The 60,533-nt window shown below is 38.9% G+C and overlaps 1 protein-coding gene across 4 annotated transcripts; it reads left to right on the plus strand.

The window, feature by feature from the left end:
* Positions 1 to 8,782: 8,782 nt before the first annotated feature.
* On the plus strand, positions 8,783 to 42,609 carry SMCO2 (single-pass membrane protein with coiled-coil domains 2). 4 transcript variants are annotated; one of them, XM_047867472.1, is made up of 10 exons: positions 8,783 to 9,137; positions 13,480 to 13,617; positions 15,786 to 15,903; positions 25,810 to 25,946; positions 27,154 to 27,303; positions 30,746 to 30,836; positions 34,949 to 35,005; positions 36,660 to 36,716; positions 37,782 to 37,957; positions 42,348 to 42,609. In XM_047867472.1, the coding sequence occupies exons 2-10, from the start codon at positions 13,490 to 13,492 to the stop codon at positions 42,544 to 42,546; spliced, it is 1,113 nt and encodes a 370-aa protein (XP_047723428.1). In that variant the 5' UTR covers positions 8,783 to 9,137; positions 13,480 to 13,489; the 3' UTR covers positions 42,547 to 42,609. The 4 variants fall into 4 exon arrangements, with proteins under 4 accessions (XP_047723428.1, XP_047723430.1, XP_047723431.1 ...); XM_047867474.1 differs by having other exon boundaries at positions 8,783 to 8,961; XM_047867475.1 differs by lacking the exon at positions 13,480 to 13,617.
* Positions 42,610 to 60,533: the final 17,924 nt, after the last annotated feature.

A 60,533-nucleotide genomic window follows, 5' to 3' on the forward strand; every position in this document is an offset into this window, starting at 1 on the left:
ATGCCCCTTGCCCCACATATGCATAGACTCCCTCATTATCAATATCTTCCAGACCACCAAGCTGCATGGTCTAGTATTCTCATTCTCTTAATCAAGTCCTACTGTTGAATGTTCACATTATTTCAAGGGATTATATTCAAAACACATAGAAAACATGTAAAAGCCAGCAGGTATGGATCAACCAATCAGAATGACCAGCCCATCAGACCACAGCTGGGTTCTGGAGACCCCAGACTGTACCACGCGTGAACTTAAGTTTAGTGTTTAAATGGAAGGATGTTCTAGAGCAGGACTTAGAAGGCAGGCAGTTCTTGCAGGGAGGGCTTCAAGTAGCATCTATTTAACCAGTCCCAGCAAAAGATTTTCAATATTTTAAGAGTCTATATTGTTTTATAGATGCTAATTTTCTCAATATCAGAATATTAATTAAAATTACAAATAGAACAGCTATGAACATCTTTGCACAGATATATCTTTGCACAGATCTCTGATTACTCCTAGATGGAACATGTACTGAGTCAAAACATTTGATGCATTCTTAGGCCCTTTAAGATATTCCTAAATTGTTTTTCAAAAGTTAACACAATTTACACTTTTACCAAGCTTAATACGTTTTTTAAAAAGAAAAAAATCTAACTTAACCATTAAACCTTGTGGGGTTGGTTTTTTGTTTTGTTTTGTTTTGTTTTGTTTTGTTTTGTTTTGTTTTGCCTCTTTGTTCCTTTCAACCCAGTATATCCACTCTTAGATATGCATCCAAGAAAAATAGTCTTGTATGTGCAAAAAGAGGCATATACAGGGACATTTATTGTAGTGTGTTGTTCATAGTATGAACAACAACCCAACTTTGTTCTTTCCCAAGATTGCTTTGGGTACTTGAGGTCTTTTGTGGTTTCATACAAATTTTAGTATTACTTTCTAGTTGTTATTTTAATAGAGATTGCATTAGATGTGTAGATTGCTTTGGGTAATATGGACATCCTAACCATATTTGTTCTCCCAATTCATGATCATGGAATATTTTTCCATTTGTTTCTGCCACCTTCAGTTTCATTCATCAATGTTTTATAATTTTCAGAATACAGGTCTTTTACCTCCTAGGTCAAATTTATTCCTAATTATTTTATTATTTTTGGTGCAATCGCAAATGGGGCTATTTCCTTAATTTCTCTTCCTGCTACTTCATTATTACTGTAAAGAAATACAATAGATTTCTGTACATTAATTTTGTATCCTGTGACTTTACTGAACTTATTTTTCGGTTCTAGTAGTTTTTTGGTGGAGTCTTTAGAGTTTTCTATGTATAGTATCACGTCATCTACAAATAGTAAGTTACTTCTTCTTTACTGATTTGGATGCCTTTTATTCCTTCTTCTTGTCTGATTGCTGTGGCTAGAATTCCAGTACTATGTTGAATAAAAGTGGTGAGAGTGGACATTTCTTATTGTTCCTGATCTTAGGAGAAAAGCTCTCAGTTTTTCATCATTGAGTATGATGTTAGCTGTGGAGTTTTCATAGAAGGCCTTTATTATGTTGAGGTATGGTCCCTCTAACCTACTTTGTTAGAGTTTTTATCACGAATGGATGTTGTACTTTGTTGAATGTTTTTTCTGCATCTATTGAAATGATTGTATGGGGTTTTTTTGCTTTTCAGGTTTTTTTTTTTTAAGTTTATTTATTTATTTTGAGCGAGAGAGAGAGAGCAGGGGAGGGGCAGAGAGAGAATCCCAAGCAAGCTCTGTGCTGTCAGCATGCAGCCCGATGTGGGGCTCAATCTCAGGAATTGTGAGATCATGACCTGAGTCAAAACCAAGAGTTGGAAGCTTAATGACTGAGCCACGCACGTGCCCCATTTTTTTTTAATCCTTTCTCTTGTTGATATAGCACATTGATCGATTTGCAAATGTTGAACTACATTTGCATTCCTGGAATGAATTCCACTTGATCATGATGAATGATTTTTAAAAACATATTGTTGAGGCACCTGGGTGGCTCAGTCAGTTAAGTGTCCGAGTTAGGCTCAGGTCATGATCTCACCCTTTGTGAGCTGGAGCCCCGCATCGCATCTGGCTCTGTGCTGACAGCTGGGAGCCTGGAGCCTGCTTCAGGTATCTCCCTTTCTTACTGCCCCTCCCCATCTCGTGCTCTGTCTTCTGTCTCTCAAAAATAAACATTGAAAAAAATTAAAAAAAAAACATATTGCTGAATTCAGTTCTCTAACATTTTGTTGAGAATTTTTGCATCTATGTTCATCAGAGAAATTGACCTATAGTTCTCTCTCTCTCTCTCTCTCTCTTTTTGCAATGTTTTTATCTGTTTTTGTTGTCAGGATAATGCTGGCCTCATAGACTGAATTTGGAAGTTTTCCTGCCTTTTCTATGTTTGGAATCGTTTGAGAAAAATTAGTATTATCTCTTCATTAAATGTTTGGTAGAATTCACCTGTGGAGCCATCTGGTCTTGGACTTTTGTTTCCTGGGAGTTTTCTGATTCCGATTCAATTTCACTGCTAATAATATGTCTGTTCAAATGTTCTATTTCTTCCTGATTCAATTTTGGAAGGTTTTATGTTTCTAGGAATTTATCCATTTCTTCTAGTTTGTCCAATTTGTTGGCATATAATTTTTCTTAATGTTCTCTTGAACAATAGGGAGAATGGATGGTTAAAATACTTTATGGAAATTGATGGTATGAAATATTACACAATGATCAAAAAGAATGAGGAAGATGTACAAGACTGACTTAGAAGGTCCTGAGACATAATGAAAAAGAAAAGCACGTGTGGGACATAATATGCAGTATGAGCACAGTAATAGTATATAAAAAGCATTTGAATATGTAACAATGTATAAACGTATACATGTATAATGAAACTATATATGAGTATGTCAGTATCTGGGAAGAACACACATGGAAATATTGGGGTTTCTGAGGAACAAAGTAGTATTATAAGGTGGGTAAAAGGTTTTCTCATTTTTTAGTCTGTGTGCTTTTATCATGTTTTAATTCTTATAATGATAAACCTTTCCTATTGTATGATTTTTAACAATATCCTTTAAAATATGAAATAAAGAGATTGAACTTGGTTGTTTTACTTTTGTATTTTGTTTTCTTTTTTTTCTCCTAGCAGAAGAATCCTTTCCTCCCCAAACCTTTAAGTAAAATTCCAACATGTATGATACCTAAAATCAATGCTGGTCTAATTACAAACCAGCCTCAAGGGCCTGAGGTCTGTGCATCATATAAGCCCCCCACACTTGATATCATACCCTGCTGTCACTGTTTTGAAATTCTTATTAATTTTTTTTTTTTTTTTTTTAATTTTTGGGACACAGAGAGACAGAGCATGAACGGGGGAGGGGCAGAGAGAGAGGGAGACACAGAATCGGAAACAGGTTCCAGGCTCCGAGCCATCAGCCCAGACCCCGACGCGGGGCTCGAACTCACCGACCGCGAGATCGTGACCTGGCTGAAGTCAGACGCTTAACCGACTGCGCCACCCAGGCGCCCCCTTATTAATTTTTAATAAAGGGTCCCATTTTTTCACTTTATATCGGGTCCCATAAATTATGTAGCCAGTCATAACCATAGATTAAAACTCTCCACGTTCCAAGAGTGTTTTGTGAGTTTTCAAAGTGTCAGAACCACTGAGTAGTACTACACTGAGTAGCCACCTGGGGATTAGAGCCATGGAAGTCAGTCTCCTAAGAGTGCTCTAAGAAACCCTGCACATCCAGGTCCTGAAGTCAGAGCTTCAAATGACTGAGATTTAAATATATGGGCTCGAGTCTTTGCAGTCAAAGGCATGCCAGTGCCAGACGCATCTGTAACTCTTTCAATATACAACGTTTCTTCCCAAATGCCTTCCTGATTTCTGTGGAAATTCCCTATGATTATCGGTAAAGCCCAAATCTGCATACGATATAATAAGTGAAAACTTTTTAACTAGAACGCTTGGTTAAAATCAAAATGTAATCTTTTCATGTTATCTTGTTATCATGTTATCTTGGAGGAGATAAGATGACTGATGTTTCAGGTACAGGGAGACGATGAGAAAATCTGTATCCTATGGTATTTTTTTTTTCCATTGGCAGAAAAATTAAATTTCCTTCTTAGGGCTTACTTTCTTGGGCTTTGAAAATGATTTCATTTTTCTCCTTCTATGTCAATTGAATGAAGTGAAAGGAGATTTTGTGTGCAGAAAAGATTAATTGTATTTCTGTCATGCAAAAGGAAATGAAATGAGTCTCACAGGGCTTGTCTCAGAAAACCCACACCAGTGCTTAGAAACCACTGATTCATTTTCTAACAGCTTGCTTAGAAACCATGTATTCCTTTCTAATAAGCTGCCCGAAATTGCTGTGTTCCTACAGCATGACTTGAGTCATGTCATGTCCTTTGACGGGAATCCTTACTAAGTCCCCATTGCCGGCAGGCTTGTCTGCCTTCCTTCCTTTCTTTCCTCCTTTCTGAAATCTGCACTGTACAGAAAATCACAAAAATTCCTGCCACTCCAAAATAGCCCCTTTTAACCTGTGGGTGAACATCCTGCAAATTATTTCTCTATGAAAAGATAAAATACCAATTATGGCTATAAATATGTATTGACATGCATGGGTCTTTCCTCATTGCCTTCTCTTCCATTTAATTGGTTAAAACATCAATTAAATGACGTTTGCATAAACTATCTCCTCATCAAGTTCCAAGCTCGAACTCCTTACATTGGCATTTAAGACGGGTCCCAACTCCACAGCAGATTTTCTTCCCTCTTCTTCATTTATCTGAACAACATTTGATTCAGTCACACTTATTATGTAGTCCTCTTTAAAAGTATTAGAAATGCCCCTAGGTAGGCATCCTTCCAATAATCCCTTTGCTCTGCAATGCTGCAGCAATCCTATAAACGTCACTCGAGTCCTGCCATGCATCATAGACTGACTGTTACTGTTACTTATCTTTTTCTAAACTGAAGGTAAAGACTGTCTTGAACACCCTTTCATCCCTTGCCTTATTTAGCATAGGGCCCTAGATTCAGTAAGCAGCTGATAAATAGTTGATAATAGAGATGAGGATACTGTTACCACCACATAAGGGGACTTGACACTGATGTTTTATTCCTAAATATCTGGGAAGCTGTAGGCACTACTTTCCCTAATCTTTCTCATTATATGTGTTCTCTATCGCTTCCTTTAGCTGCACTCTTGTTTAGGGTCTAATAAGAGAGTTTTGGCTTCTAAGACCTTTCCTTCCTATCATGGGACAGAGTACAATCTTCCTTCCCGTCTCTCTCTGTCCTTTTCTCTCTTTCTTTCAACTGTTTCTTTCTTGAAAACAGTGACAATCATTTTATTAAAGGGCTGGAAGCCAGGGGCTTCCCAGATGTAGAATGAATAATGTTCTCCTTATTTTGGTGGTCAAGCTATTCACCACCTGAGGTTTGGCATATTTTATTTCCCCAAGCTGTCACTTCTCTTTTTTAGTGCCTACTGTTTTCCAGGGGCTGTACTGAATACTTTACACAATTATTCTGCTTCCTACTCACAATGAGCCTATGAGGTAGATATTCCCCTATTTTGTTCATGAGAAAAGGGAAGCTCAGAGACACTGAGTGACTTACAGATATCTCTCTGTCCCAGCAAAGGTTAAAAAGGAGCACATTCAAAGGAGATTATTTGACCTAACTCCTGGCTTCATAACAATGTTAGAGAGTGAATTAATAAAATATGCAAAACCTTCCATGGAAAGGTGCTCATTAAAAGGTTCTGATTCCTTTGAGAACATAAATAAACACATATTTACTCCTTTATAAGTTTAATTCCTGAAATCTCTGGGTCCTCAATGAAGCCATTTGCCAATACATTCAAGACATAGGTTTTTCACAGGGATCCAATGCCCTTCTTGATGTAAGTGTCACATCTCAAGACTTGCTGGGCTGGAGGTGGCCTGGTGAGGGGCAGGGAGGATAAACAGGGACCAGGTGGGACAGATGCTGGGGGGCTAGACCCAGATTCAGGCCTCAGGAGCAGTCTTTCTGAGCATCTAGAGATTATGACACTGGATGAGAAGTAGTTCCAGAAAGCTGCCCACTCATGATACCCACGATGCAACAGTAGGGATGCCCTATGACTGTGGTTGCTAATGCTTACAAGATCTTCATGTATGCCTGCAAGTTCACTTACATTACCCAAAATCTTTAAAAAGGATTTCCCAAAGTGTGGCCCATGAAACACAGTGCTTTGAATATAGAAAAACCTCTGGGATCAAATAAGCGTGAGAAACAAAGTGTATTATTCCCACTCCACCAACGAAATTAGACGATTAAAGCCTCTAAAAATATGAAAAATAAACAAAAAAACCCTTGTAATCAAGAAGCCATATTGAAAACACTTAGGACCTGAATATGTTACGAACAATAGAAATGGCAACTATAGTAATTGAAATTCTAAGAAATTTTTGTTAAAAGAAGAGAGTTAAGATGGTAGTTCAAACACACAGAGTGAAAGGCTTTTTTCCAACAAGAGGGGAAACAGGACAAGGTTTTCACATGGAAGCGAAGCAATAGTGCACAAGGCAGAGCTTGCTGCCTCAGATTTATGTCTGTTTCCTCAGAGAAATTGCGAGCTCCTTAGGGGAATGCCAGAGGTGGAACTCAAAAAGAGTTTGAGAAATTGCTAGAGAATTGATCATTAATGGCTACAATCCCCAAGAAGGAACAAGGGTGGGAGTCAAGGCAGCCTGAGGAAGAAGAGTAGAAAAGCACTTCCTCTGAGGTAGAAAGGGAGTGGGAAAGGATGCAGAAAACATACGGATATTCTGGAGAGGAGGCTACACAAAGGAGCTGTCTGGCAGTGAAGAAAACTCCCATCAGGTGGCTTCCTTCAGTGCAATAGTGCCGGAGGCTGGGTCACTGCTCACAGAGGGAGCTGGCTGCATTTTGGGAACAGGGCAGAGAGGGAAAGGAACCGAGCAAGACAGAAAACAGCTGTTAGCCCCATATTTTTGGGAGGCAACAAGAGATGTATAAAGTTTTGCTGAGTAACTGTGAGAACCCAAAGTGAAAAAGAGTCATATACAGTGGTCCTGAAGGGCATGGTCTCTGGAGCCAGACTAACCAGGTTTGGGTTTGAATCCCAGATCCCTCCCTTTTTGAAAGGTGGTAAGAATTAAATTAGGTAATATATGTAAAACGCTTAGAAGAGTTGCCTGGCACATTAGTAAGCACTCATTAAGTATTAGATGTTATTGTTGTTATTAAATTGTGAAGGAACCACTTATAAGAATCTTGTGATTTTCTCCCTCTTTTTTTTTTTTCTTATGATTTCTTTCTTAAAGAAGCATAGGGTTACTTGGAACAACCACAGGTACGAACATAGTCATGAAATGAGGCAAGAACCCAAGGCTGAAGATTGGCCCAGAGGGTACTAAGGGAAGTCACAAGATGGAGGAGTCTGGGTTTCTTCTTTTTAAAAAAAAGTTTTTTTAATGTTTATTCATTTTTTGAGAGACAGAGAGAGACAGAGCATGAGCAGGGGAGGGGCAGAGAGAGAGGGAGACACAGAATCTAAAGCAGGCTCCAGACTCTGAGCTGTCAGCACAGAGCTCAACATGGGGCTTGAACCCATAAACCATGAGATCATGACCTGAGCTGAAGTTGGACGCTGACCTGACTGAACCATCCAGGCGCTCCTGGAGTCTGGGTTTCTAATTAGGTAGAGAGCATAGGAAAGTCTAGGAGAAAGCTGGGACATGTACCTTGAGCTTTTAGCTGAGGAAATACTCAGGGTGATGACGAGACCTAAAATATTGACATAGAAAAAACATGGCTACCATATATACATTTATTCCATTGCTTTGACAAACATTTTTTGACTGCCTAATGCCAGCCACTCCTAGTGCTGGGGTACAGTTGTCCACAAAGCACACAAACATCCCCATCTTCATGGAGCCTACATTCTGGCCAGAGGACTAACAGCCATCCACAATACCCTAAACTCCCTCCTCAAATGATTGCCTTAATCTTCTTGACAAACCAATTAGGCAGGTATTATCCAAAACATTTTTTCAGACAAAGAAATAAATTCTGCCACAAACCAAATAGCTAATGAACGGCAAAGCCAGGTTTGAAACACTGATCTAATTCTAAAGTTCATGCCTATAAAAATTTGTATCTCCATGCTGCTGAATAATTTTGGTGGTTGCAGAGGAAAGTTTTAAGAGTTAGGGGCTTCGGATCCCTGAAGTCAGCACGTTAGGCCCTTCCAATGGGTGCTGAGTTCCTCAAGAATGATGGGAGAAGATGAGGTACCAAGGGAAATGTACATTTGGCACTGAAGTCATAGAAGAAGTGAAAGTGGGCTGTAGAGAATGGTAAGAGGAAGTATGGATTTCAAAGGCAAAGAGGTGACAGAGCCATCAAGTAGGAGTAGCCCTGGTTCGCAAGATCAACTGCTTCCTCGTTCCTGCTAAGTGGGAGGAAAACGGGAGAAGTCATGTCCTCTGTTGTAGAAGATTTTACTTAAGTGTCTTATTCAGACAAGGAGGTGAAAGGAGCAGGCATGGCAGAAGCATCCGAGGCTGGAAAGGCATCCCAGAGCATCGTGTCCGTAGACAGATGGACAGAGGGCTGAATTTAGTTTCCAATAGTTAGCAAAAGCAAGGAAGCTGGGAGATTAGCTGGAGATGTAAGTTAAAAGAAAGCAGGCGAGCTCTGTATACCTGGAACTTTGTGAGAGGGGGTTGAAGTGTTGCACATGCAGCATTCCATGCGGAATGTCAGAGAGGACAAGTCCAACTGCAAACTCGCCTGCCTAGGTGTGTAGCTCTCACAAATGGCCTCTTCTAGGGGAAAGGTGGATCTGGCCTCACCAGAACTTTTCAGGGAAACTTAACTGTCCCCAGTCTACCCCACTGAATTGAGAGCATTTTGTGATTACCAGATTGAGAAGAACAAGGATATTAGCAGGTATATACTATTTCACAGCTGTACCGTCTCGTCACAACTTTGCCAGGAGCCTTGACATCAAATCCTTGATTATTGGAACCATGCTTTAAAATTCCTGGGACCCCAAATTGTCTGGTTAGCAGAAACTGAAGAGGGCAATCTGAGTGGTCAGGCCTGGAGAAAATCCCCCACAAAATGTAAGTTAGAGATCTCATCAGCTGTCCTTTAAAATAGTTGATCTGTTTCTTTTGATTAATGGTTCTCCAAATTTATAATGTTAAAGGTTTTGGTGAGGCTGGGGGAAGGAGGAGGGATTCATTCCAGTTGTACCAAACAGCCCTAGAGACCAAAGGTATAAACACATAGCAATGAAGAGATAGGGTGTAGGGAGGAGAAGAGGGATTCTCGTTTCAATGGTCTAGAGTGTAAAATTTTCAAACTTTCATACATATATGAATCACCTGGGATCTTGTGAAAATGCAGACGCTGATTCAGTGAGACAGGGTAGGACCTGAGATTCTGCATGTTTAGCAAGCTCCCAGGTGGTGCCGATACTGCAGGTGTGCAAACCACACCGTGAGTAATGAGGACCTACACTACATAACTCGTCAAGAGTTAGTTTCAGGGGTGCCTGGCTGGCTTGATCAGTAGCACAATGTGACTCTTGATCTGGAGGTCTTGAGTCCAAGACCCACACTAGATGTAGAGATTACTAAAAAAAAGTTAGCTTCAAAAGATAGCTTGTTTTTGAGATAAGAAGGTTATTAAGTAACCCATCAAAACATATTGGGCATCAAATGTACATATAACAGTAGGATAATTGACACCTTCATAGCCAGAACTTGCAGGTTTAAATCTTGATTCTACCATTTTCTAGCAATAAAATTTGGGCAAATCATGGACCATCTCTGAGTCTCAGTTTCTGCATCTAAAAAATAGAGGCAAGGGGCACCTGGGTGGCTCAGTCGGTTGAGCGTCCGACTTTGGCTCAGGTCATGATCTCGCGGTCTGTGAGTTCGAGCCCCGCATCGGGCTCTGTGCTGGCAGCTCAGAGCCTGGAGCCTGCTTTCGATTCTGTGTCTCCCTCTCTCTCTGCCCTCCCCTGCTCATGCTCTGTCTCTCTCTCTGTCAAAAATAAATAAACATTAAAAAAAAAATAAAAAAATAGAGGCAATAAGATCTGCCTGGGTTGCCTGACCATACAGGGTGGATGTGAGGATCAAATGAAACAACTTAGTGAAAGTTCTTAAGAAACTGAAGGTGCTGCACATGTGTAAGCACTATTATTATTATTATTATTATTATTATTATTATTATTATTATTTTGAAGCTAAAGAAACCTGACTAATAGCTCCCATTTCTACTCTTATTCACTGTATCTAGTTGATTCACTCTGGCAAACACCCATCATCACAGAAGAAGGTGATGGTCTAGAACAAGTGTTGGCAAACTTTTTCTGTAAAGAGCAGGATCGCAAATATTTTAGGTTTTGGGGGCGCCTGGGTGGCGCAGTCGGTTAGGCGTCCGACTTCAGCCAGGTCACGATCTCGCGGTCCGTGAGTTCGAGCCCCGCGTCAGGCTCTGGGCTGATGGCTCAGAGCCTGGAGCCTGTTTCCGATTCTGTGTCTCCCTCTCTCTCTGCCCCTCCCCCGTTCATGCTCTGTCTCTCTCTGTCCCAAAAATAAATAAACGTTGAAAAAAAAAAAATTAAAAAAAAAAATATTTTAGGTTTTGCAGGCCAGGTAGTAAATATTTTAGGCTTTGCATGCCAGATTTACATGGCTCTTGCAACCATTCAACTCGGTCATTGCAGCACAAAACAGTCATAGACAATATGTAAAGGAATGGGTGTGGCTGTGTTCCAATAAAATGTTATTTACAGAAACAGGGGGCAGGATGGATTTGGCCTGCAGGCTATAGTTTGCTGATTCCTGGGCTAGAAAATCTGTGTTGTTCAATATGGTAGCCACTGGCCACATATGGCTAATTGAATTTAAATTTATTTAGGTTAAAAAGTTTCAATTCCTCGGTTGCATTAGCACATCTCAAGTGCTCAGTAGACATAGATGGCTGGGACCTACTGTATTGAACAGTGTAGAGAAGATTTCCAACATCACAGAAAATTTTATTCAGAAGCCCTGTGCTAGATCATCTTTTGGGGTGGGGAAGAAATCCCTTATAAGTAGCTGTGAGGACATGGAAATTCTGAGTCTTAGTTTGGCTAGTTAACCAGCTGTATGACTCTAAGTAAATCACACCATCTCCCAGAGCTTAGGACACATAAAACAGGAATAATACCTTCCTCACTGTGTTGTTGTAGGAACTGAATAAGGTAATATGTGAAAAGCATTGTAATCTTGTTAGGTGCTGCACAAACATAAGCCATCATTAGGATTCTGTTATTTGAAATAAGAGGAAATGTATGGATGCAGAATTGGTGTAGGTACTTGAATTGAGAGAAACAGGTTTTCTTTTGAATCACCCAATGGAAACTATTAGGATGTCAAAGAATTGTCAAAGTCAGGAAATATTATTTGCACAGTATTCCAGTTCTTGGACAGGAAAGAGACATGAAACCAGGCAGATTTCATGGCCATTCATCTTTCAAAGCTAGGAACTGCCTTAGTAATGCTCAGCACCTTCAGGAAACAGATGAAACTGTCCAGATAGGATCTGTGATGAAATTGGGCAGGTCACAGTGTCCCTCCTGAAAGAGATCAAAGTTTCAGTCTTTTTTGTCACACTCAAAGTTAAGAAGGATGGAGCTACCTCACATCAAAGGTTCTAGTCTTTCCCTTTGCTTCTCCTTCACAAGGGTCCCCTCTGTACCACATCCACTGTGGATCCCCCCCACTGGTCAAGGACAAAGCTCAGTTTTGCCACAGACTGATGGACCAGGGTGTTGGCTGCCCAGATGGTTCCAAAATATCTGTGGTTCCCAGAGCCTCTTTCCTCCTACCATTCCTTTTTCTTTTCTCTTTAATTGTTTTTATTATATTTATTTATTTTTGAGAGACAATGAGACAGAGCACAAGTGGGGTGGGGTGGGGGGAGCAGAGAGAGGAGACACAGAATCGGAAGCAGTCTCCAGGCTTTGAGCAAGCATTCAGCACAGAGCCCGACGTGGGGCTTGAACCGACAAACCATGAGATCATGACCTCAGCCGAAGTCAGACACTTAACCGACTGAGCCACCCAGGCACCCCTCTTTAATATTTATTCATTTTTGAGAGAGAGAGAGAGAGGGAGCTTGTGGGGGAGGGGCAGAGGGCGAGGGAGAGAGAATCCAAAGCAGTCTCCACACTGTCAGCACAGAGCCCAACAGGTGCTTGATCTCAAGAACAGCAAGATCATGACCTGAGCTGAAACCAAGGGTCGGATGCCCAACCAACTAAGTCACCCAGGCACCCCTCCTCCTACCATTCTTAATCCCAGCCATAGTTCACCCTTCTAGGAAAATCCCTGTTATCCTTTGCCTTCCATTAGCCTATATTCCCCCTCGGTCCCTCAGGGTTTCTGTCTCTCAGGGTTCTGGGGGACCAGGATACCCTCCAGAGAAGAAGGTATATCCTTTTGGTGATGGGTATAATCCCTGTGATTTCTGCCAATAAATGGGAGTTATGTTTCATAGGGATCCTTTCTTATAGCTTTTCACATGAGCTTTCTAGAAGCTTCCTCACATCTCTCTGCCTCCTTTCTATTTCCTCTCCCCTTTCTTTTCTGCACTACCTCACTACTCTAACACTTAACTCCTCCGCCCTCTGCTAACACTTGCCTATCTGGCTGGAAGGAAATGCCCCTTCTCATACACAGCTGGTGGTAGTGTACATTGTTTCAACCTTTAGGAAAGCAATTTGGAAATATTTTTCTAAGTCCTTAAAGATGCATATACACCTCGACCCAGTTGCTTTACCTCTAAGGAAGTATTATAAGTAAATAATAGAGATGTGATGAAAATTACTAAGCAAGGATATTCATTACTATATTATTGATATTAAAAAATTAGAAATGACCTAGTTGTCAACAACAGAAAAAGAATAAAACAAATATCAAATTTAGAAATAAAAATAAATACAACAAAATATTAGGAGTGGTTTTGTCTGGATATCTCAGGTATCTCTGGTCATCTCCAGAGTACCAGTGATTTCTATCTCCTTCTTTCTCCTTTTCCATTTTTTGTGCCTATACATGATCAGGAAGAGATTATAAAAACCAACCCATTTCCCTAGCCTGGCTCTTATACATTGCTCTATAATATTCCCATTCAAGGATTTAAAATACACATTTGTAGGCTCAGACAACTCTCATGTTAACTAGAGAAGTCCTAAGAACAGCCACACACACATACTATCCTGTATATATCTGAACAGAGAAACCTAAGAGCTTACTTTGGGGTCCCTTATAACTGATGGCCAGTTTTGGAAGGAGAGGGGTTAAGACCAAACTTCCTGAAATAGGCCTGTTATCAGTGTATCAGTGCAGGGAATGTAGTTGCCATCCTGCTATGAAAGCCCTCTTGTTGCCATCATTGTCCCTGCAGTGCTGAAGAAATGGCTCTTATGAAGCTAAGTGACAGGATGTCTCTGCAGATGAAGACAGTTGGAAAGGAACAACAGTTTACTGAGAAAAACAATGGCTTTCTCCAAAATACGGATGTGGCTGAAGGTGCAATGCAGAAGTACGTGAGGGCTGAGCTCTCAGGAACAGTCTCTGTCTGGAGACTTTGTTGGGACAGTAGGATGCAAACAATGAGATTTGCAAGTTCAGGGGTGGGGTTGACATTCTTCTCTACAATTCTTTTAATTTTGACCTCATGAATATTTATTGGAAGACACTAAAGGGGCCTATGGTCATAAACCAGGTGGACATCAATTGAATACAAATGGTTAAGGCTCTAATCTCAATTTACAAAAATACTTTGTTTTGTGCTTTTATTATCTTCGTGTGGAAAATATATAAACCATTTACAACACTTTCTAGAGCAGAAAAAGCACAAAATATTCAGACAAATAAACATACACATTGGTTAATACATGATAAAAATGTGTTCTAATATAAACCAACAGTTAACAACCTTTTTGAATAGGAAGAAATGTGTTAAAGTAAAAGACTTCCCAGAATCCTCATGTGTCAAAAAACCTATTATGACATCAACAGTGTTTTTAAATGCATTTACAATTTATTAATACCAGTAGTATATACCTTTGGAAACTTTAAGCAGTATTTATGGAAGCAATATTTGTTCAGTCTATAGAAATGTTTAGATTCCCTGTATAGATTCCAGAACCCCTTTCTATACAGGGTAGGTGTAAAGTGTACCCCACCTCAGGGTTCAAAACCCACAGACTGGAAACTCCTGCCATAGACCTCCATCACAATGTATTGCGATTCACTCAGATGTATATGTGAGTGTGTGTGTACATATCCACACACATACGCTCCAGATAATAACAGTAATCCAATAGGAAATGGGCAAAGGATTTCAATACATTACCATCGAACAGGAAATACAAATGGGTTTTATACATATAGGCAAAAATGCTCAACCTTGCTAATAAAAAAAAGATTAAAACTAAAAAGAGATACCAGTTTAAGCATATGGGATTGACAAAGATGAAAAAACTTTAATAATACATGATTGTAGAAAAGGAGTGGATAACAGGCACTCTCATCATTTTTGTTGGAAGTGTAAATGGATTCAACCTCTTTAAGGCATAACTTAAAATCTATGATAAAATCTTTGATAAAATCTGTCACAATTTAAAATATATGTATCTACTGACCCAGCAATTCTATTTTTAGGGTTATCCAATAGATACATTTGTACACATATATACACATCGACCCATAGATGTATAGGGATATTCACTGCAACACTGTTTGTAGTTAACAATTAACTGGAAATAATCTACATATGCATTAATGAAAAACTGATTAGCAAATTGGTATATGGCCCCACAATGAAGTACCACATAACCATTTGAAAATGAGGCAGCTCCCGGGGAGCCTGGGTGGTTCAGTTGGTTAAGTGGCCAACTTTGGCTCAGGGCATGATCTCACGGTTCGTGGGTACAAGCCCCGTGTTGGGCTCTGCACTGACAGCTCAGAGCCTAGAGCCTGCCTCGGACTCTGGGTCTCCCTCTCTCCGCCCCTTCCCCACTTGCACTCTGTCTCTCTGTCTCTCTCTCTCTCTCTCAAAAATTAATAACATTTAAAAAATTAAAAATAAAATAAAAATAAAATGAGACAGCTCTATATGTACTAATATGAAATGGACTCCAAGAGGTTGTTAAAAAAGAAATATAAGGTGCAGAATAATGTGTATAATATCCTCTCATGTATATTTAAAAAGGCTTATATATCTACATAAATATAGCTTGTTAATGCATGGAATCTCTGTGGAAGGAGAGAAAAGGAACTAGTAAATGTGGGGCAGACATTAGGCAGCTAGAGATCAACATGGTAACACAGACTTACTCCATTCTGCGTGGTCTTTTGAACCACACGACACTTTTCAACTCTACTTTTTTAAAAAGAGTATTTATTTATTATTTGTTTATTTTACACACACATCTGCACGCACGCAGGCACACAGCTGTAATGGCTTTGGAATTTGCAATCTCAGTGTTCAATCACTTATTGATTCAGTCAGCAAATACTTATCCCGCCTCTCTATTCCTGTTTTGTGCAGTATACCATGGTAGACATTATTCACACAGGGTGAAATCAGTACTCCTTGGAGCCGGGAAAGATTCCTGTGTTCTCCCTCTAGAGATGTTTAGGTCGAGCCTAAACTATAGACCTAAGGCATAATAACAGCATCTGTTTTGATTATGTGGCTTGCAGTTTGCAGAGGGAATTTACCAAAATGGACCGCATATTGGACAGATCAGATGATGAGAACAACATTTTCTCTGAAAAGCCTCAAAGTGACTTCCATCATGTGACAGAGACTACAAAATGGGTAAGGGAAGATGTAAGCATCACAGTGGGTGAAGAGAGGAACTTCGTATCTCAAATCTCAAGGTGGCAAGGAAAGATCTGAAGGTTTCCCCCATAGTAGGTGCGGGGTGTTCAGAGCTTGAGACCAGGAGGGAGGGAGCGTCTCCTCTGAGGGCTGCTGTTATCACGTGAGGGATTTGCTAACCTTTCCACACAAAAGCACAAAAACATTTGTGCATTCTATGTTACTTTTGTCCTTGGGATTTGTGAAATAACTGTGACATTTTTCACCCTAGAGTAAATTGCCGTGTGTAAAATCACCCTTGCTCACAGACTGTCTTCCAACAGGAAGCACCAGAGAGATCTATTTACTCTTAATTCAATCTGAACATCTCCCAGTCTTTGAAATTCAGTCACTCAGCTGACATGGAATGGAGGAAATTCCAACAAACGCCAGAGATTGTCCCAGGAAGGGTTTATGTTTTCACTACCATCTAGATCAAAGCGGAGGCATGGCTGAGACAGACCCAGTTTATTATCGATGAGCAAATCTCTCCATAGATCCCCCAGGCCATTGGCCTTTGGTTTCAACCAGCCAGAAAAACATCAAAGAAGGCTGGAGTGAGAATGTCCACACCCAAGCTTATGCAGCCCCCACAGGAAGCTCAGGATTCATCTCTTTGTCTACTTCTCCTTTGAATATATTTTGGATTCAGGGCTGGCGAATTCTGTAAATCCATAGAAGGAAAAGTCCCAAAAGAATATTGTAAGCTGGACTTTACCTTGGAGGACTCTTCAGTAAGTAAACATAGAAACAAAGAAGTAGAAGGGGATACAAGGCATGAGGGGTTGGAGTTAGAAGTTGGAGAATAGATACAATGAGACAGACAAGAAGTGAAAGGAAAGACAGACAGACAGACAGACACCTTTTATGGAAAAAAAGAATGATAGGTACTGAATTAGAAGGGGAGACTTATGATGGGGTTTTTTAGCAAGGCTGAGGATGAGAAAAGGAAATTGGGAAATTGAGGTGTGAGGCTCTATGATCTTAGGGAACATGAATTGAAGGTATTACTCTATAAATAGTATCATCTGATTTTTTTTTGGAGGAGCCTTGTCCCTGGACTCCAAGGGTTGTTACCATTGACCCATCGAATCCTGTCAGTCAGTGAACATCCCTTGTTGACTCAGTATAGAATAAGTGTAATTAGAGAATAAAATTATTCACTCTGTAAGAGTTTACCAAACAGTCCACATTCTCAGGGTATAAGGCAAAAAGACTATTTCTTACAAACTTCAAGTCAGAGTATCTGTTTCACAAAGGCTTTAAAGTTTTTTTGGCTATATTTCTTTATGTCAATTTATTTATAGGGAAAATTCTACAATCATATAAAAAGAAATCACATGCAGTTACGCAATTAATGTGTTAATAAATTAAGATCTTGGCCAATAAAAGGACAAATATATGACTTCTTTAGGAAGAAGCAGTTTTGTCTTATTCCCTGAAAGCAAACCAGAAGGCCTTTAATTTGTATAACTTCACATTTTTTTATGAGACCATGAGATTTAAAGGTTCAGAAAAAGGACAGAGTTAACAGAAGTTTTTAAAAAAAATCAGTTGGCTTAATTAACAAAATAGACTTTAACCAGACTGCCAAAATTGCCGTATCTAACCATCAAAACCCCCAAAATATTTAGAAACTAATATTTTGTCTGGTTTCACATTTTCCAATCTCTGGCACTGCTATGTATAGTGTTGATTTCGGATGCCAGGTGAGTGAGCACACTTTCATGTTTCCTGCTTTCGTCTGCATCTCTCACAGGCAGAATGCATTTGCCTACTACTGAAGTTTATTTATTTATTTTCTGTAACTGGAAGTTTGTGTCTCTCCACCCCTTTACCTACTTTGCTCCTCCCCTCTGGCAACCACCAGCTTTTTCTCTGTATTTATAAATCCGTTTCTGTTTGTTTTGTTTATTCAATTGTTTTGTTTTTTAGACTCCACACATAAGTGAAATCATATGGTATTTGTCTTTGTCTGACTTACCTCACTTAACATAATGCCCTCTAGGTCCATCCACGTTGTCACAAATGGTAAAATCTCGTTCTTTTCTTTGGTGGAATAATATTCCCTTGTGTGTGTGTATGTGTGTATGTATACATACATATAATAAATATGTAAATAAACAAATAAACAAATAAATAAATAAATCAGTTTCTTTATTTGTATTTCTGTTGCTTCATTACTAGTGTATAAGAATGCAGCTGATTTCTATACATTGATTTTGTATTCTGCGACTTTGCTGAATTCATGTACCAGTTCTAGCAGACTTTTGGTGGAGTCTATCGGATTTTCCATGTATAATATCATGTCATCTGCAAAAAGTGAAAGCTTGACTTCATCTTTGCCAATTTGGATGCCTTTGATTTCCTTTTGTTGTCTGGTTGCTGATGTTAGTTAGCACTTCCAACACTATGTTCAACAACAGCGGTGAGAGTGGGCATCCCTGTCGTGTTCCTGATCTCAGGATGATGTTAGCTGTGGGCTTTTCAGAAATGGCTTTCATGATGTTTAAGTATGTTCCTTCTATCCTGACTTTCTTGAGTGTTTTTATTAAGAAAGGATGCTGAATTTTGTCAAATGCTTTTTCTGCATCGATTGACAGGATCATATGGTTCTTATCTTTTCTTTTATTAATGTGATGTATCACGTTGATTGATTTGCGAATGTTGAACCAGCCCTGCAGCCCAGGAATGAATCCCACTTGATCATGGTGAATAATTCTTTTTATATGCTGTTGAATTCAATTTGCTAGTATCTTATTGAGAATTTTTGCACCTATATTCATCAGGGATATTGGCCTGTAGTTCTCTTTTGTTGCTGGGTCTCTGTCTGGTTTAGGAATCAAAGTAATCCTGGATTCATAGAATGAGTCTGGAAGTTTTCCTTCCCTTTCTATTTTTTGGAACAGCTTGAGAAGGATAGGTATTATCTCTGCTTTAAATGTCTGGTAGAATTCCCCAGGGAAGCCATCTGGTCCTGGACTCTTATTTGTTGGGAGATTTTTGATAACTGATTCAATTTATTTGCTGGTTATAGGTCTGTTCAAGTTTTCTATTTATTCCCGTTTGAGTTTTAGAAGTGTGTGGATGCTTAGGAATTTGTCCATTTCTTCCAGGTTGTCCAGTTTGTTGGCATATAATTTTTCATAGTATTCCCTGATAATTGCTTGTATTTCTGAGGGATTGGTTGTAATAATTCCATTTTCATTCATGATCTTATCAATTTGGGTCATCTCTCTTTTCTTTTTGAGAAGCCTGGCTAGAGGTTTATCAATTTTGTTTATTTTTTCAAAAAACCAACTCTTGGTTTCGTTGATCTGCTCTACAGTTTTTTTAGATTCCATATTGTTTATTTCTGCTCTGATCTTTATTATTGCTCTTCTTCTGCTGGGTTTAGGGTGTCTTTGCTGTTCTGCTTCTATTTACTTTAGGTATGCTGTTAGATTTTGTACTTGGGATTTTTCTTGTTTCTTGAGATAGGCCTGGATTGCAATGTATTTTCCTCTCAGGACTGCCTTCGCTGTATCCCAAAGCATTTGGATTGTTGTATTTTCATTTTCATTTGTTTCCATATGTTTTTTAATTTCTTCTCTAATTACCTGGTTGACCAATTCATTCTTTAGTAGGGTGTTCTTTAACCTCCATGCTTTTGGAGGTTTTCCAGACTTTTTCCTGTGGTTGATTTCAAGCTTCATAGCATTGTGGTCTGAAAGTATGCATGGTATGATCTCAATTCTTGTATACTTATGAAGGGCTGTTTTGTGACCCAGTATGTGATCTATCTTGGAGAATGTTCCATGTGCACTCGAGAAGAAAGTATATTCTGTTGCTTTGGGATGCAGAGTTCTAAATATATCTGTCAAGTCCATCTGATCCAGTGTATCATTCAGGGCCCTTGTTTCTTTATTGATCCTGTGTCTAGATGACCTATCCATTACTGTAAGTGGAGTATTAAAGTCCCCTGCAATTACCACATTCTTATCAATAAGGTTGCTTATGTTTGTGAGTAATTGTTTTATATATTTGGGGGCTCCTGTATTCGGCACATAGACATTTATAATTGTTAGCTCTTCCTGATGGATAGGCCCTATAATTATTATATAATGCCCTTCTTCTCCTCTTGTTACAGCCTTTAATTTAAAGTCTAGTTTGTCTGATATAAGCATGGCTACTCCAGCTTTCTTTCGACTTCCAGTAGCATGATAGATACTTCTCCATCCCCTCACTCTCAATCTGAAGGTGTCCTCAAGTCTAAAATGAGTCTCTTATAGACGGCAAATAGATGGGTCTTGTTTTTTTTATCCATTCTGATACCCTATGTCTTCTGGTTGGAGCATTTAGTCCATTTACATTCAGTGTTATTATAGAAAGATATGGGTTTAGAGTCATTGTGATGTCTGTAGGTTTCATGTTTGCAGTGATGTCTCTGGTACTTTGTGGTCCTTGCAACATTTCACTCACAGACTCCCCCTTAGGATCTCTTGTAGGGCTGGTTTAGTGGTGATGAATTCCTTCAGTTTTTGTTTGTTTGGGAAGACCTTTATCTCTCCTATTCTAAATGACAGACTTGCTGAATAAAGGATTCTGGGCTGCTCATATTTTTCCTGCTCATCACATTGAAGATTTTCTGCCATTCCTTTCTGGCCTGCCAAGTTTCAATAGATAGATCTGCCACTAGTCTTATCGTCTCCCTTTATATGTTAGAGCGTGTTTATCCCTAGCTGCTTTCAGAATTTTCTCTTTATCCTTGTATTTTGCCAGTTTCACTATGTTATGTTGTGCAAAAGATCGATTCAAGTTACGTCTGAAGGGAGTTCTCTGTGCCTCTTGGATTTCAATGCCTTTTTCCTTCCCCAGATCAGGGAAGTTCTCAGCTATGATTTGTTTAAGTACACCTTCAGCCCCTTTCTCTCTCTCTTCCTCTTCTGGAATTCCTATGATATGCATATTGTTGCGTTTCATTGCAACACTTAGTTCTCTAATTCTCCCCTCATACTCCTGGATTTTTTCATCTCTCTTTTTCTCAGCTTCCTCTTTTTCCATAATTTTATCTTCTAACTCACCTATTCTCTCCTCTGCCTCTTCAATCCGAGCTGTGGTTGCCTCCATTTTATTTTGCACCTCATTTATAGCATTTTGTAGCTCCTCATGACTATTTCTTAGTCCCTTGATCTCTGTAGCAATAGATTCTCTGCTGTCCTCTATGCTTTTTTCAAGCCCAGCGATTAATTTTATGACTATTATTCTAAATTCTTGTTTCGTTATATTGCTTAAATCGTTTTTGATCAATTCGTTAGCTGTCGCTACTTCCTGGAATTTCTTTTGCAGAGAATTCTTCCGTTTCATCATCTTGGGTAGTCCTGTGGTGGCTCCAAACTGCAGGGCACTTCCCCTGTGGGGTCCGGAGTAACTTGTGTTGGTGGGAGGGGTTGCAGTCAAACCAGATATTGTCCCCAGCCCACCACTGGGGCCACAGTCAGACTGGTGTGTACCTTATCGTCCCCTCTCCCAGGGGCAAGACTCACTGTGGAGTGGTGTGGTCCCTGTCTGGGCTACTTGCACACTGCCAGGCTTGTGGTGCAGCCTGGATGGGATCTGGTGTATTAGCCGGGGTGGATCTGCAAGGTGCACAGGGGTGGGAGCGGCAGGCTCAGCTCGCTTTGCCGATGGTGGTCCCCTGCAGGAGGGCCCTGTAGCACTGGGAGGGAGGCAGGCCCATTGGAGGGATGGATCCACAGAAGTACAGCATTGGGTGTTTGTCCGGTGCAAGCAAGTTCGGTGATGGGAATTGGTTCCCTTTGGGTTTTCGGCTGGGGGGTGGGAGAGGGAGATGGCATTGGCCAGCGCCCTTGTTCCCCCTCCAAGCTGAGCTCTGTCCTCCGGGGCTTAACACTCTCCCTCCCGGTGTCCTCTCGCCCTCCTGCTCTCCAAGCGGAGCTGTTGATCTATAACATTCCAGATGTTACATCCTGCTGGCTGTCAGAACTCACCGCGTCCGGCCCCTCTGCTTTTGCCAAGTCAGACTCAGGGCTCTGCCTTGCCGGGAGGGCTGCCCCTCCACCGCCCCGGCTCCCTCCCTCCAGTCCGTGTAGTGTGCACCACCTCTCCGCCCTTCCTACCCTCTTCCGTGGGCCTCTTGTCTACGCTTGGCTCCAGAGAGTCCGTTCTGCCAGCCTTCTGGCAGTTTTCTGGGTTACGTAGGCAGATGTGGGTGGAATCTAAGTGATCAGCAGGACACAGTGAGTCCAGCGTCCTCCTACGCTGCCATCTTCTCTAGTCTGTACCACATCTTTTTTATCCATTCATCTGTTGATAGACGCTTAAGTTTCTTCCATATCTTGGCCATTGTAAATAATGCTGCAGTGAACACAGGAAGTCTATTTATTTTAAAACCACGTACTGAACATCCACTGTGTTCTAGGCACTATAAAGTGTTGAGACTATCTCTACCTATCTAAAATCCTTTCCCCTCAGTGAGCTCACACACTAGTTGGGACTCAGACAAGAAAATGGCTCTGCATGATAAACCCACGCCGGAAGTAGCAGATGTGGTACAAAGTACATGGCAGGTGCTGTACAGGCAGATGACCAGGAAAATGAAAACTGAGTTTTGAAGGGTGAACTGGATGAAAGAAAAGCATTTCAGAAAGAAGGGACAGTACATGCAAAGACAAAGGGGCTAAAGAGAACGTGTGTTCTGAGAGGAAGGGTGGAAGAAAAGGAGTGCTGAGCAAGCAGGCAGGCAGGACACTATGGGGGGAGATAGCGCAGGATGCAGGCTGGAGCCAAGGCGCCAATAGGAGTCAGAAAGTGATGAGGACCAAAGCAAGGCACTGGCTGGCAGCCATGGAGATGGAGAGAAAAGGACACAGGTTTAAAAGATAGGTGTTATTGGGCTTGGACACCAAGTGGTGTGACATGAGTAATGAAGAGGGAAAAGAATATCTCTCATGAAAACTCAAGGACTTCTTTCAGGGTTCCTGCAGAGGCATCCAGATGAATAGGGAGAACATATGCAAGGATGGGAACCTGGACAAGGTAGAGGGGAAATACAGTAAGTTCAATTTTTTGCTTGATGAGTTTGAGGTGCCTATGGAACACCCAAATAGAGGCATATGAGCTTTTCAAAGAGCTGCACATAAATGGAAAGTAATGCCCTCAGGCTTTGTATTTCATGCAAGCACACTTTTAGTTTATTATTAAAACACACACACACACACACACACACACACACATCTTTATTTGTTCAATCCTGAAGCTTTTAAAAAATATTTCATTTCTACTTCCTGGCTTTGACTCTTTTGCAGTGTATTAACCATTACAGTAAACCAATTGATGAAAATGAGAAATGTTGTAGATTTTTTTGGACATAGACAGAACCCTGGAGATGATCTGGTCCAATTTTGTTCTTCCAGAACAGGAAACTGAGCTTTAGAGTGGTTAGGTGGTTCCACATCCACAGGAGTAGAACAAGGCTTAGAACTCAGGTCCCCCATACCCAGTGAAGTGTTGTTCTTCCTCAACATCACAGTGTTGCTGCTGCCTTTGAATAGCGTGGCAAAAGATTAGGTGGGAAGAAATTGAAGTTATGGATGTTTTTATTCGCAAAGAAGTAGCTAAGCGAGTTATATAGCACTCGGAAAATCTAGCCTGTTTCTTCATCCGTAAGTGTGATAATAATCCTTACCTCACTGGCAAGGTGCCACTGGGCCATGGAAGTGATAGGGATGAGATATTTCTTAATGTGAATCCAAGGACTAGATATGATGAAAATAGTCATGGCCTTGGAATCAGAAAACCTACTTCAAGTTCTAGTCCACATATTTACTGGCCATATGTATTGGTTTCCCAAGGCTGCTGTAACAAATTACCACAAATTTGGTGACTTAAAACAACACAAAATGTATTCTTTCATAGTTCTAGAGGCCAGAAGTTTGAAAAAAGGGATCAGCAGGGTCATGCTTTCTCTGAACACTCTACAGGAGAATCCTGCCGTACCTCTTCCAGCTTTTGGAGCCTCCAGGCATTCCTTGGCTTGTGGCAGCTCTGTCTTCTCATGACTTCTTCCTCTCTGTGGGTGTTTTCTGTCTCTCATTAGGACACTTGTCATTGGACTTAGGGTCTAGGTAATTCAAGATAATCTCATCTTAAGACGCTTAAGTTAATTATATCCGTAAAGACTCTTTTCCAAATAAGGTCACAGTCTCGGGGTCTTAGTATTAGGACATGGACATATCTTTTTGGAGAGACCACTTAATCCACTATATCATATAACCTTGGACTAATCACTGATATGAATTCCCTAGGAGATTTCAATACCTGACTTTATCCACTGAAGTCCATCATGGGAATTAAAAGAAAGAATGCACATGAAAGAGGTTTGTAAAGAGTTATGTGAATGTCGGTTATTCCTGTTGACTTGGCCAGTAATTTATACAGACATTTCAGTAAGAGACTGATCTGCACTCCAAATTTTTCTCCTTTCAGTTTAAAAATAGTTTTGCTGAAACGCAAAAATTTCAGACCAAAATTTCAGACTTCTTTAAAGAACAGAGAAATATTTCACAATGTAGTCACTAAAGAAATGTTCAAAGATAAATGATTAATTGTGTGCATGAACAGAAGTGAAATACCAGAAAATGGTTTAAATGTTTTTGTAGAACAAGGCAAAGAATAAAGAAACAAAGAAATAAAATTCATGGGTCAGACTGATAGACTAGGCTTTTCCCCCCTTATAACTCCTTATTATGAAAAATTTTAAATAAAATGAAAACTTAAAGATATACAAGGATAAATCATATACTCCCACTTAGATTTTGAAATTGTTAGCATTTGTCACATTTGCTTTATCTTTTTATTTTATTTTATTTTATTTTATTTTATTTTATTTTAGAGAGAGAAAGAACGCGAGCAGGAGAAAGGGAGGAGGGAGAGAGAGAGAGAGAGAAAGGGAGAATCCCAAGCAGGCTCCATTCTCAGTACAGAGCTAAAAGCAGGGGCTCAATCCCACAACCCTGGGATCATGACCTGAGCCAAAATCAAGGGTCAGATGCTCAACTACTGAGCCACCCAGGCACCCCTGTTTTATCTTTATATATGTAAATAGATGGAATTTTTTGATCCTTTTTAAAAGTAGGTCAAAGACAGCATAAGACTTTACCCTTGTTTATTTCAGTCAGCATCTCTAAAAATAAAGACTGTCTTCTGCATAACCAAGATTCCATCATCACATCAGGAAAACAGCAATAATTACATGATATAACCTAATATCCTCAATTCTCTGAACATTGTAATTTTTTCAATTGGCCCTCGAATGCCCGTACTTTTATTTATTTGTTTGTTTATTTGCTTATTTATTTATTTACGTATTTATTCATTCATTCAGTCAGTCAGTCATCCATTCATTTTTGGTGCCAAAACCCAGAAAATGCCTACACTTTTAAAATCAGCATCTAAACAAGAGCTATGCAATGCATTCAGTTGTTTTATCTCTTTAGACTCTCTTAACATAAAACAGTCCCACCCCCTTTTATTTTTCCCTGATACTGACTTTTTTTGGAAACCAGTATGTTGAGTGGAGTGCTAGAGCCCATGATCAGGTGGAATTCTGTTACCCGTCAGCACTGAAAAGAGTCCTGCATCTGGACCCTAATGTTCTCTGCGTCCCTGCTGCAGCCTTCCTCTGTCAGTGGAGCAAGAGGGCATGTCTGCTTATTTTATAAATGCATTAGAAGGCTCCAGCCTCACAGAGGGCTATGTGCTTTTCCCCAGAGAAAGGGGCATGAGTAGGCTAAGAAGGCCATCACCTCTTGTGATAACACCCCCTTTTTTTTTCTGCTTTGCTTCTTTCATAATCTTTATCAGAATATGCCGGAGCTGGGTGCTGAGCATCACCAGGACCTGCAGAACGAGCAGGATGAGCAAGAAACAAATCAGGTTCAACATGAGGATCCTCAAGTGCCCACATCTTTGCAGTTTTCAGAGGAGAGCATCCCTGAACTGTAAGCCTTGAAACAAGAAAGAGGGATTCTTGATAATACTTTGTGGGTATAATGCTATGTGAGTATGTCAGTCAGAGAAAGACAAATATCATATGGTTTCGCTCATATGTAAAATTTAAGAAACAAGCAAACAAATAAACAAACAAACAAGACAAACAGGGGAGCTTGGGTGGCTCAGTTGGCCGAGCTTCTGACTTAGGCTCAGGTCAGGATCCCCCAGTTTATGAGTTCAAGCCCTGCGTAAGCCTCTCTGCTGTCGGGCGTGCAGCCTGCTTCGGATCCTCTGTCCCCCTCTCTCTCTGCCCCTCCCCAATGGTACTCTCTCTCTCAAAAATAAAATATTTTTTAAAAAGACAAATAAAAATCCAGACTCTTAAGTACAGAGAATAAACTGATGGTTGCCAGAAGAGAAGTGGGCAGGGGGTGAGGGGCAGAGGAGGGTGGGGGAGGGATGGGTAAAATAGACAAAGGAGATTAAAGTGTACATTTACTGTGATGAGCACTGAGGAATATATAAAATCCTTGTTTCGTTATATTGTACACTTGAAACTAATCTAACACTGTGTGTTAATCATACTTCGATTTAAAAAAGAAAAAAATAGTATTTTGTGGCAAAGAAAATGAAATTTAGCAGACAACTTAGGGAAAGACTGGAAGATTTAAAATCCATACATGTCTTAAACCTTAAACACTCATGTGCCCCAGGAACTACCTACACATTCCAGTAAGGATGCACAGTAAGGACATTTCTAGAGATGTAGGCAGAGCCATGGGGTTCTCTTTGCAACCTCTTCTTTGGAGCCTGGAATTAATACATATCTTGTCACTCTCAGATAATTCTCTAGATATGAAAAGCATCATAATTATCAATAGAAATGTATTGTTAAGGCCTTGTAGAACCTTTATAGCTCTCTTCTTCCAACAAGATGCAATCACTACCCTAACATTCATTAGGGGAGTGTAATACTTAACATTCATTCCATACAGGGAAATGTAAAAAATACATCATTTTTTTTTTTTACTAAATGTAAAATGCATTTTATTTCCTCTAGCCTTATGACGATCTAAATGGCTATCATATAAATGCTTTCTTGAGGCCTAACTGCCTACTTGGCCCATTCTGGTGACAGAAAAAGAATCGGCATTCTAACTTGCCATTCAAGGGAAGAATTTTTCTGCCTTAAAACTGACCATAATATTTCTGCAGGAGTCAGGAGAACACGCTCTTCCAGCTAAACCACTGGAATATACAGATGGGTTTACAAGTGAGAGAACTTGGAGCTGATCACATAGACTGGATGGAGAAAATGAACAATATTATGCAAAAAATAAACCTAACAGAAAACACAGTGAAGAGGTAATTTAAAATTTTCTTTTTAATATTTATTTATTCTTGAAAGACAGAACATGAGTAGGGGAGGCGCAGAGAGAGAGGAAGACACAGAATCCAAAGCAGGCTCCAGGCTCTGAGCTGTCAGCACAGAAACAGATGTGGGGCTCGAACCCACGAACATGAGATCATGACCTGAACTGAAGCTGGATGCTTAACCGACTGAAACACCCAGGCGCCCCTCACAGTGAAGAGGTAATCTTAGGGTGTTGGGTTTGGCCAGAAAATAGTGAAAATTTTCATAGCTTCAGAAACTCTGGCTTTAAGGTAGTAAGATCTTTTACAAAGTCTTCAGAATAGGAAGTGCCAAGTCTTATGTTTAGAGGTCAATGCCACAAAAATCTCAAAGCCTGAATCACAGTTATCTGCATCTTTGCTCTCTCTTCTCTCAAAGAAAGAACTTCCTTCATAAGCTCTTTTTTTGGAGCTGTGTTAATAGTCACCAAAGGGAGGTCTTCAAGTCCCCAATAACCAGCTTTAGCCAGTGTTGTCCAAAGGGATCCAACTAACATAACATGAAAAAAAATATATTAAAAAGTATAGTTGTTAACATATATCTGAATTTAACTGGAAAGTTTTAAGCTGGAACAGAAGTGATGAGACTAATTGTTATTTATCTAGTCACTGGTATAAAGAGATTGGGCTTTGGAGTCAAAGGTATTCCTTCCATCAGTGTTGTATAGTGTTCAGGGTACAGAGATCATATTTTGTTAGATTTAGGCCTAAGTATTTCATGCTTTTGGTGCCATTATAAGTTACTTGAAATTTTTCAATTTCTAATTATTAATTGTGAAGATATAGAAATACAATTGGTTTTTGTATATTGGTCTTGTGTCTTGTGACCTTGCTAAACTCATTTGTTAACTCCAGTAGTTTTGTAGATTATTTGGGACTTTCCACGTAGATAATCATGTCATCCGCAAATAGAGCTTTATATCTTCCTTTCCAATCTGCATACCTTTTACTTCCTTTTGCTACTTTATTGTATTGGCCAGAACTTCTAGTATGATATTGAATAGGGGAATGACAGGAGACACTGGACATACTTACCTTGTTCTCTATCCCACAGAAAAAGCATGAGGTGTGATGTTAGCTCTCTTGATGGTTTTGTTTTGCTTTGTTTTGTTTTTGAGATTGGGAAGGTGTTTTCTATTCTTAGTTTACTGAGATGTTTTTAAAATCAGGAACGGTACTAAATTTTTCCAATAGCTTTTGCCACATCTATGAATGATCATGTTATTTGTTTTTTGTTTGTTTATAGTCTCCTGATATGGCAAATTATAATGAATGATGTTTGAATGCTGAGCCAGCCTTGAGTTGCCAGAATAAATCCCACCTGGTCATAATATATTATTCTTTTTATATGTTGTTGGATTCTGTTTACTAAAATAGAACTTTTGAATGCATATTAATGAGAGATATTGGCCTCGGTTTTTCTTTCTTGTAATGAAAGAAACATCCCAGAAAAAACTGGGATATTTTCTGGATGAATTTGTGTAGAACTGGCACAATTTCTTCCTTACATGTTTGATTGAATTTACCAGTGAAGCCATATTGCTTGGATATTTCATTACAGTAAGATTTTTAACTATAAATTTAATTTATTTAATGATATACAGGACTCCTCCAGCTACTGAGCTCTCCAGTATATATTAGCGATAGGTTGTATCTTTCAAGGAATTTGCCCATTTCATTTCCCCTCAGCCTTTCCAAATGGTAACATTTTGTCCAACTTTAGTATACCAGCAAAACCAAGAAACTGACCTTGGGACTATAAACAGAGCCTATACAGATTTCACCAGTTATATGTATTCTCATTTGTGTGTGTGAGTGTGTGTATAGTTCTGTGCAATTTTATCATATGGGCAGCCTTCCATAGCCACCACCACATCAAGATTCTCAGCTGTACCATTGCACAAGACTCCTTTATAGCCACAGCGATTCCTTCCCACCCACCGCTAATACCCAGCTATGACAGATCATTTCCACATGTCTATAATTATGCTATTTCATCAATGTTATATACATCAAATCATGCATTATACATTTTTTTCACTCAGCATAATTTTTTTGAGGATCATCCAAGTTGCTGCCTGTATGAATAGTTCCCCTCCTTTTGTTGCTCAGTAGTATTCCACGGTATGGAGAGACAGAGAAACAGAGACAGAGACAGACACAGAGACAGACACAGAGACAGAGACAGAGAGAGAGTTTGGTTAACCATTCACCCATCAGAGGACAAGTGTGTAATTCCTAGTTTGGGGCTATTATGAATAAAGCTACTTTGGACATTCATGTACAACTTCCTGTGTGAAAGTAAGTGTTTATTTTTCTGGGATAATTGCCCAAGAATGAAATTGCTGGGTCATATGGTAAGTCTGTTTTCAGTTTTGACAGGCACCGCCAAGCTATTTTCTGGAATGACTGTCCATTTTACATTCCCGCCATCAACGTACGGGTGACCCAATTTCTCCAGCTCACTAGCATTTGGCCTTATCACTATATTACATCTTAGCCATTCTGATAAGTTTGTAGTACTATGTCATTGTAGCCTTAATTTGAATTTCTCTCACGGCTAAAGGTGCTGCACATCCTTTCATGTGTTTATTTGCCATCTGTGTATCTCCTTAGGGAAATGTCTGCGCATGTGTTTTGTTCATTTCTTCATTGGATAGTTTGCTTCTTTAATGCTGAGTGTTGAGAAGTTTTCATATTTTCTACATGTAAGATCTAGGGTATGTGACAAGCAAATCCACTTACAGAGTCTTTGGCCAAACAAAAGCTTTAAATTTTGATGAGGCCCAGTTTATCAGTGTTCCCTTTTATAGATGTCAAGTGGAAGAAAGCTTTGCCTAGTCCTACCTCCCAAGGATTTTTTTGTGTTTGTTTTTTCTAGAGATTAGGTAAGCTTCCATTTTAATCATTTAAATTTTCTGCTCCTGGGGTGCCTGGGTGGCTCAGTCGGTTGAGCGTCCGACTTCAGCTCAGGTCACGATCTCGAGGTCTGTGAGTTCGAGCCCCGCGTCAGGCTCTGGGCTGATGGCTCAGAGCCTGGAGCCTGCTTCCGATTCTGTGTCTCCCTCTCTCTCTGCCCCTCCCCTGTTCATGCTCTGTCTCTCTCTGTCTCAAAAATAAATAAACGTTAAAAAATTAAAAAATAAAAATAAAAATAAATAAATTTTCTGCTCCTGTATCCAATTAGGCCTTACATTTCTGTACTGCTCTCTTGATTATTTCGTGTTTTTTACTTTCTTGCATTGTATTTGTGACATTCGTTCCAACACAGCCACTACCCAAGAGTCCTCTGAAGTAAGAAGAGGATTTCATTCTTGAAAGATCAAAAAAGATTGTCTCTTGGGTGATTTTTCTTAGCCCATGTGACTTAGTCCATCTCTTGGTCTGTCTGCAGCTTATTAAATGAGGTGGTGTCCCTGGAGGGCCACATTGAAAAGCTGGAGTCACAAAAGGACTTTGACCCTGATAAGGGGGCAAACATTGAGGTAAGTGGGAGGCTTGGAAGAGACGATCTGGGAGGCTCTGGGGAATCTGTCACCTCTTCCCACCCCTCCTATTGTTTAACAGGTCGTAAGAAGAATTAAAACCTGTCTTTTGTCACAAGGAGAAATGCTCTCTGGTGGTCAGTTCATGTGGGTACTGCCAGTTTTATCCTCTGAAGACACAAAAAGGCTAGACTTATTTTTTAAGTTATTTTATTTTTTTGAGAGACAGAACACGAGCAGGGAAAGGGCAGAGAGAGAGACAGAAGGACACACAGAATCCAAAGCAGGCTCTAGGCTCTGAGCCGTCAGCACAGAGCTGAACGCAGGGCTTGAACCCACAGACTCGAGATCATGACCTGAGCTGAAGTTGGACGCTCAACTGACTGAGCTACCCAGGTGCCCCCAAAAAGGCTAGACTTTTTAATACTAACTGGAAATTCAGTTAGATAGGCTTATATCTGGATGCCATGTGAAGACATGATGAGTGCCTTAAGGGAAGACTTCTCTTCCTTAATCTTTGCATCCCAGCACCTAACAGTTTAGAGAAGACACCCAGGAATTAAGTATTTGTGAGTAACTGCATCTTTAAAATGAAAGAGATATATTCGTGTTCATCTCTGATGCTTTCATGAAGAGTTCTTGTGTTGGTTTTCATGATCTCCAGCTTTTCTATTGTTTTCCTGCCTTGCATTTCTTAGAGACTCTTTTCTGAGAAAGGTTTAATTTCCCCTTTTTAAAGAGTCATAGAATGTTAGAAAGGTAGTAACCAACTTTGGATAAGAATTAGACCTCAGAGCCCTGGCCAATAGTATTTCTAAACTTCGTGCCTTTGAAAAACATTCTCTAATAAAGGAAAAAAATCTGTGTCTAGCTACTTCCTTTTATTGAAATCGCCAGCCTCTGCTTTAGCTTAAGCCAAAAAGCTTACAATAAGTGGATTTTGGAGAAAATAAAGATGAAATATCTCTCTTATTGTAGGAAGGTAATGTTTATTTAGACCCCTCACATATTAAAAGCCATCTATAGATAGCATAGATTAATGCCAGGGGAAAAAACTACTTTCAACCATGATTTAGTCCACTACTTTGAAGTAGCAATCTCATTTTGAGCTAGTTGAAAAATTAAGGTTTTTTTTCCACTATCCTTGGGCTTTGGAAATCGCAAACTATGAAAAAAGGGAAGGGGACAAGGGCCAAGAAATATTCTGCCTTGGGAAATTTGCTCCAAAGTCAGCTGTGTTACAGGGATGTGAATTTCAGCAGGAGGTAGGGATAGGGTGGGGTAGATATTAAAAGAATGATGAGAAAGATAGAAGAGAACAAAAATAAATGAAAGGGAGATTTGAAAACAAACCAACAGAGGCTTGGAATAATTATGAAAAGGGAAGGCATGACAAATAGATAGGGAGATTTTCTATACAGGAGATGCACAGCTTTGTACGCACTTAAAAAAAAAAAACAGGCACGACTTAAAAACTATAATCACTCCACTAACCACCAACTGGTATGTGGATAAACTGTGGCACATGTGCTATGATAGACTACTACTCAGCAATAAAAAGGGCTGGACTTCTTACTCATTCAACAACATGAATGAATCTCAAATGCATTCTGCTGAGTGAAAGAAACCAGATCCAGAGGACTACATAGTTCATGATTCCACCTGCATCACATTCTGAAAAAGGCAAAACTATAGGAACAGAAAAGAGACTTGTGGTTGCTGAGGTTGTGTGGGGAAAGGGAGAAGGGAATTGATAAAGGGGCACAAGGAAATTTGAGGTGTGATGGAAATATTCTGTATCTTGTGCTGATGATTATGTCAAAATTCATAGAACTGTAGACTTTTATTTTCATTTTATTTTACATATGTATTTTTCATTTTTTATTTTATTTATTTATTTTGAAAGAGACAGAGAGAGAATGCAAGAGACAGTAAGCATGAGTGGAGGAGGGGCAGAGAGTGAGGGAGAGAGAATCCCAAGCAGGCTCCACACTAATAGTGTGGAGCCTGATGCGGGGCTTGATCTCACAAACCATGAGATCATGACCTGAGTGGAAATCAAGAGTCATATGCTTAACTGACTGAGCGACTCAGGTGTCCCCATGAACTATACACTTTTATTTTTTTATTTTAAAGTGTATTTATTTATTTTGAGAGAGAGAGAGAGAGCACAAGCAGAGTGGGAGCAGAGAAAAAGGGAGAGAGAGAGAAAATCCAAGCAGTCCCCATGCTGTTAACATAGAGTCTCATGTGGGGCTCGAACCCACGAATGGTGAGATCATGACCTAAGCCAAAACTGAGAGTCGGTAGGTCACTTAACTGACTGATTAACCCAGGCATCCCTGTACACTTTTAAAAAGTGAGTTTTGCTGCATGTAAATTACACCCCAATGCACGTGGCTTTTAAAAATGGATGCCAGGGGGTACCTGGGTGGCTCAGTCGGTTGAGCGTCCGACTTCGGCTCAGGTCATGATCTCGCGATCCGTGAGTTCTAGCCCCGCGTCAGGCTCTGTGCTGACAGCTCAGAGCCTGGAGCCCACTTCAGATTCTGTGTCTCCCTCTCTCTGACCCTCCCCTGTTCATGCTCTGTCTCTCTCTGTCTCAAAAATAAATAAACGTTAAAAAAAAATTAAAAAAAAAATTGATGCCAGGGGGGTGCCTGAAGGGCTCAGTCATTAAGTGACAGACTTGGGCTTGGGTCATGATCTCACAGTTCATGGGTTTGAGCCCCAACTTGAGCATCAAATTCTGTGCTGATGGTGTGGAGCCTGCTTGGGATTCTCTCCCTCTCTCTCTGCCTCTTCCCCACTTGCACTTTCTTTCTCTCAAAAATAAATAAATAAATTTAAAAAAATAACTGTTTAAAATAAATAAATAAAAATGGGGGTGCCTGAGTGGCTCAGTTGGTTAAGTGTCCAACTTCGGCTCAGGTCATGATCTTGCAGTTCGTGGGTTCGAGCCCCGCATCAGGCTCTGTGCTGACAGCTCAGAGCCTGGAGCCCACTTCAGATTCTGTGTCTCCCTCTGTCTGCCCCTCCGCCTCTTGCACTCTGTCTCTCACATTGTCTCAAAAATGAATAAACATTAAAAAAAAATTAAGAATAAATAAAAATAAAAATAAAAATGGGCACAAAGTCTGTCCTCAATAAGTCTAAACAGTGATGGGAAAGGCTGTGTAATGAATAAGAAACTTTAAATATAATTACCACAGAAGCAAAATCAGTAGGAATGGCTATAGGTTTACTCTGGTGAAGAGAAAGTGAAGATCGTTAGAAATATAGAAAAAGCAGTCAAGCAAAGTGTGGACAAATTAAAGGAGAAATGCGTTAATAAAGTTAAAATAATATCACATGTATTGGCTCATTTATATCTCATGAAGAAACGGAATGGCTCAGAAAGGCATGAAGGCAGGAGGGAAAGATTGGTAAAATCACTTAAAACACACTTAAAACTCACACACACACACACACACACACACACACACACACACACAGCAGAAACAAATTTAAAGACCTTTACAGTGAAGAAAGGACTTTGGGGTAGCCTTTGGGTGTTGCCTGATATTTAACCCCTAAATCCACGAAGCTTTCTGAAATCTCCAGGTCAACATCTAAACTTTCATTCGAAGATTGACTCCTATCTTTTCTCTTTGATACAATTATCTCAGATAAGTACTGTGCAAAAGATATTCATTATATAAATAAACCAGGATACCAAGTAAAACGCGATTGTAATATCACAGCTCCTTTCTAAATAATTAAGTCATACAATTCAGGGGTTGGTGATGAATGAGCTTGGTAAAAAAAAAAGGGGGTATAGACTATACATTCTCCAGAAGCTGTTTGAAGGTAAATATTCATTCCATGTATCTAATCAACACAATGCCTAGCCCAAGGGCCACTTACGTAGGATGTGGCCAACTCAATCGTGTTGATTTGACTTAATGTTGATTTTGGAGATCAGAACTCAGAAAAGTACTGAAAAAACAGTTGCTCTTAAGTCTCAAAATTTTTGACCATGAATGAGCTTTCTTCCAAAAATCGTCTTCATTTTGTTTCAGTTCCACACATCATTCATTACAACTTTTGATTTATGCCCTTTTGTTTTAAAGGAGAAGATCATGGAAATTAAGAAGCAATTAGAAGAAATGGATAACAAATGTGTCCAGGTAATGATAAAATGGCATTACAATTAAGGAAGAAAAACAGTTCTTCAAAGACAATCTCAGATTTAGAGAATTTTGGTGAATGGAATCCAAATTTCGATGAAAGACAGACTCAGCATTTTAGACCTAGCATGGAACTGTCTTGTAGCCTTTACTCTCATGTTCAGAAGAGAACAGCATAACTCAAAAACATGACGTGATCTGCCCACATTCCCAGATGAAAAGACCAGTCTTGTTCTTGCTCTCCCATTAAAAAAAAAAAAAAAAAGTATATGTATTTTTTTCTAACAAAAGTAGGGCATGCTTATTTTAATAATTAAAATTTAGAACTATTTCATATAAAAAATGAAAAATAGGGGAGCCTAGGTGGCTCAGTCAGTTAAGTGTCCGACTTCGGCTCAGGTCATGATCTCACAGCTCGTGAGCCCCACATCGGGCTCTGTGCTGACAGCTCAGAGCCTGGAGCCCGTTTCAGATTCTGTATCTCCCTCTTTCTCTCTCTGCCCCTCCTCTGCTCTCTCTCTCTTTCTCCCAAAAGTAAATAAACATTTTTTAAAAATGAAAAATAATCCCACTCCCTCAAAGATAAACACAGTGAACATTTTAGCATATTTATGTTCTTCCAAATTTTTGTATACATGTATCTACATGTTGTTGCAATTGTAATCAGATTATATTATATATAGTTTTGCAAGTTGGCTGTTTTTCACTTACCATTTTTCTTCAGCAACTTTCTATGCCACTAGATGTCATTTTTACCTTTTCACTGTCTATATAATGCGCAATTTGATTTTGGGATTTATAAAATTTATTTTATTGGATATTTGGGGCCTTATAATAAATGTTTGCTATTATAAACTTTGCCTCAGAAAATCTGTATCTTTGCTTGCTTGTGCAAGTACTTAAGCAAAATTTCTGGAAATGGCACCTCTAGCACCCATCTTCCTTGAATCCCAGAACACTGTTCTTCCTACTATAGCTCTGCCTTTCAAAATCTCCTGCAAGTCTATTAGAGAATGATTAATTAAAAACCTGTTAAAGAGTTATTTACTCCCGACATATGTATGATTGGGATTCATGTCTTAGAAGGTTTGCTTTCAGCCTGTCTCTTGAACTTACTGATAGGAACCAACCAAAACCATATGTTGTCTCTAACGACCTGTAGGAGACAGGATGAAAAGAAGAATCAGACATTTTTTGTGGACAGCTCTTTTGCTAAACTACAAAGTCAAAATATGCAAATTAATATAGTGAGAACAGGTACTCGTATATTATAAATTTTAAGATATTTAAAGGAAATGCAATTTTCTTTTTTTTCTCTGAAACATACTACGTTTCTCTAATTAGTGCCTTGGAAGTATTTTAAGGCACAAAGAAAGAATAATGAATAGAGAAAAAGATTTATAATAAGCTGCTATTGTATAAATTTATACTTCTAAAATATTAAAAATAACTATGCTAATCTTTTGGTTATTCCTCCTGCAATTTATCATGATTATACTATGAATTTGCTGTAAGAGGAAGGATTTTATTGAGTAAAAGCAAGTTTCAAAGAAGCCGCTTTACGACTAAGTGGTGTCAAAATGAGTGACGTTTTATGGTATAAACCAGAAAAATCTAATTTCCATTTCACCCAGAATTGTGCATGTCTTTTCAGGAAGATGCTTGTAATGAAGCTCATGCATTAAAGGAGAAACTCATTGCAAGAATAAAGGTAAGATTTCACAGTTATGCAAGTTCAAATAATGATAAAATCTAACTATAGGGATGATTCTTTCTCTAGAAGTTGAGATTGTGCCACATACTCTTTGTCTTTCCTGATCACTTTTTCCTCCCTTTCCTGGGCTTCTTCTTTGGGCCAATGGGACACCTCACAGGTCTGGTGTACTCCCCAGACCTCACAGCCCTGTGCTGCTTCTACATCTCCTCCATTTGGAGCTTATCCTCCAGGTCGACAAATTATGCATTTTTCAAGGCTCAGCTCAAATGTCATCTCCTCCTCCAGACCTCCCCTAAACTCCCCTAGCCAGAAAAGTGCTTCTATATCTGAACCTCTCCCACAAGATCTTGAGATAAACAGGAATGCGTAAAAGAAGCAATGAATGACTGAGTCAACCTGTCACTTGTTCAGAGATGCCTAATCGTCCCACCTCTAGAGTAGATGTCCCACCAACAAACCTCGGCTACTCTGTCTCATCACCTTATTTATTTTCTCTTTAGCATGTATCAGAGTCTATAATGTCTAATCTAATGTATGTGTGTGTGTGTGTGTGTGTGTGTGTATATTAGATATTATGTTTTGTTGTTTATTGCTTGTCTCCCAGCCCCTATAAACATGCATGCAATTCGTTATCCATTTGGTTTAAAAATGCACATGTAATAGAATGCATATTCCTTATCTATTTTGTTAACCACAGAATCCTAGAATGGTGCCTAGTAGGAGTCGCTTAATATGTTTTGCATAGATGAACAAATTGAACAGATGAATTCAATACAAGGATAATTATCTTCCTACATGAATAATCCAGTAGTTAAAGATTAGCATGTGGGTTTCGTTTAATTTTCTACTGTGGTGCTGCTACCTTATTTTGTGAATGTGTAAGTCTCTTTCCATTAGGTGGGTGTGCACCTGCCAACGATTTCCTCACGTGACTCATATGGGATTGGCAGTGTGGGCTCCTGAGGTATTCTGGAGGAAAAGCATGCTGCATCTACAATGAGACTAGCAGACCTCTAAGATCATTGTTTTAAATGAGAGTTGATTGCTATTTTTTTCCAGAACTTTTACAAAGACATGACTCTGCTGAATACAAAGCTGGGGATGTACCAAAAGCAAGAAGGGAAAACAGACTCTCAGAGTCCTGAAGAAATGGGAGTGGAAGAAAGAGAACCTCTGCATCCTCAGGCTCCATCCCCCCCTTTAGGGGAGAATGCTCCTTCTGGCATTACAATGTGGTAAGTCAGAGAAAGGGGCCTTTGGGGCTGGACAAAGGCCCCCAAATGCATGAACCATAGTATGATGAGTTGTTGCAAGGGTTGACTAAAAATTTGTTTTATCTTCATTTATAAATTATCTATTCTTGTTCTACTTGTCTATTTGTTTATTGGAGTTGTAGTGTTAATTGGAGTTTTTTGTATCATTTTTAGATATAGATCTATTGCATTAGATCTAAAAATACAAGTATATATTTCTTTATTATTGCTTTAGGTAAATATGTATACATAAATCTTAGGACGTTGTCTGCAAGGTATGATGCAGCCTCCCCCACCAAAGGAACATACCTGCCAGGCAGACTTGAAAACCTTTGTTCATCACACAAGAGGCTTCTCCCTTGTATGGTATTAAAGATATACATACTAGCAAATCTGACTCTTTGGATCCCTTTCTGAAGATGCCACACATCATATATACCTGGAGCAGTACCTTCCTGTAAGAAAACTTGTCTGATTCTTTATCCCCAACTACCAATCCAAGTAGATGTTCAGCAACCTGTCTTGCGCATACACTATACCTTGCACATAATCCTGACACAGAACCCACAGTATATCATTGCAATTACATTACTTTATCATTTTTATTTTTATTTTTATTTTAGTTACTTTATTATTTTTAAATGCTTATTTATTTATTTTGAGAGAGAGCGAGAGAGCATAAGTGGGAGAGGGGCAGAGAGAGAGGGGGAGAGAGAATCCCAAACAGGCTCCATGCTGTTAGTGCAGAGCCCGATGCAGGGCTCAATCTTGCGAACTTTGAGATCATGACCTGAGCCAAATCAAGAGTCAGACGCTCAACCGACTGTGCCACCCAGGTGTCCCATGCAATTACATTATTTTAAATCTGTCTCCTCCTAGTAATTCATGAGCTGAAGTTAGAGATTTTAGTCATTTTGAGACATGGAATATAAAACATCTTCACCAGGCTTTACAGATATTAAATTACTAAGTAAGTGAGGAGTGATGTCAATGAAAATAGTGGAGTAAAGACCCCAGAAAATTTCCTCCTCCATAAAATCAATGAGACAGCTTGAAAAAAAATAGAATCAACTTGTTCAGAACCTTGGAAATTAAGGATTTAGTATCCAGAATATATAAAGAACTCTTATAACTCAACAACAAAAAGAGAAACAACCCAATATTTTAAATGAGCAAAGGACTTGAACAGACATTTCTTCAAATAAGGTACACAAATAGCCAAAAAGCACAAGAAAAGATATTCAACACCATCGGTTATTAGAGAAACGCAAATCAAAATCACGTGATACCACTTTACATCTCTAAGATAACTATAATCAAAAGAACAGCATTGGAGAGGATGTGGAGAAATTAGAACCCTCAGACATTACTAATGGGATTGCAAAATAGTGCAGTCACTTTGGAAAACAATTCGGCTGTTTCTGAAAATATTAAATATAGAGCTATCATCTGACCCACTCCTAGGTATGCACCCAGAAGAACTGTATGTCCACACAAAAACTTGTACATGAATGTTCACAGCAGCATTATTCATAACAGCTAAAAAGTAGAAACAATACAAATATCCATTAACTGATGAGTAGGTAAACAAAATGTGGCATATCCATATGATGGAGTATTGTTCATACACAAAAAAGGAACAAAGGACTAATACATGCTACAACATTGATGACCCTTGAAAACATTATGCTAAGTGAAAGAAGTCAGACACAAAAGGCCACATATTATATGATTTCATTCCTGCGAAATGTTCAACATAGGAAAATCCATGTAGGCAGGAAGTAAATGAATAGTTGCCAGGCTTTAAAGGAGTGGAAAATAGGGAGTGGCTGTTCATGGGTACATTCTTTTTGGGGTGATGAAAATTTCCTGGAATTAGATAGTGGTGATGGTTGTACAACCCTGTGAATAAACTAAAAGCCACTGAAGTATACACTTTCAAGGGTAAATTTTATGGCATGCAAATTATATCTCAAAAAAACAAACAAATAAGTAAATGTCTTTTTATCATCACTTGCTTGCATTAAATGGGCAGATTACAGTTCAGTTGAGTTGCCCATCTTTCATCACGTCATTACATTCTAGTTAAGATTGCTTAAGACTTTGACCAATTTCTTGTCTATGAACTGGAAACATACTGGCTCCATTGAAGCATATTTATACATCATATTTTTGAGAAGGTTTATGTATCAATTTTGCTATTTTTAGGCTCGGGGGGACGTCTTCCTGGTATCCTCAGTTCTCTTATAGACCTTCCACTAACAATACGAGCATTTTTTAAAAGAATAAAGGTTTTATGCATGGCAAGTCTTGAAAAATATATATAAATGAATAAACAAACAGTATTAAAAAGTCAAAGGAATGTTTTTATTCTTTAAAGAACATAAATTCAAAGTGAATAAAATATTTAATGACACTAATATTTGTTTCCGTACCGATGATACGAAAAAAAAATGATTTTGAATTAGTAGCTATGATTAGTTCAGAAAAGTGTCTGAACTTTTAAAAAACAAACATTACACATGTTCTTTTAGTTGTTTACTGATAGAAAATCTGAAAAATATTTTGTTATATTGACTTGCAAATAAAAACCAAACCATTCAGTAGTGTTAAGAAATAAATCTGAACCTAACCCCACCTGGAGTGTTCACTTAAGGAAAGAAAAAACTGGAAGAACACACTCTAAACCAGAAGAAAAACAAATAAAAAACAAAACAAACAAAAACTAAGAAAGAAAAAGAAAGAAAGAAAGACAGAAAAAGAAAAGAAAAGAAAAGAAAAGAAAAGAAAAGAAAAGAAAAGAAAAAAACAGAAAAAAACTTAGCTGATTATAGGGGCACCTACATGGCTCAGTCAGTTGAACATCCAGCTCTTGATTTTGACTCAGGTCATGACTTCAGGGTCGTGAGATTGAGCCCCGCATTGAGCTCCATGCTGTGCATGGAGCCTGCTTAAGATTCTCTTTCTCCCCCTCTACCACTCGTGCTCTCTCCCTAAAAAAAACTTAGCTGTTTATATTAGGGTGATGAGATTATAACTTCTTCATTTCTCTGTTTTCCAAATTATCTGTGATTCAGAAAAACAGTTTTTTTCTTAAAAAAAAAAAATGTTAGGGGTGCCTGGGAGGCTCAATTGGTTCAGCCTCCAACTTCAGCTCAGGTCATGATCTCACGATTTGTGAGTTCAAGCCCCGCCTCAGGCTCTCTGCTGTCAGTGCAGAGCCTGCTTGGGAAGCTGTCCCCCTCTCCCTCTGCTCCTCCCCCACTTGCTCCCGTGCTCTTTCTCTCTCTCTCTCAAAAATAAACATTAAAAAAAAATAATGTTAAAATGTGTTCCTTTGAAAATGTACCAGTTTGGTGCTTCCAAAGGTTATTGGTTTGGAATTTAGGAAGAATGGTGTTCATTTACTAGCTATGTTTTTGTAGTGAGTTGTTTTTCTTTTCATAAGAAAGAACAAATCTATACTTAGCGCTTCTTGAGGGAAGGGCATCTTTGCTTCATCTTAGCAGCCTCTTCTGACTAGAGTATATTATAAAAGCATTGGCTCTTTAATAAGTGTATGAAATAGAAGCAATCATTTGTGTAACTACCAAGAGGCAGCCAGTGGCAATAATTCCAAGCACTTTGGCTCAGGTTTACAGAATCCTCTGAGTTGGATCACAAACTAGATCCATAGGTGGCTTTAACTGCGCTTTAGATTTTCTCTTCTGAAATTTATTGTTGATGGTAATTATCTACAGGTAACTGGATTATCTGGGACGTTTCTTTCTTTCTTTGTGTTTTCTGGATCTGCCAGATCTTCTGCCTTAATCAAGTATTGCATGTATAATTAAAAAATAATAACGCAAGGATCTAAAGGCAAACAAAATACATCGTAGGTACAGCCTAGAAGGAGGAGTCCTTAAAGACTTGAGAAAGCTTCTATTGCTTTCAAAAGGGTAAGTCAGGTGCCAGGACAAAACTAGTGATAGAGCTGGATTCCATTTGTCACTAGTATTTTATATCATCAGGAAAATCTAACTGCCTGTTCTTTTATTTCCCTCCAAATCGGCATCATTTACCTCACAAGTGAGGTCTTTACCTCAATAATCTGCTAGTGTGTGAGAGGTCCATTTCGAAGGAGAGAACCTCATAATATCCAGGGTTTCATTGTTTCGTGGCTATAGAACCTCAGAATTCCAGCTCTAGTCCTAGGATGGACTTACGTGCTTATTTATTCTAAGCTCCTTCTTTTGTGGATGTTAACTGGGGTCAAGAGAAGTTCAGTTATTTCCTTGCAGTTAATAGAACTACCTGGGTGGAGGAACCAGGAATCACATCAGTGTGGTTTTCTGCACAATGTTCTTAACACAGATGTCTTCTTTTCTTGTAGGAAACGTGCACTGAGGATTTTCATCATGTTTTATGTCCTCACCTTCACTGGACTTTCATGTTACATACTATTTTTTGATGCTACGTTTATCTTTGAAAGCCTGCTCCCCACAATGCTTGGGCACCGCAGAATGTGGGAACTACGGGAGATCATCAGGCCTTTCTTGAACTTGCAAGCGGAAGACTTGTTACCCTCCTAAAGATATAGAAGTTACTGTTACCCTACTGACTTTCTCCTTAATAAAATTCTGGCTGTTCTTGTATTATGGTGGTTGACATATTTTTCAAAAAATACTATTGGATGTTCAGCAAAGGACATTATAGTTAAAAGGAAATTGGTTGCTCACAGACAGAAAAAATGAAAACAGTTTATCTTTACCCTTATGACTCACAATTACTTCTTGAATCATTCCAGAGGTTGTTTAAACATTTACTTCAAACCCCTAGCCTCTCCAACCCTGGGAACCTGAGACTATCCAGTATTAGCTTCCTCGGTATTTGCCCCATTTTGACCTTTGATTCCTCAAAAAGGAAAACACAGAATTCTTCTTCATCAATATAAGTTTTACTTCAATTGGATCGGGGCCATATTTTGGTAGTAGTGGATATTTCTTGGGTTTGCTCCTAACATTCATTTTTCCTTTTAGTAACAGGACCCTAATTTTGCTTTGAAAGAACTATCTTTACCCAGTGAGCATAATTATAGTGGTCTTCCAGTCAGTGTCCCCTTTCTTTCTATTAACAACAGTTGGGAATATATTGAATCAGACATTCTCTAAGAATGAGAATTTTGTGGGGTGCCTGGATGGCTCAGTTGGTTAAGTGTCTGACTCTCGATCTCAGCTCTGGTCTTGATCTCAGGGTCATGAATTCAAGTCCTGAATTGGGCTCCACACTGGGTATGAAGCCTATTTAAAAAATAAAATAAAATAAAATAAAATAAAATAAATAAAATAAGAATGAGAATGAGAATTTTGAGAAGAATCATATAAAAAAGACAAATGATTTGAAACTTCTATTTTAACTATTTGAACTACTCTATACCTTTTCCGCTGAAGTTTGTCAGAGTTGGTTCTGTTGCTTATGATAAAAGAAATTTTAATTGATACAGAAGTTTTGAATGCTCGACTGGAGCGTTTTTATCCCTAATTGTGTAGGTAATGGGGAAATTATAAACTTTATCTGCAATATGAAAAACAGTTATAATTGAACTGTTTAAGGTTAATAGAACCATAAAGAACACATTGGCTTTAGGAGAACAGAAGGGATGTGAGGGATGAGTTAAAAGGCCATTCAGTGGTTCAGGTGAGTGAAGGATGGGGAGACGAGGATGGAAAGGAGATGAGGGGTGAAGTAGACATTGTAAGGATGGGTTCTACGACACTGGGTTATGCAATGGATGTGGGGTTGGAAGGGTGGTGATAGGGAATATGGTCCCAATTCTCACACTTGAACGGATCTTGAAGGATGGATAATATTTTCATGCCAGAGATGAGGAAAAGGCATTTCAGAGAAAAGAAACATCTGAGTAAAACTTAGAAGCCATGAGTATAAGGCAGAGTAAGGAAACTTGCTAGAGTATATTACTCAACAAACCAGTTTATATGGTCCTTTCAAAAAGCACAGCCTCACTCATTTTTGTGGTCTCTGGAACAGTGATTCTCAAATAACTGGTCCATTAACTGAATGCATCAGAATCATTTGGGGAGCCTTACACATTGAAGATTTTCAATCCCACCTCCAGATATTTACATTCAGTAGAGCTAATGTGAAGTCCAGGCACTTTATTTTTTTAAATCTCCCCAGCTGAATATAATACAAAGCCAAATTTGGGAACCATGCCTTGGTAGCCTTTAGGACAATGCTGTGCACACAATAGATACTCAAGAAATACCTACTGAAATAATCTAAGTTATGTGTTTTTCTCTTTGTGGTCTCCCTATCACCTCATCAAGTGCTACATTTAATATTTGTTCAATAATTTCCATCATAGCCATTCTCCCAATGATACCTTCAACTCCTTTGCTATCTTTTTGCTTTAACATTCTAGAAATCACCAGGTCCTTCCAATTCTTCTACAGCAATTTTTCTCAAACAGCCCCCATTCTTTACATTTATAATGTTTCTATTCTGATAGCCCTTATTATACAAGTGGATTACTGCTAGCAAAAGCCAGCCTGTTATTTCCTCTTCTATAGACTATTATATATATGCACAATGTTAGAAAAGAATAGACTCCAAATGCCAATTTCATCCTGATATTCTACAACCATAAAACCGTATCAGTGTCTAGAAATGTGAAATGTACTTCTGAGTGTTTTTCAGGCCGTGATACTGAACGGAATTCCACAAAGAAACATTCAGTTATACAGTTGTCTGAGCGTCACCTCCAGAAATTCTAAATCTTTAGATCTAGGATGAATCTCTAATATCTTCCATTTTAACAGATTCCCCTAACAAGTCTTAGGACTCAAAGTTTAAGAACCACCATACTATGCTATGAGCAAAAGCTACCTGGGATTCCAATTTGGCTGAGATCCCATACAATGTTAATCAAGAGGGGACTCCTTTTTAGGGGAGGGAGAAGGCAAGGGTATGGATGAGGAAATTTCCAGGACAAACAGTAAAGGGAAAAATCCAAAAGCTCTGGGAACAATGAGTAATATATTCAAAAGGTCTTGTGATAGTGAGAGAATATGCTGACAGATTTTTTTTTAGAAGTCACAGATTTATTTTCAAATAAAGGGACTACTCAGACCAATTGGTAGACAGAACTGGGTGTATGTTTTTTGATAATCTTCAGGAAAATTCCCATTGCTGGATACGGTATCTGCTGATTTGTGTGTAAAACCAAAAAAAGAAGCATTGAGTTTAACTAGCTCAAGTAAAGCCAAAAGTGCTGCAATGACCATGTAACATTAGTGATGAAAATAATGTAGGGAACTAGATTCTTTTAAGGAATAAATTCATATTGTACTGACTGCTAAGATGTACTTTATTAATATTTAAACTAAGGTGGAATAATTTTCACTAGGGGATGAATAGCCTTAAGGTGGGAATGATACTATTTTCATATCAATTTATTTTCAATTTATCAACATCTCAAGCTGGAAAGCTGGGTGTCACAATGTTCTACTCCACTGAGAGAAAAAGATTTAGTAAAGTACCATAGTATTAAGATGATATAAATGGCTATATGTGGCAATTCAGTTAACTGCTTTGTGTGGTTGGGTTTTATTTCAGATCTTTTAGATGCCACATTCAGTTGAGTCAACCACTATGCTCACAATCACTTACCAAAAACATCAGAATCACTTTACAAATATGATCTTGGTTTTGGAGTAGGAGGACAGAAAATAAATGGTCACAGAATCTCCATACGTCGTTTATTTTTTAGTGAAGGCAGCTATGCTGTAGTGAAGGAAGCTTTAAATTTGGATTTGAAGTTACATTAGAGTCATGATCTGCTGCCAGCTGTGTGTTTGGTAGGGTCACCTAATCTCCACCCTCCCCCTGCTCTGAAGGGGATCCAAGCACTTGTTCCCCAGCTGCTCAGCGTATTGGCTGCTGAGAGTTCACAGCTAGGATCTCCCTTTGGACTTGTCTTTGGTCAAAGAGATCTCCTTCACCTAAGGCTCCTCTCCTTTCCCAAGGGTAGGCTACATCCAACAACTGATCCAGGCCAGGGTACATTTCTGAAGCGCCATCCCGACTCAGAGCTCCCCATGAGATCCATTAAAGCTGTAGTGCAACTATTGTGTCATAGTTCAGCTTCTCTCTCTGTCCCGTGCTGTTCCCATCATCCCCTTCAGAGGGGATGATCTAGAAAGTGCTCCTCAATAAACCTACCCTCAGGTCGGGATCTCAAAGTCCATTTCCCAGGGAACCTGAACTAAGACCCCAATAAAAATAAATGAAGACCAATTAAATGAGTAAGCAAAGGCTAGTGATTTCAAACTTGCAAGGAAGTCAGCCACCTTCACTTGTGTCTTAACAGAGATTCAAGAAAGATAGAGGAGTGGGAAAGCTTTACGGTGAAAAAAGAGGAAGGCTTCAGGTATGTGGCTATTGGCATGAGGAAGATGTAGCTGGGCTAACTAGAAGCAGGGCATCCTACATAATGGTTAGGGGCGCATATTTGGCTGTTTCCGGTTGGTCCTAAGCTGTTGGTTATTAATCACATCTCTGTTTACACATGTAAAAATAGTGGAAAATAATACCTGCCTCATGAGGTAGTTGAATTAAAGGACTTGATGCTTAACAGGTTGTAGGGTGTTGTTTTTATTATTACTGTGGACAATATTTTTAAATATGTGAGATTACCGAATTAAGAACTTTGGGTCTGACCTAATAGGGAAGAAATGAATTTGAATATACTTCCTGAGGTACTATTTCTTGAAATGAAAGTAACTGAACCACAAGTTTTGACTCCTTTCTTTCTCATGTTCCACTTGAGGTCTAATAGGAAATCTTTTGGTTCTACCCTAAAACACATGCAGAATCGAAGCACTCCCACTACCTCCCTGATACCAACTGCCTTGAGTATCAATCACCATTATTACAAAAAATTTCCAATTGTCTCTCTGATTCTTCCTAATTCCACCCTTGCTCAGCAGTCAGAGTGATACTGTTTTAATGTACGTCAAATCAAATCACCCCTCTGCTTCAAAATCCTTCAATGGCCTCCCATTTCTTTTAGAGTAAAACCAAAATCTTTACAATGACTTTCAACGACCTGTACTTGGCCCTCTCTTGGCTCTCACATCACCCTGTTCTACTTGCCCTCTTGATCATACCACTCCAGTTTCACTGTCCATCCGGCTATCGCTGGAGTACATCAGCCACACTCTCACCTCAAGGGCTCTGCCCTGGCTGGTCCCCTTGCCTGTCAGTCTCTTCTCTGAGATTGAGAATATTCACATGGCTCACCTCCACATTGCCTTCAAATCTTAGCTCCAATCTCATCTTCTTGGCTATCATAAAAAAGGCAGATAGTAATAAGGATTGGTGAGGGTGTGGAGAAATTGAAAACCTGATATAATGCTAATGGCGATGTAAAATTAAATAGCCTCTTAGAAAAACGGCTCCTCAAAAAGTGAATGTACAGTTATCCTATGACTCAGTAATTTCACTCCTGGTGTATAGCCAAAAGAAATAAAAACATAAGTCCATACACAGACTTGTACATGAATGCTCCTAGCAGCATTTCATAATAGCTAAAAACTAGAAACAATCCAAATAACCATCAACTAATGAGTGAACAAAATATGATATGTCCATACAATGGAGTATTTATTCAACTGCAAAAAAAGAATGAAGTACTGAATCATGCCTCAACATGGATTACCCTTGAAAACATTATGCTAAGTGAAGGAAGCCAGACGCAAAGGCTACATATTATATGATTCCATTTACATGAAATGTTCAGAATGGGCAAATTCATAGAGACAAGATAGATTTATGGATGGGGGTGGGTGGGGAGGGAGTGACTAATAATGAGAACAGCATTTCTTTCTAGAGTGATTAAATACTCTGGAATTTGATAGTGGTGATGGTTGTACAACTTTGTGAATATACTAAAGATTACTGAATTTGTATATTATAAACTAGTGAATTTTATGATATGTGAATTGTATCTCAATTTTTTAAAATATCATCTTCATGAGACTTATATGGTCATCATGTTTCATATTGTAATCTTCATCCCCTCTCCATCCTTCTCAATTGCTCTTCTCTGCTCTATTTATTCTACTGTGACTTTTAACATATATATATATATATATATATATATATATACACACACACATATACACACATATATGTATACATACATATGTGTGTGTATATAGATAGATAGATAGATAGATAATTTATTCATTTATTAGGTCTATTGTTCACCTGTCTCTTCCTGTTGAAATTTAAGCTCCATAAGAGCAGAGACTAGACTAGGACTATAGAGACACTACATTATCTATATACATAATACAAGAAAATACATCCATTTGAAAGGGGGGATGCTAGCATCACAATTACTAAGAAAGATTATTTTGCTCTGAAAGCTAAAAGGCTGAAGAGGAATGAGTTATATCTAGGGTGAAGGAGTCAAAGTCGAAAAAGGTCAGGTAATCACAAAGGAGAAAAATCTGTGAGGTTTGCACCTGAATAAAAGTTTAGAGGAAAAAGAGAAAAACATGCTCCACATATGGCAAATGATTTCCCAGTTATGATGACTAAATTCATTCATATAGACTATGGAATCACCTAGGCTAGAGAGAGCAAATTGGTAGGAACAAATGTGATAAGGGGTCCAGGACTTATTGGATCCCAAGGAAGCAAAAAAAAAAAAAATTCACTAGCAGGGGGCAGCTAGGTGGCTCAGTCAGTTGAGAAGCTGACTCTTGATTTCAGTTCAGGTCATGATCTTACGGTTTGTGAGTTCAAGCCCCATGTTGGGCTCTGTACTAACAGCATGAAGCCTGTTTTGGATTCTCTCTCTCTCTGTCCTCCCCTGCTCATTCTCTCTTGCTCTCTCTCTAAAAATAAATAAATAACATTAAAAAAATACTTTCACTTAAAAAAAATTCACTGGCAGGTGCAATTGAGCTGAAGGTTACACTGCTCACTTTGGATTAGAAGTAGGTAAGATGGTATCTTCAAATTAGGGGTTCCCATGCCTGTGGCCAAGCAGAACTGGGTAAAGATAGAGATTTTCACAGGACATTTTGTTTGCAATGAGGGATGATGCGTATGAGGGTGAGAGAGGATAGCCCCTTTGTCATTAAAGGGCCTGTTAGTCACCTCAGAGGTTATTTTCAATTTTGGCATAACTTCATGAAGTCTGAAACCATCTTAATTTTTAATTATTTTTAATTTCAGTTTTTGAATCTCTTTTTCTATGGGTATTTGAGAAGGCTCATTAATATTCAATATCGTAGAATAGTTACTGACCAAGTGACATATCATTTCTGTTTGACTGCGTAGGCCGATGGCTTTTTCTCTCTTTCTCCTCAATTTAAAATTAACTGATTTTGCTGCTATGATCTCCAAGTGATACAGCCTAACAAATAAAGCTAAGTTCAGAAGAATGTAGCAATATTTTTTCCAGCTGCCATTCCTCACTTCCCCTTCTTACTGTAGAGATACAGTACCCTTGTCCTGTAGGACTCTGGATCAGATCCTGATTGGCCTAATCCAATCACAGTGGCCCTGATCCCTTTGTTAATGATTGGTTTAGAAGTAAGCATGTGATTAAATTCTGACCAATGATACTTGAAGGTATATCTACTGGGGGAGGGGAAGTTTCTGCGCTGTTTCCTTTATCCTAAAAGGAGACAGTAGAAAGAAAAATCTCTTATTTACTTTTGGATGTCACTGTGTGCAGATTTGATGCTTGAAATTCCTTAGGTCATTTTGTAGCCATGAGGGGAATGTACAGTCTAGTTTGGGCTTGAAACCATTATTAGGGCAAAACTGATGGATACAAGAGATAAAAATAGCCTGGATGTTCAATGGCATCAGTGAACCACTAACAACCTAATCTACAGTCCTATTGTATATATCTTCCTACTGTTCCAGACTCTTAGATTTAGATCTAAGAGGAACTGAGGAGGTGGAGGCAGAGGTGGATGAGATAATTACTTTTCAAAGTCCAGTTTGATTTAAATATATATATACATACATGTATATGTATATATGATGGGGGGTTTTTATTTTCTTCAGTAAGAGGATCCAGACAAATTTTAATTTATGGTTAGCTGCTATCTTGGAATTAAATGATAGCAAAGAAAAGTTTTAATAAGTGTATCATCAAGTACATAATTAAATGCATTTGAGTGATATTTGGGTGAGGTAGAAGATGAGCCTACTCATGTTTGAATTCAGTTCTTTTGGTGTTTTATCAAATTCCTGTGTTGTTTATGTGGTTATTTTCCTTTCCTGAATAAGAACAAGCAGTAATGTCTGTTGTGACATTGGCGTTTACCAAATGAAGAGTACTTGACTAATAAGCAGTCTCAGACATGGCCAAATGTCCTCCTGTACTTGTACTTGATGAGATCCAGGCCTTTTCAGAATGATACCACATGTGATATTCTGTCTGCACTACACAGCTAATGTTCTTATGTGTGGATGTAGGAATAATTTGTTTCTTGTTTTCTTCTTTTTCTTCTTTGAAATTTGGTCAGTGAAGCATTAGGGAGAAAAAGAAAAATCTTTCAGAGCAGATCAAGTGACTAAAATGCCCTGGGTTTTGGAATTTTTAGTGGCACAAATTCCTTCCAAAAGTGAATGGTGTTTTCTCTGCATTTGGCAAAGTGAGTTCTTACCTCTCAGATCAAGGTAATCTCTCCAGGGAAGAATATGGCTGATTTGAGGGGAGAAAAGTCCTGGAGCTCCTGAGACCTTCACAGCCTCTCACACTCAAACTGTCTTGTGCCTCTGTGAAAAGTGTTGAGGAAAAGAGACCAATGAGTGCTTTTTTAAAAAATTTAAGCCCACGTTAATTAACATATAGTATAATAATGATTTCAGAAATAGAACTTAGTGATTCATCACTAAACACCCAGTGCTCATCCCAAGTGCCCGCCTTAATGCCCATCACCCATTTAGTTCATCCCCCCACCCAACACTCCTCCAGCAACCCTCAGTTTGTTCTCTGTATTTAAGACTCTCTTATGGTTTGTCTCCCTCCCTGTTTTATATTATTTTTTCCTTCCCTTTACCTATGTTCATATGTTTTGTTTCTTAAATTCCATGAGTGGAATTAAATTTCTTAAATTCCATACGAGTGAAATCGTATGATATTTGTCTTTCTCTGACTGACATATTTCGCTTGGCATAATACACTGTAGTTCTATCCATGTTGTTGCAAATGACAAGATTTCATTCTTTCTTTTTGATTGCCAAGTAATATTCCATTATATATATATATATATATATATATATATATATATATATACATATACACACACACACCCCACATCTTCTTTATCCATTCATCAGTCGATGAACATTTGGGCTCTTTCCATAATTTGGCTATTGTTGATAGTGCTGCTATAAACATTTGGGTGCATGTACCCCTCTGAATCAGCATTTTTGTATCCTTTGGATAAATACCTAGTAGTGTAATTGCTGGGTTATAGGGTAGTTCTATTTTTAATTTTTTTGAGGAACCTCCATACTGTTTTCCAAAGTGGCTGCACCAGTTTGCATTCCTATCAACAGAGCAAAAGTGTTCCACTTTCTCAGCATCCTTGCCAACATCTGTTGCCTGTGTTGTTAATTTAGCCATTCTGATAGGTGTGAAATGGTATCTCATTGTGGTTTTGATTTGTATTTCCTGATGATGAGTGATGCTGTGCATGTTTTCATGTGTCTGTTAGCTATCTGGATGTCTTTGGAAAAGTGTCTATTCATGTCTTCTGCCCATTTCTTCACTTGATTATTTGATTTTTGGGTGTTGAGTTTGATAAGTTCTTTATAGATTTTGGATACTAAATCTTGATCTGAAATGTCATTTGCAAATATCTTCTCCTATTCCTTTGAGTTTTTCTGATTGTTTCCTTCACTGTGCAGAAGCTTTTTATATTGATGAAGTAATGAGTGCTTTTTGACTGCAAGACTACGAACACATCAACATAACTTCCTTCAGTGGCTTTGCAGATAAGGCTACAATCAACTTTAGGGCAGATTATCTTCAGCAAAATTCTATTCTCTAGCACAAGAAGGACACAAATGTAAATAAGAAATGTAACAATGATTGTTATTAACTAATAATTTAATAATACACATACAATAATAAAAAATAATTATATTGTTTATGAAGTGATTACTGTGTTTCATGCATCATGTTAAGTCTTTCATATGCATTTTATTATTTGATCCTCACAGTTCATTGATAAGCCAGGTATTGTTGTTATGCCCATTCTTATGCATGAGGTAATCGAGGCACAGAGAGTAGAAGTCACTTGTCCATAGTCCCACTGTGAATGGTAGAGTCAAGATTTGAATCTAAATCTGTCTGGATGCAATAGCCTTTTCATGTGACACATAGACTCCCCAAACCGGGTTGTAAATTCTGTGACAGCAGAAACAATGCCATGTTAAACCCTGTGTATTTAGCATCTAGAACATTACTTAGAAGACATTAAGTGTTGGGATGCCTGAGTGGCTCAGTTGGTTAAGCGTCCAATTCTTGGTTTCAGCTCAGGTCATGACCTCATGGTTCGTGAGTTCAAGCACCTCATTGGGCTCCATGTTGACAGCATGGAACCTGCCTGGGATTCTCTCTCTCCCTCTCTCTGCCCTGCCTCTACTCTCTCTGTCTCTCAAAATAAACTTTAAAAAATTTTTAAAAGAATATAGCAACTGTTTGATAAATATTTATCAATGAATCAATGAACTAACGTGTTAAGTGTCAAGTTCAGCCTCCACAGTACAGTTGCTTTCAGATGCCACCTGCCACATTGCCCTTCTCTGGCATCATCTCTGCCACTCATCACTACTCCCAGAAGTCACATTGATGCAAAGGTCATTGACATAGGATTGGAATGGCCAGTGGCCCACTTTTCACCCAGATTGAGCTACAACCTTTTCTGCTTCCTCTTTGTCTACTCTCCAAACTGAATCCCCCTCTGGAAGTCAAAGTAAGTCTAAATCCCATTACTTATTCTAGTACTCAGAGGTACACTAGAGATTAAGGGTGCCTCCTCGACCTTTCCCAATTTCTGGGCATGAAGCCCACACGGCCTGTCCCAATCTAGACACTTGTGTTTCCTTTAGCTTCTGGATAGTGACCTTACCACATGCTCAAAACCCAGATTTGGTCCCATGACTTGTTTTTCCTTTGGAAGAGCTTTTGCTACATGTGACTGATGAGTGAGCACAGCAAATGGTCACATTATCTTGTTTAAAAATAGAGGCTTAACAGTTGGAATGCTTTTGTCTATAACAGAATACCTAAGTAATATTGACTTAAAGAATAAGGACATGAGGCTCCTGGGTGGCTCAGTTGGTTAAGCATCTGACTCTTGATTTCTGCTCAGGTCATGAGCTCACAGTTCATGAGTTTGAGCCCCCCGCCAGGCTCTGTGCTGGCAGCATGGAGCCTGCTTGGGATTCTCCCTCTCTCTCCCTCTCTCTCTTTCTCTGCCCCTCCCCTGCCTGGGCTCTCCCCTTGCCTCTCAAAATAAACAAATAAACATAAAAAAAAAAAAAGAATAAGGACATTTATTACATCACATGACAAAATGTCTGTAGCCAGGTTGGTTCCAGGGTCAGTTAATTAAGCACCTCAATGATGCCAGTGCTCTGAACCACCTTATTTTCCATTCTCTTGGTTTTCCCTTCATGTCCCAAGATGGACCTTCACTGTGAAGAAGCTGGATAAGCCAGGTATTGTTGTTATACCCATTCTTATGCATGAGGTACATAGACGGTAAGTGGCTTGTCCATAGTCCCGCTGTGAATAGTAGAGTCAAGGTTTGAATCTAGATCTGTCTGGATGCAGTAGCCTTTTTATGTGACACACAGCCTCCCAAAACTGGGTTGTAAATTCTATGACAGCAGGAACAATGCCATGTTAAGCCCTGTGTATTTAGCATCTAGAACATTACTTAGGAGATAGCAAGTGGCTACTGCTGCACCAATGTCTTCGTGTGATACAACATGCAACAAAAGAAAAGAACAGGGACAAATCTTTCCTAGAAGCTCCCAGCAGACTTCTTGGGAACCATTGGGTACGGTAGATTATAGGCGACCCAAACCAATTACTGGCCCTGATCTGCCACCCTTCCCACTCCCCTATACTGTGAGTTTAAGCACAATGAACCCTTCTCCTGTCCAGCTGTCATGACATAATAGAAAGAAATCAGGTATATACAAAAGGTTAACAGTTATCTCTGGGGGGTGAGACTTTTTAGAAAATGTTATACAATGTACATGTACTACTTTAAAAAATACTTTATTTCAAAATAATTTCAAACTTATAGAATATTTGTAAGAAAAAAATGAGGAACTTCATATATCCTTTGCCCAGATTCATCAATATTTAACATTTTGCCACATTTTTTTTACTAACTACTCTATTTTTGTTGGAACCATTTGAAAATCTGCATATATCATTCCCTTTACTTCATAATATTTGAATGTATATATCCTAAGAACAAGGATATTCTTTCACAGATCAATAGTATAGTTATAAAATTTAAGGAGTTTAACATTGATACATTCCTTTAATCAACTACCCATGTTTTAATTTTGTCAATTGTCCCAATACTGTCCTTTATAGAAATTTTTTCCTATACAAGATCTAGTCCAAGATCATGTATTATTTGTCTTTTTTTTTTAAATTGAAGCATAATTGACATCTGGCATTATTAGTTTCAGGTGTACAACAAAATGATTCAATATTGGTATATACTGTGAAATGATCATCACAATAAGCCTAGTTAATATACATAGTTACAGAATTCTTATTCTTATGATGAGAACTTTTAAGATCTACTCTCTTAACTTTCAAATATGCAATACACTGTTATTAACTGTAGGCACCATGCTACCCATTATATCCCCATGACTTATTTTATAACTGGAAGTTTGTACCTTTTGACTCCTTCTTCTCATTTTGCCCACCCCCATCCCCTGCCTCTGGCAACCACCAATCTGTTCTTTGTTTTTATGAGCTTCTTGGGTTTTGTTGTTGTTGTTATTTGTTTTTTGTCTTAAGATTCCACATATAAGTGAAATCATAAGGTATTTGCCTTTCTCTGTCTTATTTTTACTTAGCATAATGCCTTCAAGTTCCATCCATGATGTCACAAATGGCAAGATTTTATTCTTTTTTATGGCTGAATAATATTCCATTGTATATATACCACTTTTTTTTTTTTAATCCATTCATCGAGTTTGGACACTTAGGTTGTTTCCCGTATCTTGGCTATTGTAAATAATGCTGTAGTGAACATGGAGGTGCAGATATTTTTTTGAATTAATGTTTTTATTTTCTTTGGATAAATACCCAGAAATGGAATTACTGAATCATATGGTAATTCTATATTTAATTTTTTGAGGAACCTCCATACCGTCTTCCATAGTGGCTACAATTTACATTCCCACCAGAGATGCACAAAGGTTCTCTTTTCTCCACATCACAGCCAGCATTTGTTCCCTCTTGTTTTTTCATAACAGCCATTCTACCAGGTGTGAGGTAGAATCTCATCATGGTTTTGAATTTAGTGATGTTGAGCATCTTTTCATGTACTTGTTGGCAGTCTAGATGTCATCATGGGAAAAATATCTATTCAGATCCTCTGCCCATTTTTTAGTCAGATTTGTTTTATGCTATTGAATTGTATGAGTTTTTTAAATATATATGTTAGATATTAACCTCAAATATTATTTCCCATTTGATAGGTTGTTTTTTTCATTGTGTTGATGGTCCCCTTTGCTATGCATAAGCATTTTAGTTTGATGCAGTCCCATTTTCTTATTTTTGCTTGTGTTGCCTTTGTTTTGGTGTCAAATCCCCCAAAATCTTTGCCAAGACCAATGTCAAGGAGGGTACTGCCTTTCTTCTAGGAGTTTTATGGTTTTAAGTCTTACATTCAAGTCTTTAATCCATTTTGAGTTGATTTTTGTGTATAGGGTCAGATAGTGGTCCAGTTTCATTATTTTGTATATGGCTGTTCAGTTTTCCCAACAGCATTTATTGAAGAGACTGTCCTTTCCCCCATTGTATGTTCCCGGCTCTATTGTCATAAGTTAATTAGCCATATATGTGTGGGTTATTTGTCTTTTTAATTTGCTTTCAACATTTCCTTCTCTTTCCATGCCACTGACATTTTTTTTGTTGTTGTTTTTTAAGAGTAGGCCAAATCATTTTATACAATGTCCTCAATTTGGGTTTGTTTGATGTTTCCTCATCATTAGATTCAGATTATGCATCTTGAGCCAGAGTATCACCTAAATGGTGTTGTGTCCTGCTCAGGGCATCATATCTGGAAGCATACAAAGTCCATCTGCCCCTTATTAGTAATGTTAACTTTGATCACCTGGTTACATCTGGTTTCCCCACTGATGCATGATATTTCTAATCATAAAGGAAAATGTCTTCTTAAAAACTAATACATTATAAACGATCACATTACAACAACTGGGAACTGAATTTAAATGAAAAACTCTATGCTATGCTCTCTTGATCATGCAAGGAAAAACTTGCTACACCCCATCGATAATACTGAATTTGAGAGACAGGAATGGGACTTTAAAGCATCACGTTTCAGAAAAGAAGGTTAGGGTCTGGAGAGGTGAAGTAACCTGCCCAACATTAGTATCAGAGCCAGGACTAGGACCACAGTACAGTCCCTGATCTGCCACCCTTCCCACCCCACTGTAGCTGTGAGCCAAAGCACAGCAAATGCTTTCCGTGTCCAGCTGTCACCAAGAACTCTTTTCTTTAAAAGAAGAAAGCTGGTGCTCCCCCTCACCCACCTCCTTGCCATTCCATATTATGATACTCCCAAGTCCTTAGTCCAGACTCCAGATCTGCTCATATGAAAACACTATCCATGTCCAAACTGGAAATGGGTTTCCTGTTTTATCATTTAAATGAGTTACCTTACTCCCCAGTTATCTCCACAAACTCACTTCTCACTGCTCATGCTCACAGCTTGGAGCCAGCAAAAGAATGAGATAAAGCAGCTACACAATGGTATGTTGGATGTATTCCACAGAGGTGCCTTTGTGTAACTTGTGAGGGGAAGAGTAGTGATTTTTTTTTTCTGGCTAGAAACAGTCAACTGTGCTATTTTGAAATCTACCAAAGGCAGACAGTCCAACAACCTATAATTGTAGAGAGGGGCCATCTTTCCTGGCAGCCGTGTCTGTGTGTGTAGGTTGTGAAAGGCAGTACTGGCCCAGAAGTAGACCCAGTGCCAGGAGAGCTGAGGTTTCAACCCTGTGCTATCATTTTACTAATAAATTTCCTGTATTGCCATCTTATTTCATGATAGCAAGTACTGACCTTTCTGTGCCTCTGCTTCTCCTATTGGTGATAAGAAGAGACAGACACTCGCACATACTTACATGGGTATTTGTGAAGGCAAATAGAGAATAATGAATGGAACAAATCTTAGAGGCTCTTCCACTAACTGGTTGTTATGGGACTGTTAGGAACTGGATTGTGTTTCCCTACCTCCTGCCCCTCACCCCCATTCATACGTCAGAGACCTAATGCCTACTACCTCAGAATGTGACTATATTTGGAGATAGGCTGTTTAAAGAGGTAATTAAGTTAAAATGGGGTCAATAGGGTAGGCCATAATTCTGAAGACCATGTGAAGACAAAGAAAGAGGGCAGCCATCTACTAGCCAAGGAGAGAGGCTTCAGAGGTAACCAAGCCTGCTGACACTTTGATTGGACTTCCAGCCTCCAGAATTGTGAGAAAATCAATTTCTGTTGCCTAAGGCACCCAGTCTATGGTATTTCATTTCATCACTTTAGCAAATCAATGCGGGTATCTTGGGAAATATACTCCTTCTAGAAAGGATAAACTATGTAATCTGTGGGACCCAGTGTAAAGGGGCCTCTTAAAAAATTAAGAATTTCAAGATGGTGACAGTAGAGAATTAAACCAAGTATGAAGCCCCTCTAAGTGTGGGCCCTGGGTGACTCCACACATCTTCCACCCATGAAGTCAGTTCTGCTTCTAGACTTCAGTTTCCTTATCTGGAATGTGGTGATAATAACTGCACCTACTTTAGGTTTGTTGAGAAGATTAAATCAGATTCTAGGACTACGTTCTCAGAAAACCTGAAAGGGTAACCAAGAAAGGTGTTCAAAGTTTAGCATTAAATGTCTTGCTGAGGTTGAGTCACAGGGTCACAAGAAAGAATAGCTTGGTTTTTTTCTCTATGGTCAGTGAGACATTAGTCAGTGGGAGGGGAGAGTGTGCATGGGGGGGGGGGGGCAGGGACATTTCAGAGCTGAGAGATTCTGTTGGAGTGAACAGTGCAGATTATTTGGTAATTTGCTTATTTTATAGTCTTAGGGCCCCTGGTGCAGGGCATATGATTTCTTTCTCCTCACTCCCTCCTGCTCCACTGGAAGTGGTATTTGGACCCTGGAGCTTCTGAGTTGCTGTCTGACTTTCTGACAAAAGTGTTATTATTTCCACACATATGACTCTCTTATTCTATAAATAAATAAAGCTTTAGAAGGCAACTGAACACAACTCTGATGTCTAAAATAGGGCAGGACAAATAAAGCTGATCCTTATAAGATTAATCCTCATTAGGAGGGAAAGTCAGGGGATTCTGAGTGGCATTTTGGAAGGGGTGATTATTTTCTTTGACATATTTATTCCCTTCTAAGAGCATTTAGAAGCCAGTGTGTTGAACGAATTAGAATAAAATGCCCAGCACTAACAACTTTTCAAACAATTATAGCATAAAGAAATAATTTTTAGTCAACACATAAAGTTCTAAATCTTCTGCTGGTATCTCAGTAGATTTCAATTTTTTGCAACTCCACCTCTACAAAGGCAGGTTTGAATCTAGGCTCCAACTCTTTCCTTTCTTAACATGATGACGGAAGCACTGATTCACAATATCCACTGACGGCCCTTTTGAAAGCAAAGCTCAGAGGCTTGCTAATGAGCCCTATGAGAAAGCATCACTGGGGTGCCCGGGGGGCTCAGTAGGTTGAACATCCGGTCATGATCTCGCAGTTTGTGGGTTTGAGCCCTGCATCGGACTCTGTGCTGACAGCTTGGAGTCTGGAGCCTGCTTCAGATTCTGTCTCTCTCTCTCTCTCTCTCTGCCCCTTCCCTACTCGCCCTCTGTCGCTGTCTCTCTCAAAAATAAACATTAAAAAAAAAAAAAAAAGCATCACCTGTCCTCGTATCTGTGGTCACTCTCACAAATAAAAGCAAAATGGGGTTGATTGAGAAAAGTTTGTTTTTTAATGAACAAAAAGAGAGTAGTAGCATATGCCCTGATTTTTTTTTCATTATAATTAGAATAAATCTAAACTCCTCCAATATCTTAAGTGATCTGGCTGCTTTGTGAGAGGTGGTAGAAAGATAAAACAATATTCAAGCTTCTTTTCTTTTGGTCTTTGTTCATTGCCCTTATAATCATAGCCTCTTCGTTCTAGTTGCTTAGGGAAGGAATGAGGTAGAACAGGGTCATGTAATTAATATAATTATATTTAATTAATATGTAATGATAATTGCATGTTGAAAACTAACACATTCTAAAATTCCCACAGAGCGTGGAAAAATATACCACCAAGACAGACTGAGCCTGACTCAAAGTGAAGTCGCAAAGAAACGTGATTAAGAGACAAACTCCATCTTGATCACCAGACCACATCTTCGGGAATTCCACCTCATTTCGGAATAAAAACACTTCACTTTGTGCCATTTCTTTCAGGGAAGGTAAAATGGTCTCACATTTATGATCTCATTTGAAAACACAGTATTAGATTATTTCAAGTGTTCATACTATCTCAGGTGATGGAGATTCAGAACGAGACTATCTGGGGAATGAAGGAAATGCAAGAAACCACTGAACCATCAAGCCTCATAAGAACTGGAGCCTGGTTAAATATCCAACAGTAACTCTGTATCTGTCGTTCTTGTTAACTCAGCTTTTCTCTGAGCACACATTCTAGTCCTAAATTGGGTTCAATCATGCTAGCATGTGACTTCGGGCAAGTCAAGCTTTTGGTGGCATAGTTTCCTCATCTCTGAAATGGAAACAGACCTCGCCAGGTTGAAGTTAATATATTTCAAGCATTTAAAATAGCACCGGAGACACAGAAATTGGTGTTTCCTATGATCATTATCATTTTTTAAAAATTTACATCCAAGTTAGCATATAGTGCAACAATGATTTCAGGAGTAGATTCCTTCATGCCCCTTACCCATTTAGCCCATCCCCCCCCCACAACCCCTCCAGCAACCCTCTGTTTGTTCTCTATATTGAAGAGTGCTTTATGTTTTTCCCCCCTCCCTGTTTTTATATTATTTTTGCTTCCCTTCCCTTGTGTTCATCTGTTCTGTGTCTTAAAGTCCTCATGTGAGTGAAGTCATATGATTTCTGTCTTTCTCTGACTAATTTTACTTAGCATAATACCCTCCAGTTCCATCCATGTAGTTGCAAATGGCAAGATTTCATTCTTTTTGAT

This window comes from Prionailurus viverrinus, chromosome B4, assembly GCF_022837055.1.
Source record: "Prionailurus viverrinus isolate Anna chromosome B4, UM_Priviv_1.0, whole genome shotgun sequence".
In the NCBI taxonomy this organism is placed as follows: domain Eukaryota; kingdom Metazoa; phylum Chordata; class Mammalia; order Carnivora; family Felidae; genus Prionailurus; species Prionailurus viverrinus.

Coding starts and splice junctions, on each gene's coding strand:
- SMCO2 (XM_047867472.1), top strand. CDS start 13,490: ATGGCTCTTATGAAGCTAAGTGACAGGATGTCTCTGCAGATGAAGACA. Junction 35,006..36,659: donor TGGATAACAAATGTGTCCAG/GTAATGATAAAA, acceptor ATGTCTTTTCAG/GAAGATGCTTGTAATGAAGC. Junction 36,717..37,781: donor AACTCATTGCAAGAATAAAG/GTAAGATTTCAC, acceptor ATTTTTTTCCAG/AACTTTTACAAAGACATGAC.